This window comes from Natrix helvetica (genome assembly GCF_964273705.1).
Source record: "Natrix helvetica genome assembly, chromosome: Z".
In the NCBI taxonomy this organism is placed as follows: Eukaryota; Metazoa; Chordata; class Lepidosauria; order Squamata; family Natricidae; genus Natrix; species Natrix helvetica.
The window spans coordinates 3,776,232-3,838,616 of NC_138554.1; the positions used below are offsets into that span (position 1 = coordinate 3,776,232).

Sequence of the window (62,385 nt, forward strand, 5' to 3'; positions counted from 1 at the left end):
AGACACAGGAATGGGGCTGATCGAGAAATGTTGTCGCTTCGCACACACACACACAAACACACACACAAACACACGAGGGTGGGGAGAAGAGCGGAGAGGCATGGAAACAAGAGGAAGAGACACCGAAAACAAGGAGCTGTGTGCATAAACAATCCAGGATGCACCTTGCGTGGGTGAAGGCAAATCAGGTGTTATGGGGGTTGATATGTGTTTAGGGGGGGGGTGAATTGCAAGGAGGCAAGCAGGCTTTTGGGGGGGGGGATTTTCCATCCAAGCAGAGCCCCCCCACCCCAATCCAGCAATAATTCCTTTTTGAACGTCTTCCTTTTCGGCTTCCGAGGTGAATTTTGTAATCTACACGTAAGTCCTCGATTCACGACCCCCAATTGAGCCCGGCATTTCCGTTGTTAAGCGAGTGGCCTTGGTTGAGGGAGCTTGGCCTCATTTTACGACCTTCCTTGCCTCGGCTGTTAAGTGAATCCCTGCAAGTCGGGAGGGGAGTCCACCCGGTTGTGAAAGCGAATCAGGCTTTTGCCCGTGGATTTTGCCGGCCGGAAGGTCGCAAAAGGGGATCGCGTGCCCACTGAGACCGTCATAAATGCGAATCAGTTTCGCCAGGCGTCGGAATGTTGATCCGGTGATACTGCAAAGGGGGTAAACTGTGAACAACGCTCCTAAGTCCCTTTTTTCCAGTGCCGTGGTCACGTGGAACGGTCGTTAAATGAACCGTTGTAAGTCGAGGACTGGGGTTAGGCCATGATTAAAATGGCATTTCCGTGGAGATCCTCAACCCTCCAGGTCAGGGTTAACCCAAAGGTGCTTTTTTTTTTCTCCAAATATAACTGGAGTTTTTTTTTTTCTTGAAGAGGTTTCACTTCTCATCCTAGCAAGCTTTTTCTGTTCGGATGGAAGGATTTATTCAAGTTCATTTACTGCCCGTTCCAACTTACAAGGGCGCTGAGTAAAAGTGACTTAGGACCGCTTTTCACACTTATCGCCGTTGTCCCCAGGGTCACAGGGTAAACATTCCAATAAACATTGGCAATTGACTCATATTTATGACGGTGGCAGTCCCGGGGTGTGTGTGTGCGTCAGGTGATTTCCCTTTGTGACCTTCCGACCAGCAAAATCGATGGGGAAATCCAGATTCGCTTAACAACCAGGTTCCTAACTTAACGATGGCAGGGATCCACTTAACAACCGTGGCAAGAAAACTAATAAAATAGACCAAAACTCAAGTCACTTAGCAAAGTAGATTTTGGGCTCCGTTGTGGTCGTAATTTCGAGGACTAGCCGTAGCAGTAGGAAGAAGATGTTAGAAGGTAAAGGTTCCCCTCACATGTATGCGCTAGTCGTTCCCGACTTCAGGGGGCGGTGCTCATCTCCGTTTCAAAGCCGAAGAGCCAGCGCTGTCCGAAGACGTCTCCGGAAGGCGCACGGAACGCCGTTCCCTTCCCCCCAAAGGTGGTTCCTATTTTTCTACTTGCGTTTTTACACGCTTTCGAACTGCTAGGTTGGCAGAAGCCAGGAAGCCGGGACGAGTAACGGGAGCTCATTCCGTTATGCGGGACGAGTAACGGGAGCTCATTCCGTTATGCGGCACTAGGGATTCGAACCGCCGAACTGCCGACCTTTCTGATTCCTTTAAGGTGTTAGATACACAGAGGTTAAATCATCCAGGCACCTCCCTCCTCCTTGTAGAATTGGAGTTTCAAAGCTTGCAAAAGAAACACCCCCCCAAAAAGGAGGGAAACACAGCAAGAGCACAATGTAATAAAATAAAACATTCACAATGTTAGAGAACCAAGAATTAAAGTTGTAAGAAGTTACGACGACTGCATCGGGTTAAAGAGAAGGAGTCGACGGAGGCCGAAACGCTAAGAAAACAAGATTTCCCACATTTTATTACAGGGAGTCCTCAAATTACAACCAAAAACTGAGTTTCACCATTTCCGTTGCTAAGCGAGACAGTTGTCAAGGCAGCTTCCCCCTATTTTACCTTCCTGGCCACGGATGTTAAGTGCGTCCCGGCAGACGTTAAGTTAGTCACACGGTTGTTAAGTGAATCCGGCTTCCCGGTTGACTTTGGCTCGTCAGATGGTCGCTAAAGAGGACCACGTGACACTGGGACACCGCAGTCTTCATAAATAGGAATCAGTTGACCGGGGTCTCAATTTTGATCTTGTGATCTCAGGGACGCTACAGCGGTTGTAAGTGTGAAAAACGGTCGATTTTTTTCCAGTGCTGTTGTAATTTGGAATGGTTGCTAAATGAATTTTGGCAATGCAAGGATTACCTGTATAATTCGGTACAAATGGCTGTCTGGTGGCAAGCTGTTCCACTGGTTAATTGTTCTCACAGAGAATTTCTCCTTAGTTCTAGGTTGCTTTTTGTAAATCAACTGCCTTTATTTTATTATTTTATTGTATTATTTTATTGTATTATTTTATATTATTTTATTATAATTGGATAGCTATTTGTCTGAAACGGTATAGGGTTTCCTGCCTAGGCAGGGGGTTGGACTAGAAGACCTCCAAGGTCCCTTCCGACTCTACTATTGTATTGTATTATTTTATTGTATTATTTTATTATTTTATTATTACTTATTTTAATTTTTAATTTTATTATTTTATTATTCATTTTATTCATTTTAGTCATTTTATTTATTTTATTCATTTTATTTATTTTAGTGATTTTATTTATTATTTTATTTATTTTAGTCATTTTATTTATTTTATTTATTTTATTATTTATTTTATTCATTTTATTCATTTTATTTTATTATTCATTTTATTTATTTTAGTCATTTTATTTATTATTGTAGTCATTTTATTTATTTTAGTCATTTTATTTATTTTAGTCATTTTATTTATTATTTTAGTCATTTTATTTATTTTATTTATTTTATTATTTATTTTAGTCATTTTATTATTCATTTTATTTATTTTATTCATTTTATTTATTATTTTATTTATTTTATTTATTTTATTTATTTTATTCATTTTATTCATTTTACTTATTTTATTCATTTTATTTATTATTTTATTCATTTTATTTATTTTATTTATTTCCAATTTTTTAATTTTATTAACAAACATGTAAAATACACACACACAAAACTTAGACGTACAACACATTTACACAATGCAATACAAACAGGAGCTTCCTGTTCTTTCTAGTAGCAATTATCAATCGATACTACTCACCTTATATTATTTTCCCTTCTATTGTATTTCATTTGGATTTCACCATTCTTAACTCTCTTATTTTACTATTATTTTTGAGTTTTCTTATATTCCTTCATTGATTCTTGTTTCTTTCCTCCATCCACCTATACCATTTATTCCACGCCTGGTAGAATTTATAAATTATAATTAATCCACCCCGCTATCCCGAGCGAATTATTCTTGTTTTAACACAAAATAAACTCTCCCCAAAAGAGCTTTCTTCCCATTCTTGGTTCATCCTTAAACAAGGGGGTAACTTAAAACATTTGGGGGGAGTGGGAGAAGAGATAACAGAAAGATACAACGAGCAACTTATTTGTCGCCCCCAAAATACGATGAATCACAAATTTACTCCTTTGGTGTCAGCGGTGGGTTTTACATCTTGTTACCACCGGTTTGACGGCCGCGCTTCGCGGGTGCACCTGCCCCTTCTGCGCTTGCGCCCAGCTTTCCGTGCTTGCGCTTTGCTTGCATGCGCACCTTCTGCGCATGCGCCCGGCCTCAAAAACATGCCTAAATAGGACAGCATAGAGCCGGAGGAGGTGGCTGGGCCCACCCGTGATTTCTGCTACCACTTCGGATAAACCGTTCCGAACCGTCGGAATACTACTCTGTTTCTATGTGTGTAACAGAGAGAGAGAAAGAGAATTGTTTGTCTAAGGATTAAAGAGGCTTCAGACTTTTGATTTTAACGCGTTAAGCTTAAAAAAAGATATACAGTTAGTTCTCGACTTACAACAGTTTGTTTAGTGACGGTCCGCAGTTACAACGGCACTGAAGAAAGGGATTAATGACGGTTTTCACACTTTCGATCGTGCTCCCATGATCAAAATTCAGGCGCTTGGCAACTGACTCATCTTTACGACGGTTGTGGCGTCCCTTTGGACAAACAAATGTCAGTGGGGAAGCCAGATTCACTTAACAACCGTGTGACTAACTTAACAACTGCAGCGATTCACTTAATAACTGGAGCAAGAAGGGGGCAAAATGGGGTCCGACTCACAACAAATGTCTCGCTTAGCAATAGAAATTTTGGGCTCCATTTTGTGGTCGTAAGTTGAGAACAATCTGTACGCCTCCTTAAAACTTAAAAGGAGGCGTACAGGTTGTTCTCGACTTACGACCACCCTTTCAAAACTGGATGCAATTATATCATTAATATATAAGTTAATTTAATATATTATGCACACACAATATATATACAGGTAGTCCTCAACTTATGACCACAATGGAACCCCAAATTTCCGTTGCTAAGTGACAAATTTGTTAAGTGAGTTTTGTCCCATTTTACGACTGTGCTTGCTGTGGTTGTTAAATGAATCGCACGGCTGTTAAGTGAGTCTGGATTCCCCATCAACTTTGCTTGTCGGAAGGTCGTAAAAGGGGATCACGAGACCACCCCCCAGGCTAAGTGTCTGAATTTTGATCATGCGACCGTGGGGTTTCTACGACGGTCGTAAGTGCGAAAAATGGTCACGTCACTTTTTTCAGTAGACCACTAAGCGAACGGTTGTAAGTTGAGGACTACCTGTATAAACACTCGTTTAGAAATTAGAACAGCACTGAAAAACATGACTGATGACCGGTCCTCATACTTACGACCATGTCTGCACCCCCGTATGACCAAAATTCAGATGCTTATCAACTGGCATGTTAGTTATGACGGTCGCTATATCCTGCCGTCACATCCCCGCCATTTGCAACCTTCCCAACCAGAGTTCGACGAACAAAATCAATGGGAAAGCTTAGCGAGGACGTGATTCACTTAACAACCGCAGTGGTTTGCTTTGCAGCCGTGGCAAAAAAGGTCGTAAAAATTGGGTGTGGCAGACTTCAGAATCGCCTGGCTTAGCAACTGAAATTCTGATCCCAATTGTGGACATAAGTCGAGGACTTTTGCCAAAATTCAGGGCAGCAATTCCTCATTAAAAAATGAGCTGCGTCAAAGGTGGATAGGCCGCAAAAGGGGGTGGCCATTTTGGCTGGGGAATTCTGGGAGCTGAAGTCCACTTGTCTTTCTTTATTTCCAATCAAATGTTTGTATTTATATAGAGCAGGGGTGGCGAACACGCGGCTCTCGAGCCGCATGCGGCTCCCGGCCAAAATGAATGCGGCTCTTTGCCTCTTATCATTATTTTGTATACTGTGGCTCTTTGCCAAGTTTGGATTTTGTCCCTTTTGGCACTAAACCCGGATCGCGCGCTCCCTTTCGGCGCTAAACCCGGAAGTACGGTCTTGCCCCGCCCCTGGCGACGCAACGACGCTTGCCTGCGCTCCACCAGCTCGGCTGGGAACGGAGACGTTTCTCTGCTCAGCAATGTCTTCAGTGGAGTGGTGGCAGCCTGGCAGGCTGAGCCTGCGTCCCTTTCAGGCGCTCCGCTCCGCTGAGGAAACGTCTCCGTTCCCAGCCGAGCTGGTGGAGCGCAGGCAAGTGTCGTCGCATCGCCAGGGGCGGGGCAAGACCGTACTTCCGGGTTTAGTGCCGAAAGGGAGCGCGTGGTGTGGCTCTCTGACTCTCACAGTTTAACATTTTGGCTCTTTTTGTCGAAGTTGTTCGCCACCCCTGATATAGAGCATTGTAAAATACAAAAGTAAATAGAAGAACAATGAGGGGTTAAATCCTTCGTCCACGTATTCCTCCATTGTTCAAAACATCACAGGACATCCAAATTTCCTGGCCCCACTGAATCGTACAACGTTTTCACGGCTTCATTTTCCAAATTCAATTTCAACGGCATTTTATAAACCTTAGCAATCATAGCAGAGGTAGAATTCAGCCGGTTCAGACTGGTTCGCCCGAACCGGTCGTGGAAATCGGCGGTGGTACCCGGACCCGGCTTTATGCCGTCCTACTTAGGCATGTTTTCAAGCCGCGGGCACGCGTGCAAGCCACGCCGCAATCAAAGTGCCTGCGTGGAGGGCCGAGCGCATGCGTGGACGGGGCGAAGCTGTGAATGCCACCCCTGAATAATACGTCCATCGTTGCTCTGTGTTGAAAGTCCCCATTCGATTTGGAACGAAGTCGTATCCGTAGCGCTTTTTACCCAAGTCTACGATATCTTAAACGCTGCCTGATTTGAGAGACTCCGGTTTAAATGACCTTTCTGTTCCGCCTCCCTCGCCACAATTCTGCGCTTCCGTGAGTTAGGCTGCCTTCCCACGACCCGTTAAGCTCAAACCACGATTGACGAAGTGGAATCGCCTTACGGAGATAACGTGGCAACGAATCAACCACCTTAATCCGGGGTGGTTTCCCCCTTCCGTACCGGTTCGCAAATGTGCGCCCGTCCTTGCATGCTCCTGGCCTTCCGCCTAATCTCTTACCTGGAGAATCCCACTCTATAAAGTTTATGCCAAGTTTCTTAAGAAGGTTTGTTCTCCACAAACGTTCTTCATTTCAGACAGACCAGGTTACAATTTTTCAGAGGCCGATATTTGGAAAATAACCAACCGATTGAAAAAAAAAAATTGTAACCTGGTCCGTCTGAAATAAATTCTAGTTTTCCCGACGAAATTCCTTATCAGAACTCTGTCGCCCGATAAATTTGGGTCGAAAACATTAAGTAATAACAAGTTGACAAGACCAGCAAAATCGAACTATGGAACATGGAGATATTTTTTTTCCAAATTTTTCAATATGTGGTGGCGAGTTCCTCGTCCGTTTATCCCAGGGCCAAATGGCCAAGGTTGAACAGATGCGAATGGTTAGATTGATCCTAAAGCTTGGTTGGTCAATGATTTCGGCTTCTGTTGTTGGACAACATTGTCGAGCGGATCCACAAGGTCCTTTGAAAATGAAAGAAAAGGGCTCAGCAGCTCCAGATCTGAAGCTGAGGACCAGCCTCAAAGCTTGAGGAGCAAGGATTATGGAGGCTATGTTGGTTAGGATGCTCCTAGGTTAGCTACGGTGGCCAGCGTTGACCATCTTGGAGGGGTTCTTTGAAGGTCAAGGAGGGCCACCTTAGAAGGAGAGTCTTCAGAAAGGACCTTCTTTCTCCATTGACCTAATACTTTCTCCATCAGTTCTTTGAATGTCATGGAGGGCCACCATAGGAGGATAGAGTTTGGAAAGGACCTTCTTTCTCCATTGGCCCAACACTTTCTCCATTCATTCTTTGAATGTCATGGAGGACCACCTTAGGAAGGGCTTCTTTCCCCGTTGACCCAACACCATCCCCATTGCTTTTTTGAACATCATAGAGGGCCACCTTAGGAAGAGAGTTTTTAGAAAGGACCTTCTTTCTCTGTTGACCAAATACTTTCCCCATTGCTTCTCTGAACCTCATGGAGGTCCACCTTAGGAGGACACATTTAGAAAGGACCTTCTTTCCCTGTACACCCAATACTTTCTCGATTGTTTCTTGGAACGTCATGGAGGGCCACCTGGGAGGGTGAGCCTTCAGAAAGGACCTTCTTACCCTATTGACCCAAAACTTTCTCCACCTCAGGGCTGCAGATGCTCGTCTGAAGGCGGCCGCTGCCCTCGGGGCAGCCGAAAAGGCTCTAGAAGCTTCCCGTTTGGCCAAAATTTTGGCTCAAGAACTACAGCCCATTCTAGCTGATTCAGGTGAGTTTTCTGCCTGAGCAGGGGGTTGGACTAGAAGACCTCCAAGGCCCCTTCCAACTATTATCCTGTTATAAAGTGCCATGCATTTTGCATTGATGTCGTCGCCGAAGAGTATTTTTCAAACCTTAGTCGCTTTAAGGTGGGTGGACTTCAACTCCCAGAATTCCTGGCTGTCTGGGGAATTCTGGGATTTGAAGTCCACCCATCTTAAAGCGACTAAGGTGGAAAATTACTGCCGTGATATCTCATTTTAAAAGGGGTGTCATTAATAAATAACTGGACCTTGTGTAGAACTTGTCAAAGTTGTGACTCACTACAGTATTCCTTACGGGGAAAAAATATTTGGTACTCATCGTTTTTAGTACTCGTCGCAGCTCCCAGAACCAATTAACAACGAGTACCAAGATACCACTATACTTTCGTCCTGCGATCGAGAACAGGAAATCACGCTATCAAAGCGATTTCCACCTCCAATCTTTCTTGAACCCAGAGCTTTTTACACCCCTCCCTTCTTTCTTTAACTGCCAGTCGCTTCTCCTTCCCCAGAGCCGCGTGGCCGGTTAGATTCAGAAGGCACCGACACCGATTTTCACGAGTACGACAGTCCCCACGTTTACGAGAACGGCATCACCCCTTCCGATGTTACCCCGGATCCGAGCTTACCGCCAAGTTACCCTCCCACTCCGCTGCAACCTTGGCGGGGGGACCCTCGGCGGACTTGGCCTCCCTTGGAGAACGGGGGTCCTCGCCAGCTCTTCCCCGAGGCCTCGGATGTAGAGGAGGAGTGGGGTTCGCGGGGTAGTTTCCCGTCTCGGACACCGCAGCTCGTTCCGGAGGGGTTGTGGGAAGGTGAGGAGGAACAGAGGCAGCTGAGCAGCTACGAAGCCGAGGAAGAAGATTACGAGAGAGTCCCTCAGCACCCTCAGCCGGGCAGCCCAGCTAGCGGCAGCTCGGGCAGCCTCCGAGAAGAGGAGGAGGAAGAGGAGGAAGACGGGAACGCTTCTAAGACTTATCCCGGGGGGAACCAGGACGATACGGTACCCTTGGGAATTCCGGTTGATGCAGAAACGAAGAACGAGGAATCGTGCAGGTCTTCTTTTCTGCTGGAGGGACCAGAGAGTCTACAAGCAGTCCAAAGGGGGAGACAGGTAAGAGGTCAACATATTTTAAGGCGGGTGGGACACCTCAGATGGACATTAGAGTCAGTTCTTCCTAGCTAAGCTGAGTACGGTCTGTGGTAGCACTGGCGAGTCTAGACGGGTGACTCAGAGTAGAAGATGATGGTCTTTGGACATCATCCAAGGAAAGGAAGAACATCTAAAGACGCTGGAGGCAAAGGCGGTGCAGGAATGGTGAGCAAAGTCAAGATTAGTCCACCACGAGATTTTGCTTTGATCATATATGGTGGTGGTGGCCACCTCATGGTAGTGGCCACCCTCTTGAGTTTTTTTGACCCGTTCCTGGACACACCCGATCAAGAGAGCAGAACCTCTGACCTGTTCTCAGGTTCTCTCCCATGACCCTTTCCCACAACAAAGAGATCCAAGTTGATGGAAACTAACCAAGGAGAGAAGCAAGCTAGAACTAAGGAGGAATGTCCTCACAGGGAGGACAATTCACCGGTGGAACAGGTTGCCACCAGAAGCTGTGGGTGTTCCAACACTGGAAGTTTTTAAGAAGAGATTGGACAACCATTTCTCGGAGGTGGTTTAGGGTCTTCGGCTTGAGCAGGGGGTTGGACTAGAAGACCTCCAAGTCTTCCAACTAGGTTATTCTGTTAAGTGAGCTCTTAAGGATTTAGGTTTTGGGAAAATCCCCTAAGGACTTTGTCCCATCTGCTGTTCTCTTCTTGTGTTGGGTTAAGTCCCGCCCCTCCTGGCCAGGGATGATGGACACTGAAGTCCCACCTCAGCAGGGTAGACAAAACACAGTCCAACCAACTTGGATTTTGCACAAAGTGGTGCCATGTTTTCAGGGACGTGCGGTCAGGGGAGGCAGGGGAGGCAGAGCCTCACCTCTCTTCATGAAATAATAGTATATAATATTATATACTATATATATATATATAATATTATAATATTATATACATCCGTCCGGCCGCGCCCGGGAGCTGCGGTGGCAGAAATGTTGTCGGCGCTCCCCCAGTCGCTTTCGCGCCTTCGTCATCCGGGAGCGCCGACATTTCTGCCTCCGCAGCTCCCTGGCGCGGCCAGACGGATGTAGCCACAGCGACGCCGAGGTGGTCCGGGTGGACGAAAGAGTGAGCGAGGCACCCTGATCCTCGGTTGCTCGCCCGCCGGACTGCCTCGGCGCCATTCTGGCTACCTCCGTCCGGCAGCGCCCGGGAGCTGTGGAGGCAGAAATGTTGTCGCCGCTCCCGGATGACGAAGCCACGAAAGCGACTGGGGAACGACGAGAAACTTCCTGCCTCTGCTGGATTTCGCGTGCTCCTCGCGACTGCAATATGCAGTCGCGAGGAGCGCGCAAAGTCCAGCAGAGGCAGGAAGGTTCTCGTCATTCCCCAGTCACTTTCGAGGACTGCGGAGCGTGAGCCGGCGGAGCACGCTCAGGAAGGCGGGGAATGGGATCACGTGTGCTGGAGGCTGAGGCAGCCTGAGCCTCCGGCACACGTGGTCCCATTCCCCGCCTTCCTGATGATGTCACCAGCCATAAACCTCACCGCATGTTTTATACCTGGGGTGAAAGCTGCGATTGGAGGAGGCAGCCTCAGATAAGTGAGACCCAAATACTGTGAGAAATCCAACCTGTTGGATTTCTGCCTGTCAGGACGTTGTTAAAAGCACAGGGAGATCCGTCTGGGCCCACAGAAGGGGCTTCATCAAAAGGAGGCTTGCTGGACTGTGTCTTCGCATTGTGAGGGACGAGCCAATGGCCGTTTATTCAGTAAACCACAATAGCGTATCCCGGCTGGGTGTGTGTGGCCTGGACTAACCACTGTTTGAAGTCATCAAAATTACTGATAAGATAGTCCTCAAGTTATGACCACAATTGAGCCCCAAAAGTCTGTTGCTCGGTGAGAAATTGGTACAGGGAGTTTTGCTCCATTCTGCAACTTTTCTCGCCACCATTGTTGAATGGACCGCTGCGGTTGTTAAATTAGCAACGGGGTTGTTAAAGTGAGTCTGGATTCCTCGTGGACTTGGCTTGACAGAAGGTCGCGAAAGGGGATCGGGTGACCCCGAGACACTGTAACTGTCGTAAATGTGAGTCGGTTGCCAAGCATCCGAAAGTAGATCCCGTGACGGCGGAGATGCCAGCGACGGTCGTAAGTGGGAAAGATGGTCCGTCGGCCCCGTTGTTTCGAGCGTGTAACTTCGAGCGGTCACTAAGTGAACTGTCGTAAGTCGAGGACAAGCCGTATTTTCTTATTTTTCTTAAAAATAAGGCGGGGGGGAACTTTACCATATGTAACAAACCGCGAACCCCCCCCAAGAAAAAAAAAAGAAAATGGAATTTTCTTCATTTTTTTTTTCTTTTAAAACATTTCGCTTCTCACCCAAGAAGCTTCTTCGGTTCGATTCTTGGATGAGAAGCGCAACGTTTTGAAAGAAAAAAAAAACAAGAAAATCCAGTTGCATTTGGGGGGAAAAAACACACTTCTGGGACGCGAATTCTAGCTTTGCCCGTTATTGTCAATATAGTTGTGGCAGCAATCTTGAATGCTTTGTTATGCCGGCCCTCAACATCCTTCATTCCATCAAAAATGGACGATCTTTGGAGCCAAAGGAAGCGTAAAGCTCAAACATTTCAGTTCCTATTGTCCGAAGGCCGGGACGGCAAACCTATCGCACATCTCGTTTGTTAGGGCGCGTGCTGGCCATCTGACTTCGGCCTTGAAGCCTCCGGAGCGCGAAAAGCAGACCCGAGGGCAAACCATGCCACATGCTTATATATTTGATTGTACGTCGCCCCGAGTCCTTTCGCGGAGAGGGCGCGACTGATAAATCGAATAAAATAAAATAAATAAATAAATAATAAATAATATGGTCGTTTTTCACCTTCAGGAGGCTTTCCTGAAGGCTCCGGAGAGCAAAAAACAGCCCTACGGTCAAATCAGAAGTCACTTCCGGTTTGGCCATAGGGCCGTTTCTTTGTCCTCCTTCGGGGAAGCCTCCTAAAGGCGAAAAACGGCCATATGTGGAAATCGGGCTTCCGGTTGGTCGAAAAGGCTCCGTTGGTCGAAAAACGACCATACGGAGAAACCGGAAGTCACCATTCCACGTCCGGTTTGCTCATAGGGCTGTTTGTCTCCCTCGGGAGCCTTCAGGAGGCTTCCCGGAGGGTGAAAAACGGCCTTACGGGGACCCCGGAAGTTTGAGAACGGTGACTTCCATTTTGGCTCTAGTGCCGGTTTTTTTGTCCTCCGGAGCTTTTCGGAGGGTGAAAAATAACCGTACGGCCAAACACAAATGTCTGAGGTCCCCATAGGGCCGTTTTTCGCCTTCCGGAGGTTTCAGTGGAGCAGAGGAGGCTGTTTTCTCCCCCTTCCCAGGCTTTTAGAAAGCCTCTGGAGGGCGAAAAAAAGGACACCAAAAGTGGGGGGGGGGCGCTATGTTGCGCACATAGTATTATGGGTATGGCACGCCCGCGCAAAAACCTCCCTGCACTCCCCCCCCCGCTTTTGGCATGCCATCCAAAAAAGGTTAGCCATCACTGTCCTAAAGCATGATTCACACATCTTACTAAACCATGGTTAGCTTCCCAAATAAAGATATGGTAATAAACCATGATTTACGAGTTACAATATTCAGGTTTAATCCTACACCAAATCCACAATCCAGCCAAACAGGTTATGGTTTAAGAAGCACATCGCTTTCTATTTACATATTATAGGGAGTCCTCGGCTTACAACAGTTTGCTTAGTGACCGTCCGAAGCGACAAAGACATCGAAAAAAGCGACTTACGATCATTTTTCACACTTAGGACCGGTGCAGGCTATCCACAGTCACGTGGTTTACATTTGGACGCTTGGCATCTGACTCATAGTTTATGACGGTTGCCTGGGGGGTGGGGGTGGGGTGAATGTCATGTGATCCCCTTTTGCGACCTTTTGACGGACAACGTCGTAAAATGGGGGCGAAACTCCCCAAACAACCATCTCACTTAAGCCATAGAACGTTTTGGCTCAATTGTGGTCGTTAAGTCGAGGACGTGGACTGTACTCCAAAAAGTTATGCCGGCCTTGCGGGAAAAAAGGGACGCGCGATACGGTCGCGCGTCCAACCGGGACCGGATTCCCGCCTCCACCCGCTTGTGGATTTGCACACTTGTTGTCCTCTTTTTGCGTCGGGTGCAGCTGTATCTCCGGGCCTACGTGTGCCACCGTTTGTGACCTTCCTGGCCAAGCGAAATCAATATGGAAGCTGGCCGGGAAAGTCACGTGCCGTCTCACTACCGCTGAACGCTAACAGTTGTATTTTCCATGCCCATTGCGGTCGTTGAGTCGAGGGACTTCCCGTTTTCGGTTGAACTGCAGTCTGGTGTGTGTGGGGGGCTGTGGAGCAGTCCCAGGAAGGTTTTGCAAAAACCCTCACCCACCCGCCCACCCACCATTGCGAGGAGCATCTCAATGCCCCCACCCCCAAGACAAAACCGCAGCCCTCTCCCACTCCGCTAGCACAATCCACGCAACCTGTAACAGTTCTTATGTAATGCACACAATTCGCTGACATCTACAAGTCCCAAAAATCCACCCGACACAATTTTCTGCTTTTCCATAAGGCGCCTGCCCCACCCACCCACCTGCATTCTGGACTAAACGCCCCCCCCCCTACCCTTTTTGCAACAACCGAGGAAGGACGAATTCCCACCCACCCTTTTTTCTAAACCTGCCCAATTCTCTCCCGCTCGTTCATAAGCCCCCTCAGCCCAAATATATCCCTGTCCCGACGGCAAACAAACTACGGTTTGATCCTCTTGTTGGAACGGTGGTGTAGCGCACTCCCCCCCCCCCATAAAATATCCTCGGGGTGGGGGGGCTTTTCACAGTGCTTGCCCTTCCTCCTTTCTCCCCCCCTCCCCAAAGCACGTCTGTTATTTACATTTCAGCTGGGAATCAGGAAGGATGGAGGGAGGGAGGAGGGGTTGGAAAGAACCGAACTCCCCCCACCCACCCGCCGGCCTCCGAGCATCCACAAGGGGATTGGCTAGCTGCCTTCCTCCCGTCGCTAGGCAACCGCATCCTTTCTCCCGGCAACAGCCTCCTCTTTGGTCCCTCCTCCTTCACTGCAGCATCGAGATGGGCCTCGCCAGTTGGTCGGTCAGCACAACCGCAGTGGGGGGGGAGGAGGCGTTGGGTGGATTGGTGGGGGGGCGGGCGCCAGAACTGCAGGTCATCAATAATCCAGCTCTTCTGCTCTCAAGGAGGGGGGCTGGGAGTCGGATTGGGGGTGGGAGTACAACAGGAGGCGTAGGCCGTGATGTTATCTGGGCACTGGTCGGGCTTGGTTGAATGTGCCAAGGACAACATTATCCCCAGGCTGTGACTGCCAAATGCCATGCGGGCGCCGAGGAGACCTGGGTGTCTGTGGGGGTGGGGATGTCCCCTCCTCCTCCTCCTCCCCCCCCCCCCGGCCCTCCCTTTGCCTCTGTATCCCATATTTTATCCGTCTGCCCTCCCCGTCGGCCTGTGACTGCACGTAGGGAGCCAGAGTGCTGGCTCAGGAAGAATTTTCTCGCTGTTGGACAATAGTACAGCTTGCACACTTGAAAAGAACAGGCGTAGCACGCTCGGCAAGGTGGCAGTGTGTGTCCTCCCCCCCCCTTCTCTGTTGAGAAGAGACTGGACAAGCAGTTGTCTGGAATGGCGTAGGGTCTGTCTCCTACTTGAGCGGGGAGGAGGGGTTGGGCTGGAAGACCTCCAAGGTCCTTTCCAAGTTTGCCACTGTGTTCGTCTCCTCTTCTTCCTCCTCTTCCCCCTCCTCCTCTCCTCCTCCTCCTTTTAAAGAGAGGACTGATGGACAACCATTTGTCTGAAATGGTACAAGATGTCCTGCTTGAGCAGGGGGGTTGGACTAGAAGACCTCCAAGGTCCCTTCCAACTCTGTTATTCCTCCTCCTCCTCCTTTTAAAGATGAGATTGGACAAACATTTCTCTGAAATGTTACAAGATGTCCTGCTTGAGCAGGGGGGTTAGACTAGAAGACCTTCAAGGTCCCTTCCAACTCTGTTATTCCTCCTCCTCCTCCTCCTTTTAAAGATGAGATTGGACAAACATTTCTCTGAAATGTTACAAGATGTCCTGCTTGAGCAGGGGGGTTAGACTAGAAGACCTTCAAGGTCCCTTCCAACTCTGTTATTCCTCCTCCTCCTCCTCCTTTTAAAGATGAGATTGGACAAACATTTCTCTGAAATGTTACAAGATGTCCTGCTTGAGCAGGGGGGTTGGACTAGAAGACCTCCAAGGTCCCTTCCAACTCTGTTATTCCTCCTCCTCCTCCTCCTTTTAAAGATGAGATTGGACAAACATTTCTCTGAAATGTTACAAGATGTCCTGCTTGAGCAGGGGGGTAAGACTAGAAGACCTCCAAGGTCCCTTCCAACTCTGTTATTCCTCCTCCTCCTCCTCCTTTTAAAGATGAGATTGGACAAACATTTCTCTGAAATGTTACAAGATGTCCTGCTTGAGCAGGGGGGTTAGACTAGAAGACCTCCAAGGTCCCTTCCAACTCTGTTGTTGTACTCCTCCTCTTCCTCTTCCTCCTGCTTTTAAAGATGAGATTGGACAAACCATTTCTCTGAAATGGTACAAGATGTCCTGCTTGAGCATGGAGGTAGGACTAGAAGACCTTCCAACTCTGTTAATCTGGTATTCCTCCTCTTCCTCCTCCCCCTTCCCCTCCTCCTCTTCTTCCTCCTGCTCCTCCTCTCTTCCTTTTTAAAAAGTGACTGGTGAACAACTTCTTAAATCTCTTCTTATAAACCTCCAGTGATGGAGCACCCACAATTTCTGGTGGCAAGCTGTTCCACTGGTTAATTGTCTTCACTGTTAGGAAGTTTCGCCTTAATTCCAAGTTGCTTCTCTCCTTGATTGGTTTCCCTCTGTTGCTTCTTGTCCTGCCCTCAGGTGCTTTGGAGAATAAGTTGACCCCCTCTTCTTTGGGGGCAGCCCCTCAAATACTGAAAGACTGCTAGCATGCCACCCCTAGACCACCTTTTCATTAAACCAGGTGTACCCAATTCCAGCAGCCGTCCTTTATATAGCGCTTCGGCCTCTGCCCCCATACCCCAATCCTCTTGGCTGCTCTTCTCTGTACTCTTTCTAGAGTCTCCACTATTGTGGCCTGCCAGATTGGGGCAGTGAGGAGGTTGGGGAGGAACCTGGGCCAGTCCTGGAGTCTGGGGAAGGCTCTGAGGAGGGCTCTACATCAGAGGCAGAGATGGGGTCAAGGCCGTCCGACAGTTATCAGCTGCCTTCGGAGTCAGACATCCGTGAGGCAGACGAACAGCTGGAGCCTGTTCCCAGGGTGCGCCTGCGCAGAGTTGCCGGACGAAGGGAATAGATAAAGAACAGGGGTCGACTTGGGGAGTAAGGCCACCGGTGGACGGTGAACGGCCCCTCCCAGAGGAAATTAAAAGAGGGAGCGCCAGGGGAGTGGAGTTTGCAGGAGGCCATTCATTCGCTTCATTGCTTCGGGACTCTCCGAGACTCCTTGCCAGGTTTCGCAGATTTTACCCTGTCAGCTCTCCAAGACAGATATGTTCAGTGACCGTAAATCCTCCTTTGAAAGACTTTGCTGGAGGAGAAAATTAATAAGAGGGTTTTTTGTCGGGACAAGGAGTCTGCTTCGTGTTCTTGGGAAGCTTCGGTCACAATACCAACCTCCTTTTTTTTGTTATATCGTGTGCGAACCAAAATCGTCCAAAAAGGCCTTATAAAATGATCTTCATTTTTTTGATCGTGATTTCCTCCCCCCCCCCCCCTCCTCTTCTCTTGCAGGGGTCTCACTTGCTGGTCGTGGCAGCTGTCCTCTTGGTGGATGTGAGTTTGGCTTACCTGTTCTCTCTCCTCCTGGCTTGAGACGGGGACGATGGAAGCAGGAGGAGCCTTTTGTCTCCCGTCTCCCCACCCACCCACCCCTCTTCCTCCTCCTCCTCCCCTCCGCCCCCACCCCAAAGAAGTTTGATATCAAACTCTGATCTCTGCCTCTCTTCTCCCACCCACCCACCCCGCTCCCCTCCCTCCCTCCCTCCCTCTCTCTTTTTTCACATGTCTTTACTCACCCGCGGCCGTGATGCCGGCCGCCTCTTTAAACTATAAACTTTCTAGATCGTTTACATATAAAGGGCTCTCTTTCTACTGGCGATTTTCATTCCCTTCCTCTCCTCTTTGCTGCTTTCGCCCCCCCCCCCCCCACAAAATAATCGACATCTCCTTTTTCCTGCTTCATTCATTCATTCATTTTATTTTCTTCTTTCTCATCCTTCCCCCCCTCCCCCCCTCCCCTCTTCATTGCGGAACCGTTGGGCACCGAACGGTGCAAATTTATTAAAATGGAGCCGAGGTCCAAGGAGAAATTTTACCCTCCGGAGAATTAAATATGAGGATGGTTGGATTAGAGCAGGGGTGTCCAAACCTGAGAACTTTAAGACTTGTGGACTTCAACTCCCAGAATTCCCCAGCCAATATGGAGGTTAATAAACTTAGTGGCTTCAAAATGGGTGAACTTCAACTCCCAGAATTCCCCAGCCAATATGGAAGTTAATAACCTTAGTGGCTTCAAAATGGGTGAACTTCAACTCCCAGAATTCCCCAGCCAATATGGAGGTTAATAACCTTAGTGGCTTCAAAATGGGTGGACTTCAACTCCCAGAATTCCCCAGCCAATATGGAGGTTAATAACCTTAGTGGCTTCAAAATGGGTGGACTTCAACTCCCAGAATTCCCCAGCCAATATGGAAGTTAATAACCTTAGTGGCTTCAAAATGGGTGAACTTCAACTCCCAGAATTCCCCAGCCAATATGGAGGTTAATAACCTTAGTGACTTCAAAATGGGCGGACTTCAACTCCCAGAATTCCCCAGCCAATATGGAAGTTAATAACCTTAGTGGCTTCAAAATGGGTGGACTTCAACTCCCAGAATTCCCCAGCCAATATGGAGGTTAATAACCTTAGTGACTTCAAAATGGGTGGACTTCAACTCCCAGAATTCCCCAGCCAATATGGAAGTTAATAACCTTAGTGGCTTCAAAATGGGTGAACTTCAACTCCCAGAATTCCCCAGCCAATATGGAGGTTAATAAACTTAGTGGCTTCAAAATGGGTGGACTTCAACTCCCAGAATTCCCCAGCCAATATGGAAGTTAATAACCTTAGTGGTTTCAAAATGGGTTAACTTCAACTCCCAGAATTCCCCAGCCAATATGGAAGTTAATAACCTTAGTGGCTTCAAAATGGGTGAACTTCAACTCCCAGAATTCCCCAGCCAATATGGAGGTTAATAACCTTAGTGACTTCAAAATGGGTGAACTTCAACTCCCAGAATTCCCCAGCCAATATGGAAGTTAATAACCTTAGTGGCTTCAAAATGGGTGAACTTCAACTCCCAGAATTCCCCAGCCAATATGGAAGTTAATAACCTTAGTGGTTTCAAAATGGGTTAACTTCAACTCCCAGAATTCCCCAGCCAATATGGAAGTTAATAACCTTAGTGGCTTCAAAATGGGTGGACTTCAACTCCCAGAATTCCCCAGCCAATATGGAAGTTAATAACCTTAGTGGCTTCAAAATGGGTGGACTTCAACTCCCAGAATTCCCCAGCCAATATGGAAGTTAATAACCTTAGTGGCTTCAAAATGGGTGAACTTCAACTCCCAGAATTCCCCAGCCAATATGGAGGTTAATAACCTTAGTGACTTCAAAATGGGCGGACTTCAACTCCCAGAATTCCCCAGCCAATATGGAAGTTAATAACCTTAGTGGCTTCAAAATGGGTGGACTTCAACTCCCAGAATTCCCCAGCCAATATGGAGGTTAATAACCTTAGTGACTTCAAAATGGGTGGACTTCAACTCCCAGAATTCTCCCTGCCAGCTTGGGGGCTTAGCAATCTTAGCCATTTTAAGATAAGTGGAGTTCATAGTCTGGCTGGGGAATTCTGGGAGTTGAAGTCCACAAGTCTTAAAGTTCCCAAGTTTGGACACCCCTGGATTAGAGAGAACGTTAACATTCGGTGGGCGGGTTGCTTGTAACGAAATTTCACACACGCAAAGACATAATTCCTGAAAATTGGAAGTTGTTCGTTCGGGGGTCCTTCCCTCCGGCCTTAGGAGTACAGGCAGTCCTCCACTTACAACTAGAATTTCCGTGGCTAAGCAAGGCGGCTTTTAATAAGGGAGCCGCACCTAATTTTACAACCTTCTTTGCTGCAGTGGTTCAGTGAATCTGGTTTCCTTCCCCCTTGACACACTGCGTATCGGTAAGCTGGCCGGGAAGGAGATCACATGATCCCCACAAGACGGGGACGACTGGCGTAAATGCATCCTGGTGGCTACGCGCCCGAATTGTGTTCGCCTGACCTTGAGAACGGTCGTAAGTGCAAGGACCGGTCATAAGTTGCATTTCCCCACCCCCACCCCAGCGGCCTTGTAACTTTCAGCGGCCTTGTTCCCGTGACCTTGGGAACGGCCCTTAAAGGTGAGGAACTGGCCCCAAGTCATTTTTTTTCCACCACCTTTGTAACTTGGAACGGTCGCTAAACGAATAGTCGTACGACGAGGACTTCCTGTACAGGCCAGTTTCAACACACAAAAGATGGCTTGGTTTTTTTTCTGCATTCCACTTTCTCCGAATAAATGCTGTGAGAAAACACCCATCCGCCAGGGTGGGATTCAGCCAGTTCGGACCAGTTCGGCAAACCGCTTTGCTCCGACGATCAGATGGGCCCGCCTGCCCGCGGTTTACTTACTGTATTTTTCGGAGCACAAAACGCACTGGAGTATAAGACGCACCAAGGTTTTGAAGAGGCAAATTTAAAAAAAAAAAGTTTTTGCACTCTGCAGACCTCCCCCCAAATGGCCCGTTTTTCTCCAAGAAAAGGGCATGAATAGCCTTTAGGAGACTTGCAGAGTGCTCCTGGGAGGCGGGAGGCCCCAAAACGAACAAACCACGGTCCGTTTTCCGCAAAAACGGGCCCATTTTTTGTCCAAAAAAAGAGGGCATAGCCTTTAGGAGGCTGATAGAGTGCTTCCGGGGGCTGGGGGAGCAAAATAGAGCAAAAGAACGGCCCGTTTTTGGCTCGTTTTTGCCCTTCCCAGCCCCCAGGAGCACTCTGCAAGGCTCCTAAAGGCTATGCACGGCCATTTTGATGAAGAGAGCGGGGTTTAGAGAGGCCCAAAATGCCGTATTCGGTGTATAAGACGCACCCAGATTTTCAGCCTCTTTTTTTTTTGAGGGAAAAAGGTGCGTCCTGGCCTCAGCTGTGTTACTCCCCAGAAGTAACGTGGAAAGTAACGCGATCACCAAACTGGCAGGATCCCACCGCTGCCCAATACGTGTTTAGCAACAGCGCGGTTTGGAGAAAACGTCGGACGACGTTTTGATTCCGCTCTCTTCTTTCCTTCCCCTAATCTTTAATTCTCCGCCTTTTCAAAACAAAACAAAAAACCAAAAAAAAAAACCTTTTCCTCTCTCTTTGCTTGCCCGACCCCCTCAGGACTTTCTTTTCTAACAAACTACGAGGAGGGGGGCGGGGGGGGGGGCGGGAAAAGAACCAACCGACCCACCAGACCAAAAGACGAAACGACGAGCCGCCGTCGCCGCGCATCCGTTTCCTTGGGACGCTTTTATAAACTTTTTTCTCGCAGCGTTTGAATACTTTAAACACCCCCCCCCCAAACCAACAAAAAAACTTATAAACTTAACGAGAGAGGGTGAACGGGAGATTCCTGACGTCGGGGTTGGGGCCTGGGGAGGAAGAAGAAAACAACGGACTTTGGAAAACCCGGGAATGGCGCTAATGGAGAAATATCGGGGTTGCGTGGGGAAGAGGGTGTTTTTGGACCACGCTGCGAGATACCTCTTCGGGGAAACGGAAGGTGGTAGATAGGGCCACAACGGAGAGGATGCTTGCTCTCCGGAGAATCTCTTTGGGGCTGCAAAAACAAAAAAACAAAATGGAGAAAATTACAAAATTTCTGAGAACGAAGCACTTTAAACGGCCGTGGCGTTTTCACCCACTCGCCCACCCGCGAGAAAATTCACCGGCCAAGGAAGCAAAAGTTCACTTTGCCAGGGGGCTGTGGGACTTAGCCCACTGGGTGGGTGGGTGGGGTGGAAACAAGAGAGATGATCATTTGCCTTCGAGACGGGGAAGAGTTGACCTCCCCCCCTAATGGGGGGGGGGGAACCAAGAACAAAAAAGACAAAAAACGAAAACAAAACACCCCACAACAACCCCAAACTCAAGTAGCTGTGCCTTTGGGAGAGAAAATGTGCAATAGAAATATATATATATAGCGCCTGGAACGGCCCGGATTCCAAAAACGAGATGGAAGAAAAAATGTAAAAGAAAACAAAAAAAATCCGGAATTTTCTAGGCTGTGTCGCGTGCAATACGAGAAAAATTGCCTTCGGGATCTAACAAGGAGAGGCAATTTTTTAAAAAATTAAAATAAAAGGGCAGATGATGTCAAAACGAGGGCTTTTGAGGGGCAGGGAGCCGGGCGGCCCCCTCTCTTCATTTCAGTTTGGTGGGTGCTTGGGAACGACTGTGAAGGCGTGTGAGCTGCAAAACGAGGAAGAAGAGGAGGAGGAGGAGGATGTGTTGGGAGGTCCTTTGGTTTAGGATGGTGTCCCTTTCCCCCGCCCCCCCCCCCTCCAAGGAATCTCTTGTTCGACCCTTTCCTGGAATTTTTTGCATGAGGTTGTGACTGACCCTTTTGCTGCGTGCTGTGTATACCGAGACTGTCTGTATAGCCAAGAGAAACATAAAATAAATAAAATAAAAAAGAGGAAAAAAAAACAATAACGATAATAATCATATGAAATAATCCTACGAATAATCATGAAAATAACCCTTCTGTCCTGGATTTTTCTACTGCCTGTTTCCTCCCTCCCCCCTTTTTTTTTCTTCCTTTCCTGTTCCTTTCTTTCTCCGTTTGCCTTTTCGACTGAATATTTCTAATTTCGTGTCTTTGGGATTGAGAAAAACAAAACAAAAAAAAAAAAAAGCCTTGCAGGAAAAAAAAAAAGAATTTAATAAAATATATTCATTAAAAAAGAACGACGACCTTGCTGGAGGATGTGTGTGTTTTTTTCTTGGGGGTGGGGCGGGGGGTGGGGGAGAGGGAAATCTGCAATGGGATCGCGGCGGGGATCGGATTCCAGGTAACGGAAATTAAAATTGTGAACAGGTTTTTAAAAAATGTCATTTTTAAGGGGAGCGGTGCTGTGTGAGTGGGTTGGTGTGAATTTGTATATGCATACAACGGAAGTGGGTGGCATGTTTCACGACCACCAGTTCGCCCCGCATGTGCATGTCTGCTTTACACGCATGTGTGTGCAAAGTAGACTTGTGCACCTTCCGCGCATGCCCCTTCCACGTATGTGCTTTGCTCACGTGTGTGCCTTCCGCCTGGCCTAAAAAAATGTGCCTAAATAGGACGGTATACAGCCAGGGAGATTTCTTGCGAGCTGATCCGAACCGGCTGAATGCTACTTCTGGCATAGAATCATGAACAATCTCTCTTGTGCTGCAAGCTATCATCAGTCCTTCTGCAGGACTAAACCATGAGCAAATCTTAAGCTTCGTTTAACAGCTTGATTTTGATTTTGATTTTATTAAATTTATAAACCGCTCCCTCTCCCCGAAGGGACTCGGGGCGGTGTACAATCAAAAGTTAAAAGTTAAAACACCATATACATATACAAATACACATACATAGAGGAGGCATCAAAACCCATGAAAACGAATTACATAAAATCTGTACAATAATGATGAAATTAAAACAGCATTAAAATCTACCCCAGAAATTTAAAATAACTGCCAGGAGGATTAAAGAATAAAACTATAATTGGGCCAGGCCGGCTAATTGGAACAGGTGGGTCTTGAGTTTCTTGCGGAAGGAGCGGAGATCAGTGGTGGTTCTAATATCGGCGGGGAGGTCATTCCAGAGGGTTGGGCCCATCACAGAGAAGGCCCTACTCCTGGGCGCCGCCCGCTGCCATTGCTTAGTGGACGGCACCCGGAGGAGTCCCTCCCTGTGAGAGAGAATTGGTCGCAGGGATGTATGAGGAAGGATGCGATCCCGCAGGTAACTAGGTCCTGTGCCATGGAGCGCTTTGAAGATGGTAATCAACACCTTGAAACGCACCCGAAAAACCACAGGTAGCCAGTGCAGCTCACGCAGGAGAGGTGTTATATGGGAGTACCTAGTACTCCCTGTGATTGCCCGCGCGGCCGCATTCTGGACCAGCTGTAGTCTTCGGGTGCATCTCAAGGGGAGCCCCATGTAGAGAGCGTTGCAGTAGTCCAGGCGGGACGTCACCAGCGCATGAGTGACTGTGCGAAGGGCATCCCGGTCCAATAGGGGACGCAATTGGCGCACCAGGCGAACCTGGTGGAATGCCCCCCTTGCCACGGCTGCCACATGGTCATCCATCGACAGCCGGGCATCTAGGAGGACGCCCAAATTGCGCGCCCGCTCCACGGGGGCCAGTTGCTCGCCCCCAATGGCCAGCGATGGAACCCACTGGTTGAACCGGGGTGCCGGTAGCCACAGCCACTCCGTCTTGGAGGGGTTGAGCTTGAGTCTGTTGCCTCCCATCCAGACCCGTACGGCTTCCAAGCACCGGGACATCACTTCGACGGCCTCGTTGGGGTGGTTCGGGGTGGAGATGTACAGCTGCGTATCATCTGCCTCCTGTTTCTTTATTCTGTCCAATATTTGGGGCCCAGATAAGCGCATCTGTTGAAATCTGTAATTGGAAAGGGGGGGTGGGGGTGAGGGCAGAAAAATAAAAATAAAATAATGTGCAATTTACATGCTTTTTTTTAAAAAACCTGCGGTGTTCCAAAGGGACTTGGAATCTCCCCAGAGTTTAGTCAGTCCACTCGGAAAAGCAGGGTGTTTGAAGCAGTCCTTAGGCAGTCACTGCCTCGCTTAGCGACCGTTTGCAGTTATGACAAATTAAATGGAAGAGGGGCAGGTCAAATAACCCACAAGGGGGCGCCTAAGAGTTACAGAAAACTCAACTCTTTGTTGCCCTCTAGTGTTTGATTTGGAACAGTGGCAGCCCTGACCTAACAGCCAGCAGAAGGAAGTTGGTACAAAAAAATTGGAAAGCAATTCTGAGTTGCCTCAAGCATGCACTGTCCTGCTGAAATCCTTCTTGGGTGAGAGGAAAAAGGAAAAGGAGTGAGGAGAGAGAGAGGAAGGAAGGAAGGAAGGAAGGAAGGAAGGAAGGAAGGAAGGAAGGAAGGAATTAATTGAGGGAGAGAGAGAAGGAAGGAGAGAAAGAAGTAAAAAGAAAATTGAGATATGGAAGGAAGGAATCGGGGAGGGAAACAGAAGGACGGAATCGGAAAGGAGAGAAAAGGAAGGAGGGAGCGAAAGAAGGGAAAAAAAGGGAAGAAAATTGAGGGAGGGAAGGAATCGGGAGGGGGAGAGAGAAGGAAGGAAAGAGGGAGGGAAGGAAGGGAGAGAGAATGATGGAGGGAGAGACGAAAAGAAAGGGAAGAAAATTGAAGGCGGAAAGGGAGGTAGCGAAGGAAGGAAAGAATTGTGAAAGGAGAGGGAAGGAAGGAGGATGAGAAGGAAAAAGAAGAAGAAAATTGAGGGAGGGAAGGAAGGAATCAGGAAGGGAGAGAAAAGGAAGGGAAAAAAGGAAAAGAAAAGCAAATTGAGGGAGGGAAGGAAGGAGGGAAAGAGGGAGGTAGAGAAGAAAGGAAAGAATCAGGAAATGTGAGGGAAGGAAGGAGGGAGAGAAGGAAACGAAAGAAAATTGAGGGAGGGAAAGAAGGAATCGGGGAGGGAAGGAGAGAAGGAAAGGAAAAAAAGAAAGAAACAAATTGAGGGAGGGAAGGAAGGAGGGAAAGAGGGAGGTAGAGAAGGAAGGAAAGAATCAGGAAAGGTGAGGGAAGGAAGGAGGGAGAGAAGGAAACGAAAGAAAATTGAGGGAGGGAAAGAAGGAATCGGGGAGGGAAGGAGAGGAAAAAAAGAAAGAAACAAATTGAGGGAGGGAAGGAAGGAGGGAAAGAGGGAGGTAGAGAAGGAAGGAAAGAATCAGGAAAGGTGAGGGAAGGAAGGAGGGAGAGAAGGAAAAGAAAGAAAATTGACGGAGGGAAAGAAGGAATCGGGGAGAGAAGGAAAGGAAAAGAAAGGGAAGAAAATTGAGATGGGGAAGGAAAGGGAAGAAAATTGAGGGAGAGAGAGAAAGAAGAAAGGGAGGAAGGAGAAGAATTGAGGAAGGGAGAAAGAAGGGAAGGAGAGAAAGAAGTAAAAGAAGGAAATTGGGGAGAGAGAAGGAAGGCTTCTATAATTTTGGGCTCTTTAAACGCATCTATGGAAACTATCTACTGACACCGGAAACTAGGTAAGTGGTTCAGTCAATTCTACATATTTTATATCTATGGCCCTGTGAAGCTCCGAGAGGAAAAGCCTTCGCCCTAGAAAGACGATTTCTGGATGACGACGCTCTAGCCGTTTGGTCAAGCGCGATCAGAAAGCTTTGCTGCCCCCTGCCGCTTGTTTTGGTTTATGTTCTCTGGAGTCTCCCTGCTGCTAACGGGCAACGAAGTGACCTAGGGAGGAGGTTGTTAACCACTCTGATCTCGGCTAAGGATGATGGGTTCTGCAATCCCATAGAAAATATTTGGGGGCCGCCCGATTTGGGTGAAGCTGTTGAGACGGCCAGCTTTGCAGACCCGATATTTCATCCCAATCCTCAGCTTTCCCTTCTGGGACACGTGCAAAAAAAAGGAACTCCCCAGCACGTCTGAATTCACTGACTTCCTACCTACATTCCTGCAGAAATAACCAATCAAGTGGAATTTGCAAAAAAAAAAAAAAATCAGGCATTTGCATCAGGCTGGCTTTAAAGCCGGAGCTGGCTTAAAGGAATTTGCACGACGCATAAAGAAAGAAAGAAAGTGGGAATAAAACATAAAAGAGAAAATTGCTAGCAAAATAGGCATGGCTCTTTGTGCACCAGGGTGCAAACTCACTTTACCTGTCTGCCACTTAGTTTCCTTCTCCAGGTAAAAGATTTTCTGCAGGAGGGGGGGGGAGTTTGGCTTAAAACCCTTAAAGGTTCTTTTGCACGGACTGCATTTAAGAAAATACAATCACTACAATAAATCAGAGTTTTCCACCTTTGACAATGGGGTGGGAGATGTGTTGGCTTCAACTCCCAACTTCAATTCTCCAACCAGCGTGCTGGTGGGGAAGCACTACAGGAAGCGATATTGGTATTATTGTTATAGCTATTGCTACTTTTGCTTTTCTTAGTTTGAGAAGAGGGGTGTGTGTGTGAGTGTGTGTGAGAGAGAGATTTAGATTTAGATTGATAAGATTTAGATGGATGGGTGGATTTAAATTGATAGGCTTGGAGAGAGAGATGAGAGAGAGAGGTAGGTAGGTAGATTTAAATTGATTGGAGAGAGAAAGATGATAGAGATAGATAGACAGATGATAGATAGATATAGATTATTTAAATTGGTAAGCTTGTATGTATGTATGTATATTAGAAAGAGATGGATGATAGATGGGTGGGTAGGTGGGTGGATGGATGGATAGATAGATGATAGAGATAGATAGATAGATAGATAGATAGATAGATAGATAGATAGATAGATAGATAGATAGATAGATAGATGATAGATAGATAGATAGATAGATAGATGATAGATGGATAGATAGATAGAGAGATAGAGATTATTTGGTAGGCTTATATGTATATTAGAGAGAGATGGATGATAGATGATAGATGGATGGATAGATAGATAGATAGATGATAGATAGATAGATAGATAGATAGATAGATAGATAGATAGATGATGGAGAGATAGATAGAGATTATTTAAATTGGTAGGCTTGTATGTATATTAGAGAGAGATGAATGATATATATATATAGGTAGGTAGGTAGGTAGGTAGATGATAGAGAGATAGAGATTATTTAAATTGGTAGGCTTGTATGTATGAGAGATGGATGATGATAGATAGATAGATAGATAGGTAGGTAGGTAGGTAAGTAGGTAGGTAGAGAGATAGATAGAGATTATTTAAATACAAGTAGGTAGGTAGGTAAGTAGGTAGGTAGATAGAGAGATAGATAGAGATTATTTGAGGCTTGTATGTATGTATATTAGAGAGAGATGGATGATATATATATATATAGAAAGATAGATGAAGAGAGAGAGAGAGATTATTTAAATTGGTAGGCTTGTAAGTATGTATATGTACGTGTATATATGTATGTTTATATATATATGTTTGTGTGTATGTGTATTAGAGAGAGAGGTGGATGATAGATGGATGGATGGATGATAGGTAGGGAGAGAGAGTTGATTTAAATTGGTAGGCTCGAGGATAGATAGATAGAGACAGACAGACAGACAGAGATGACAGACAGATGGATGATACATAGATATCGATGATAGATAGATAGATAGATAGATAGATAGATGATGATGATGATAGATAGATAGATAGATAGATAGATAGATAGATAGATATTAGATGACACAGACAGCTAGGCAGACATGATACATAGATATTAGACAGATAATAGATACTGTAAATGATAGATAGATAGACAGACAGACAGATAAATTTAGGCTGATAGATTTGTATACACTGACAGACAGACAGACAGACAGACAGACAGACAGACAGACAACTAACAGAATTTTGCTGGGCCAGACCAAGCTGTAATTTAACTCCCGCAGGCCCGATACTGAAACATTATCCTTGTTCATACCACAGATTATAAGGCAGGTAAAATCATATAAAGCGAGAGAGATGGGCCTATAAAGCGAGTGAATAAAAACATTTGGACAGAGGAGTCCTTTGCGTTCTGTGCGCTTGGCTGTTTTCTTGCAGACGTTTCTGCAAGACTCTGGAACATCATCAGCTGTCGAAATAAGGATAATTCGGAACCGGACTTGCAAATGCTCCCACAATCCAGTCAATTTGTAGCGACCACATACGTTTTCTCCCGAATAATCTGTCCCTAAACCACTTGTCTTTAGTTCATTAATGGATATTTATACCTATTTTCTTTGGCACAGAAAACCTGATATACAGATTATCAGAGTTGGAAGGGACCCTGTAGGTCATCTAGTCCAACCCCCCTGCCCAAGGAGGAGACCCTACACCATTTCTGACCGAGGGCAGTGCAGTCTCTTCTTGAAAGCCTCCAGGGATGAAGCCCCCACAACTTCTGAAGGCAACTTCTGTTCCATGGGTGGATTGTTCTCACTGTCAGAAAATTCCTCCTTATTTCCAGGTTGAATCTCTCTCCTTGGTCAGTTTCCTTCCATGATTCCTTGTCTGGCCTTCAGGTGCTTTGGAAAATAGCTTGACCCCCTTCTCCTCTCTGGGGCAGCCCCTCAAATATTGGAAAACTGCGATCATGTCTCCCCTGGTCCTTCACTATAGCTGGCAAGTCTTCCTTTTCATGCTATCCCACACTTCAATTGTGGTAAAGCTAAAGGTTCCCCTCACACATATGTGCTAGTCGTTCCTGACTCTAGGGGGCGGTGCTCATCTCCGTTTCAAAGCCAAAGAGCCAGTGCTGTCCGAAGATGTCTCCGTGGTCATGTGGCTGGCATGACTAAACGCCGAAGGTGCACGGAACGCTGTTACCTTACAATACAATAGTAGAGTTGGAAGGGACCTTGGAGGTCTTCTAGTCCAACCCCCTGCCTAGGCAGGAAACCCTATACCGTTTCAGGCAAATGGCTATCCAACATCTTCTTAAAGACTTCCAGTGTTGGGGCATTCACAACTTCTGGAGGCAACTTCTGTTCCACTGGTTAATTGTTCTCACTGTCAGGAAATTTCTCCTCAGTTCTAGGTTGCTTCTCTCCTTGATTAGTTTCCACCCATTGCTTCTTGTTCTACCCAAGGTGGTCCAAAGGTGGTCCCTATTTTTCTACTTGCATTTTTATGTGCTGTTAAATGGCAGAAGCTGGAACAAGTAATGGGAGCTCACTCCGTTAACGCAGCACTGGGGATTCGAACCGCCGAAGTGCCGACCTCTCTGATCGACAAGCTCAGCGTCTTAGCCACTGAGCCATCGCGTCAACTGTGTTAGGAAGGGCTTTAAAGCAGTTGAAATATCTAAACTTGACGACTCGAAGATGGATGGACTTCAAATGCTAGATTTCCCCCGTTGGCTGGGGGATCCTGGGAGTTGAAGTCCACCCATCTTCAAAATTGTTGTGGATGACCCATACGGCTTTAAAGGCATCCCTTGAGGCTTTCAAGAAGAGATTGGACTGCCATTTGTCAGAAATGGTGCAGGGTCTCCTGCTTGGGCAGAGGGTTGGACTAGATGACCCATAAGGTCCCTTCCAACCCTGTTAATCTGTCATCTGTAAATATGAAGCCTCCCTCGCGTGTCTCGCATCCTTTGTCCAACAGAGGGCGCCCAGGGACAAACTACCTGTCTCCAAACTCAGGTTAGCTCACCTGCCAAGATTGAAACCTATCCGGAACTGCGAGAAAGTTAACTGGGATCGGAAGCAGAGGCAGAGAGAGAAGGAATTCCCAGCTGCTGTTTTCCTGCTTTTCCAGGGAACGGAAGAAGGCCAAGGGGAGGTCTTCTCTTCTGGACAGGTGACGGAATATTTGCAGGGTAACAAGAAGTAATGAAAAGAGAGAGAGAGACAGAGAGAGACAGAGAGAAAGAAAGAGACAAAAGTTTCAAGCAACTCCCAACGTTCAGTGATCTAATCTAATTTGCAAATTAATTTTGCAAGGGTCCTTTCCCCCCCCCCCCCTTTCCAATCCTCCGGATGGGAAAGAAGCAGAAGGATCAAAATTGGGAGTTAGAGCCCTCGGGGGCTTGAATGGGGTGGAAGTCCGTCCAAGAAGAAGCAGGCATTGAAATGAGAATCCATTGAAGAGTTTAAGGTTTCACAAAGCAAAGATCATAGTTTCTGATGCCGGGGGACTTGGGAAGGCTTCCGGTTCCTTCAAGCAAGGAGCAAAGCAGAAACAGAACTTATTTGGGGTGAGAAGGTGCAAAAACAAACAAACCAAGAAGCCAAAAAATAAATAAATAAATTAGGCAGCTTTGTTTGCATGGGGTTCAAACTCATCATAATAATTAGCATTTTGTTTCAGCTGCCTGGAGTCCTGGTTGAACCCACGCTGGCGAGGGGACCGCCTACGAGAAGGAATCAAAGATATTATCCTAAATCAACTTTTTTTTTAAAAAAAAAAAGTTTTTAAAACTGTTTTCATGTATGCCTGCTCAGTCAAAGATTCCGAATTGGCAGCTGTGATTTTAGAAAGGGGTGGGGTGGGGGGTGGGTGGGAATCTGCAAACTAGCTGAGGAAGGCCAGACAAGGAATGGAATGGAATGGAATAGAATGGAATATATCGGAATAGAATAGAATAGGAATAGGAATAGAATAGAACAGAATAGAATGTAGAAATAGAATACAGAAATAGAATATAGAATATAGACTAGACTATAGTAATAGAATAGAATGGAATGGAATGGAATGGAATGGAATATAGAATAGACTATAGACTATAGGAATAAAATAGAATAGAATAGGAATAGAATAGAATGTAGAAATAGAATATAGGAATAGAATAGAATGTAGAAATAGAATATAGAATATAGGAATGGAATAGAATTAGAACAGAATAGAGTGTAGAAATAGAATACAGAAATAGAATATAGAATATAGGACTATAGTAATAGAATGGAATGGAATGGAATGGAATGGAATATATCGGAATAGAATAGAATAGGAATAGGAATAGAATAGAACAGAATAGAATGTAGAAATAGAATATAGAATATAGGAATGGAATAGAATTAGAATTAGAACAGAATAGAGTGTAGAAATAGAATACAGAAATAGAATATAGAATATAGACTAGACTATAGTAATGGAATGGAATGGAATAGAATATAGAATAGACTATAGACTATAGGAATAAAATAGAATAGAATAGGAATAGGAATAGAATAGAATGTAGAAATAGAATATAGGAATAGAATAGAATGTAGAAATAGAATATAGACTATAGGAATAGAAGAATAGAGTAGAATAGAATAGAATTCTTTATTGGCCAAATGTGGTTGGACACACAAGTAATTTGTCTTTGGTGCATATGCTCTCAGTGTACATAAAAAGACAAGATACATTCATCAAGAATCATAAGGTACAACACTTAAAAATAGTCATCGGGAACAAATAAGCAATCAGGAAACAATCAATATTCATATCCATCGTAAGGATACAAGCAGTGAAGTCACAGTCCTGCAGTCCTAAGTGGGAGGAGATGGGTGATGGGAACGACGAGAAGACTAGTAGTAACAGCAATGCAGCCTCAGTAAATGGTGTGACAGCGGGGAGGGAATTATTTGTTTAGCAGAGTGATGGCACTCGGGGGGGGGGGAACTGTCTTTGTGTCTTAATTGTTTTGGTGTGCAGTGCTCTATAGCGTCGTTTTGGGGGTAGGAGTTGAAACAATTGATGTCCAAGGTTCGAGGGGGTCTGTAAATATTTTCATGGCCCTCTGTTTGACTTGTGCAGCGTACAGATCTTCAACGAAAGGCAGGTTGACTGTAATTGTTTTTTTCCCCCTGCAATTCTGATTCTTCTCTGAAGTCCCTGCCTGTCTTGTTGGGCTGCAGAGCCAAACCAAGACAGTTACAGGGGGGAAGATGAACAGACTCCATCATTCCTCTGTAGAACTATATCAGCAGCTCCTTGAGAAGTTTGAGCTTCCTGAGTTGGGAATAATGGATGGGAACTGAACAAGGAGAGAGATTCAACCTGGAAATAAGGAGAAATGTTCTGACAGTGAGAACAATCCACCGATGGGACAGAAGTTGCCTTCGGAAGTTGTGGGAGCTTCATCCCTGGAGGCTTTCAAGAAGAGACTGGACTGCCGTCTGTCAGAAATGGTGTAGGGTCTCCTGCTTGGGCAGGGAGTTGGACTAGATGACCTCCAAGATCCCTATCGACTCTGTTGATTTTTATTTTGGGAGCTGAAGTCCACAAGTCTTAAAAGTTGCCAAGGTGGGAAGCCTGGAGGAACATCCTGTGATGTTCACGGACTTCAGCGAGAGGACATGTCATCCATTCAATTGGCCTGTGAATAAAATCAGCCTCTTTCTCTCTTTCTCTTTCTCTCTCTCTCTCCCCCTCCCTCCCCCTCTCAATAGAATAGAATATAGAATATAGGAATAGAATAGAATATAGAAATAGAATGTAGAATATAGGAACAGAATAGAATAGAATATAGAATAGAAATAGAATATAGGAATAGAATAGAATATAGAAATAGAATATAGAATATAGGAACAGAATAGAATAGAAATAGAAGAAATAGAATATAGGAATAGAATACAATAGAATATAGAATAGAATAGAAATAGAATATAGGAATAGAATAGAATATAGAAATAGAATATAGAATATAGGAACAGAATAGAATAGAAATAGAAGAAATAGAATATAGGAATAGAATACAATAGAATATAGAATAGAAATAGAATATAGGAATAGAATAGAATATAGAAATAGAATATAGGAACAGAATAGAATAGAATATAGAATAGAAATAGAAGAAATAGAATATAGGAATATAATACAATAGAATATAGAATAGAATAGAAATAGAATATAGGAATAGAATAGAATAGAATATAGAAATAGAATATAGAATATAGGAACAGAATAGAATAGAAATAGAAGAAATAGAATATAGGAATAGAATACAATAGAATATAGAATAGAATAGAAATAGAATATAGGAATAGAATAGAATATAGAAATAGAATATAGGAACAGAATAGAATAGAATATAGAATAGAAATAGAAGAAATAGAATATAGGAATAGATTAGAATAGAATAGAATATAGAATATAGGAATAGAATAGAATATAGAAATAGAATATAGAATATAGGAACAGAACAGAATAGAATATAGAATAGAAATAGAAGAAATAGAATATAGGAATAGAATAGAGTCCCTTTTGGGAGAGGGGGCGGTATAAAAGTTTGAATTAAAGTAAAGTAGAATAGAATAGTATATAGAATATAGAATATAGGAATAGAATAGAATATAGAAATAGAATATAGAATATAGGAACAGAATAGAATAGAATATAGACTAGCAATAGAATATAGGAATAGAATAGAATAGAAATAGAAATAGAATATAGGAATAGAATAGAATATAGAAATAGAATGTAGAATATAGGAACAGAATAGAATAGAATATAGAATAGAAATAGAAGAAATAGAATATAGGAATAGAAATAGAATATAGGAATAGAATAGAATATAGGAATAGAATAGAATAGAATAGAATGTATGAATAGAACAGAACAGGACAGGACAGAATAGAATAGAATGTAGAAATAGAATATAGAATATAGGAACAGAATAGAATATAATAGAATATAGAATACAGGAATAGAATAGAATATAGACTATTTAACACAATATTTCTTTATCTTGGCAACTTTGAAGATGGTTGGACTGGACTTCAACTCCCAGAATGAACATCGATTCCCAGAATTCCTTGGCTGAGGAATTCTGGGAATTGAAGTCCACCCGTCTCAAAAGTCATCAAGGCAATTGATTCTACTTCAATTCATCCATTTAAGGAATTCTGAAATCAACCTCATTGGCTGTAGTTAGAGTCAATCACGAAGGAACAAACCTAAGCCGGGTTCAGACGATCCGGTAAACCCTCACCCGGGTTAACGCAAACCAGGTTTCGGGGGTCTGGAAGAGAAATGGCGGTGCAAAATTCAGACTGAAAAGTTTTGTGGGGCCGATCCCCAATCCCCAACCCAAATTCTGCATTTGGTAACTCCGATGCGCCTAAGACGATGGGTTCGGTCTTCGGTCCTGAGTTCTAAAGATGCATTTTTGGGGTGGCGGGGTGTGAAAAAAAATTCACATCATGCAAAGAAGACAAGGAATTTCGACTAAATCCTGACAAAGGATTCCTTGTCCCATCTTTCCTTTCTTGTTTAGGATGTCCGAGGGTCCGCTCACCTTACCGGTCCTCATCCGGACCATCCGGAGTGCCCGGACGCAGGCCGAAGAACGCGAATTGGTGCAACGGGAAAGCGCGAAAATAAGGAGCGCTTTTCGAGGCGATGAATCGGGGAACCGCGCCTCCAATTTGGCGAAACTACTGTACATCTATATGTTGGGCTATCCTGCCCACTTCGGACAGGTATGTAACAGCTAGTCCTCGACTTACCACGGTCCGTTTAACGACCGTTCAAAGCGACGACAGCCCCGGGGAAAGGGACTTACGACCGTTGTTCGCCCATACAACCGTTGCCACATCCCCATGGCTGCGGGATGCAGAATTCCGATGCTGGGCGACGGGTTCACGTTTATAACGGGTTTCAGTGTCCTGGGATCACGGGATTCTCCCTTTTACGACCTCCTGACAAGCAGGGGAAGGCAGATTCATTTAACGGCCGTGTGGTTAACTTAAACTGCTGGGATTTGCTTAACAACCGTGGCAAGAAAGGTGGCAAAATGGGGCCAAAATTCCGCTTAACCAACGGCCACGTGATCCAAAGCTACGACGGCACTGAGAACAGTACCTGATGGCCGTTTTTCACACTTAACGACCATTGCAGCAGCCCCGTGGCCCCCGGGATCCAAATTCAGATGCTTGGCAACTGACTCGCATTTACAACGGTTGCAGCGTCCCGGGTGGGGTCACGCGTTCCCCTTTTGCGACCTTCGGACCAACCGTGTCAACGGGGAAGCCAGAGTCGTGTAACACCCGTGTGACTAACTTAACAACGGCAACAATTCGCTTAACGACAAGCAGGCGGCAAGAACGGTGGTAAAACGGAGCCGAACTCGCTTAACAACCGTCTCACTTAGCGATGGAGTTGAGGACTACCGGTGATTTTGTAAGAATTCAATGAAGTATTTATAAATAATATTACGTGCCTGCAAATTGGGGAAGAGCCAAAAAATAACTTTTGCTTTCGGATGCGTGAAGCGTAAAAAATATCGCCCTTCCTCGGTGGCCATTTTGGAAGCCGCCATTTTGATTTCCCAGCATGCCCCCAGCTGAACGCCGCTGCAGAGCATGGTGGGGAAAAAAAGCAGTCAGTCCTCTTCTTCCTGTCGCCCCACCCAGATGGAGTGCTTGAAACTCATCGCCTCTGCCCGACTCCACGAGAAGCGGATTGGCTACCTCGGGGCTGCCCTCCTATTGGACGAGAAGCAGGACACTCACCTTCTCCTGACCAATAGCATCAAGAAGTGAGGGGGGCGTGTCCGTGTCCGTGTGTGTCCGTGTCCGTGTCCGTGTGTGTGTGTGTGTGTGTCCCTTTCCCCTAATGGACTTGAGATCAGATCTAAGATCTCAAAATCGATCCACGTAGTGGATTAACAATGGGTGGGCTATCGAAAGAGAGTGGATTTCTACAGGAGATCTGCAAGATCCGAAGGCGATTTGGGTGATCAGCAGCACCCTGCAATCCCGCTAAGCCGCCATGTAGATACATACATACATACATACATACATACATACATACATACATGTATTATGTCACAACCCCTGGTATGCCCAAATATGGGAGGGAGCACACTTCTTCCCGTTTCTGTCTTTCGGCTCACTCCAGGAGACCATCCAGGCAGAAAACCATATTTTTTTTTATGTTGCCTTTGTTACATTTGTGTTGCATTTGTGCTGATAAATAAATAAAGGGAGACTAGTATAGATCTATTTCAAGCTATTCAAGGGGGCGCCGACCCAGCCATCGCGGCTGGGCAGCCTTGTGGGTTGGGCCAACCCAGCCGGGAGGGCGGGGCTTCTAATGGCGGTTAAAGATTGGTTTAGTGGAACGTGTGAGCAGGGCACCGGGTTGGAGGGGCGTCTGGAGGATGTGGTCAAAAAAGTCAAAATGGCTTGTGCGTGGGGGTGAGAGGGCAACCATCAGACCTTCAGCATGGGGTTCTAAGGGTCCTTGGGTGGGGTTCCATTGTAACTTTCGACGGCCACTCCATGACTGGTTGTATGTTGAGGAGTGCAAGTAGATATAGTTAATGAGAGAGAGAGAGAGAGAAAGAGAGAAAGAGAGAGAGATGATCAATAAATGGATGATAGCTAGATAGCTAGATGATAGATAAATGGATGATAGCTAGATAGCTAGATGATAGATAAATGGATGATAGATGATAGACAGACAGACAGACAGATAGGCAGGCAGGCAGGCAGGCAGGTAGGTAGATAAATATATGATAGCTAGCTAGATGATAGATAGATAGATAGATAGATAGATAGATAGATAGATAGATAGAGATAGAGACAGACAGACAGACAGACAGATAGATAGATAGATGATAGAGATTGATAGATTGATAGATAGATGATAGATAGATGATAGATAGATGATATATATGATATACAGATAGATACATACACAGAGAAAGAGAGGGGGGATGGATGGATAGATAGATAGACAGACAGACAGACAATGACAATTCTAAATTTATTTATGTTTAATCAATGACTATCAACATTAAATAATAAAATGGCAATTTAAAAAAAGAAATACCATCAGGAACATACTAAAATAAATCCAATATAGTTTATTTCAGTGTTTCTCAACCTGGCGTAGCCCCTTTAAGAGGAGGGGACTTCAACTCCCAGAATTCATGCTGGCTGGCTGGGGAATTCTGGGAGTTGAAGTCCCCTCCTCTTAAAGGGGCTACGCCAGGTTGAGAAACACGGGTATGCTGTTATTACAAGAACACCGGGTCCATTTATCTAACTCAAATAAAACCAATATAATAAAACTATACATTAAAATGCGGGTTTTCTAAAAATTATTAGAAAACAAACGGGCAAAATATTAATAAGTCTTAGCATGTGGCATGTGGAAGAACAGATTTCTTATATTATTCTCCAAAGTACCTGAGGGCAGGACAAAAAGCAATGTATGGAAACTAATCCAGGAGAGAAGCAAGTTAGAACTAAGGAGGAATTTCCTAAATGTGAGAACAATTAACCAGTGGAACAACTTGCCACTGGAAGTTGTGAATGCTCCAACACTGGAAGTTTTTAAGAAGAGGTTGGGCAACTATTTGTGGTGTAGGGTTTCCTACAGGGGGGTTGGACTAGAAGACCTCCGAGGTCCCTTCCGACTCAGTTATTCTATTCTAAATATGCCTCTTTTCCCTCCTTCTCTTCTTACCTGCAAGTGACCTGCTGCACAGCAACTCCTGGGTGCAAGGATTGGCACTCAGCACCCTGGGCTCACTCGGCTCGGCGGCCATGCTCCAGGATTTGGCTCAGGAAGTGCAGCAGCTGGCAAAAACTGGCCAGCACACCGTGCGAAGGAAGGTGAGACGCCACGGAGGTACTTTCTGGGTTTCACCGAACAGCTAGTCCTGGAGTTACAACAGCTCATTTAGTGACCTTTCAAAGTTATGACGGCAGCAAATAAAAAAAGTCCAAGATCCGTTTTTCACACTTAACAACCGTTACAGCTTCTAATGCTCGGCACGTGGTTCCTATTTTGGTGACTTTCTGGCAAGCAAAGTCAACAGAAACTCCTGATTCTCTTCACAGCCGTGTTACTAATGTAACAACGGCCGTGATTCATTTAACAACGGTGGCAAGAAAAGTGAGAAAACGGGGCAAACTTAACAAATGTTGCACTTCGCAACATACATTTTGGGCACCATTGTGGTCGTAACTTGAGGACTACCTGTAATTAAAAACAGTTTGGGTGCTCCAGTTTCGTCCGATTGTTCAACCCTAAGATTTCCACGGCTTGATTTTTTTAAAAAAATACTGTGGGGGTCAGATATTCCTAAAACTTCTCTGGGTGTGTGTTCTGTTAAGATGCAGCTTGTTGTGCCTTAAAATGGCTTCTACTGTACTGCTATAGAATGGCAATTTAAGCATGTTTTAGCACTTTTTTTTACAAGCCGCTATCCAAAATCCGTATTTATAGATAGTTCTTGATCTATATCTTTTTGTTTAGAAACCGAAGTTACAACAGCAGTGAAAAAAGTGACTTATGAGTGTTTTTCACACTTAACGACCGTTGCAGCTTCCCCTTGGTCACGTGATTGCAATCCAGGCACTTGGCAATTGACTCATATTTATGATGGTTGCAGTGTCCCGGGGTCATGTGATCCCCTTTTGCGACCTTCTGGCGACCAATGTCCATGGAGAAGCCAGATTCACTTATTAACTTAACAACTGCAGTGGTTCACTTAACAACTGCAGCAAGAATGGTCGTAAAAAGGGGCAAAATTCGCTTAACAATTGTCTTGCTTAGCGATGGAAATTTTGGGCTCAATGTTGGTCATAAGCCGAAGACAATCTGTATTCTCCAATTTGTGGGTAAGTGGGTCCCTCAAACATCCTTGTTATTCCAAGTTGTAGTTGGGACCTCTTCCCATGTACTCAGAGGAGTAGGAGACCACATGGCATCACTCTGGCAAATTTTCTGCACATGTTCAGAGGCCCTGACCCTTTTCTCAAAAGTGTGTGTGTTTGTGTGTGTTCAGCATACCTCTGGAACACCTCGAGCAAATTCAATCAAACTTGGGACACAGACTTGACTTACTCTCTGGAGAAAAATACTGTGGCGGTAACACCCCTAAAATCCCTCGGGGTGTGTGTTCTGTTGAGATACAGCCTGTTGTGCCTTAAAATGGCTTCTACTGTACAGCACAGTGGAGTTGCCATGGTAACAGCTTCACAATATTCCACAAGGCGGCTCCCTCTAGTAAGGGGGACAATCCAAAATTAGAAATTGTGTTTGGTCCGGATATTTCCCCCCTATAAATAAATACCCAGGCAATGCCGGGTTATCGGCTTGTTAATAATAATAATAATAATAATAATAATAATAATAATAATAATAATAATAATAATAATAATAATAATTCCTTTTTATGAACCCTCTGTTTCTAGGCCGTGGTCTGTGCTGTACATATCACCCGGAAAGTACCCTCTCTAGTAGATATGTTCATACCACTAGGAGAGCAACTGTTGAATGAACAAATTCAGAGTGAGTGGGATGGTTTTTGAGTTGGAGGTGGGTGGGCAAAATTAGTGAGGTGCACTATTCCTGTTTGTAGGGAGATCCATTCGTTTACTTGCACCAAGAAAGTGAACGTGCAAACTGATTTCATGGCTAAAATGTGCAACGGAAGGATTGGGAAAACTCTACGAGAAAGATTGAGAAAGAGTTAAGGGAAAAGATTGCAAAATGGTCCAGGGAAAAGATCAAGCAAAGGTTGGAGGAAAAAAAAATCAAGAAAAAGATTGGGAAAAAATTGAGACATAGTTAGAGAAAAATGGAGAGAAGATTAGGGAAAATATCAAGAACAGGTCAGGAGAAAAATTGAATAAAGGTTCGGAAAAAGATCAAGAAAAAGAGAAAAGATCAGGAAAAGGTTAGGGAAAAGATTGAGAAAAAGAGAAAAGATCGAGAAGGTTAAGAAAAAAATCATGAAAAGTTTGAGAAAAGATCGAGAAAAAGAGAAAAGATCAAGAAAAGGTTAGGGAAAAGATTGAGAAAAAGAGAAACGATCAAGAAAAGGTTAGGGAAAAGATTGAGAAAAAGAGAAAAGACAAAAAAATAGGAAAAAGATAAAGAAAATGTTAGGGAAAAGATCAAGAAAAAGAAAAGATCAGGAAAATGTTAGGGAAAAGATCGAGAAAAAGAGAAAAGTTCAGGAAAAGGTTAGGGAAAAGATCAAGAAAAAGAGAAAAGATCAAGAAAGGGTTAGGGAAAAGATCGAGAAAAAGAGAAAAGTTCAGGAAAAGGTTAGGGAAAAGATCGAGAAAAAGAGAAAAGTTCAGGAAAAGGTTAGGGAAAAGATCGAGAAAAAGAGAAAAGTTCAGGAAAAGGTTAGGGAAAAGATCGAGAAAAGAGAAAAGTTCAGGAAAAGGTTAGGGAAAAGATCGAGAAAAAGAGAAAAGTTCAGGAAAAGGTTAGGGAAAAGATCGAGAAAAAGAGAAAAGTTCAGGAAAGGGAAAAGATCGAGAAAAAGAGAAAAGTTCAGGAAAAAGTTAGGGAAAAGATCGAGAAAAAGAGAAAAGTTCAGGAAAAGGTTAGGGAAAAGATCGAGAAAAAGAGAAAAGTTCAGGAAAAGGTTAGGTAAAAGATCGAGAAAAAGAGAAAAGTTCAGGAAAAGGTTAGGGAAAAGATCGAGAAAAAGAGAAAAGTTCAGGAAAAGGTTAGGGAAAAGATCGAGAAAAAGAGAAAAGTTCAGGAAAAGGTTAGGGAAAAGATCGAGAAAAGAGAAAAGTTCAGGAAAAGGTTAGGGAAAAGATCGAGAAAAAGAGAAAAGTTCAGGAAAAGGTTAGGGAAAAGATCGAGAAAAAGAGAAAAGTTCAGGAAAGGGAAAAGATCGAGAAAAAGAGAAAAGTTCAGGAAAAGGTTAGGGAAAAGATCGAGAAAAAGAGAAAAGTTCAGGAAAAGGTTAGGGAAAAGATCTAGAAAAAGAGAAAAGTTCAGGAAAAGGTTAGGGAAAAGATCTAGAAAAAGAGAAAAGTTCAGGAAAAGGTTAGGGAAAAGAGGGAGAAAAGGTTACGAAGGGAAGGAAGAGGGAACGGAAGAAACAGAGCTATTGGGAAGAACAATTGAATGAGACTCAGAACTCAAACCTGAGCAATCTCATTGTTTTCCAGGCATCCTGTACAGCACCATTATATTAATTGCGGAGATGTGTGAAAAAAGCGCGCAGGCCCTCAAACATTTCTCCAAGGTAATGGCAGATAACCACAGAATCACGGAGTTGGAAGGGACCTGGGAGGTCATCTAGCCTAACCCCCTGCTCAAGCCAGAGACCCTAATAACGTTTCTGGCAAGTGGCCGTCCAGTCTCTTCTGGAAGCTATCGACAGAATGTGATACCTTTAAATGAAAGGTGCATTTTTTTTCTCAAGAGGCAACTGGACTTTCCGGTTTTTCTTTTGAAGACGTTTTGCTTCTCATCCAAAGAAGCTTCTTCAGCTCTGCCTGGAGGGTGGGGCACGGAAGGATTTATCCTCCTTGCAGACAGCTGGTCGTTTGCATCCTTTTTAGAGAGTCGTTGAGGCCTCCTGGAGGTTTGTCTGTGTCCTCCGGGGTCACCCGAGTGGTGAAAATAAGTATGGAGCCTTCTTGGAACCGTTGAAAGGACTGTGTTGTAAACCGGAGACAGATGAGGTCGCATCCCTCCCCCCTCTGTTGAAAGAGGGGTGTTCAATTTGGACCTCGGTGTCCTCTAGGACCCCTCTTTCAAACCAGCGGTCCTCTCTGTCCAAAATATGGACTTTGCTGCCTTCAAAAGAGGCGCCGTCACCTTTGAAATGCAACTGGACTGCCGAATCTAGTCCTGATGGGTTTCTTCTAGGTTGGGTCATGTGGTTGTGAAGTGGCTGTTTTGTTTCCCCAATTGACAGATCTGCACATGTCTCACTGCATTGGACTACATAGACCACATGGCTCCATAGATATTTCCAGCACGCAGGAGGTCCCTGGCTGTGGACGATGGGAAACCCCCTTCTTGGGAAGGACGTCACCGTCCTGACCTTCTCCTTGTCTTTGTTTCTCCTCCGCAGTTTGTTCCTCAGCTGGCCGGAGTATTGCGCAACCTGGTGGTGGCTAGATATTGTCCGAATAACACAATTGCGGGCATCAGTGAACCTTTCCTCCAGGTAGGAAGGAGATGGCCGGACGTTCTTGTTGCGGGGCCTACACAAGGCAACAATTCTGACAGTGAAAATGGAGCTTGGGAGGGCCGCGCGAGTCTCCGTTTTCGGCCGTGATGAAGCTCGCCCGGGTTCCGTTTTCGTTGGCAGAGAGCTTGCAGGAGCCCGCCGTAACCGAAAACGGAGCCTTGTGGTTGAGTGACATTGAGCTGGCCACGCCCACCCCAGCCACGCCCACCTAACCCCGGACCCCACAAGGTCAAACACAACCCTGATGTGTCCCTAAATGCAATCGAGTTTGACACCCCTGTTCAAATCGCGAGTGGGCTCTATGCTCTCCTATTTAGGCATGTTTTCAAGCTGCACGGATGCGGGCAAGCTGCATGCACGATCAAAGTGCACGCGCAGAAGGCCAAGTGCATGCGTGGATGCGCCTGCTCGCAATTGCGAACTGGTGGCGAAAATAAGTGAATATCATCCCCGGTCAGTAACTTCTCCCATCCAAGCCACAAAAACCTGCGGTCATACCTCTTTTGTTCTCTCTCTCTCTCTCTCTCTCTCTCTCTCTCTCTCTCTCTCCCTCCCTCCCTCCCTCCCTCCCTCCCTCCCTCCCTCCCTCCCTCCCTCCCTCCCTCCCTCCCTCCCTCCCTCTCTCTCTCTCTCTCTCTCTCTCTCTCTCTCTCTCTCTCTCTCTCTGTGTCTCTCTGTGTCTCTCTGTCTCGGTCTCTGTGTCTCTCTGTGTGTCTTTGTCTCTGTCTCTCTCTCCCTCTGTCTCTCTCTCTGTCTCTCTCTCTCTCTCTGTGTGTCTCTCTCTCTCTCTGTCTCTCTCTCTGTCTCTCTGTCTCTCTCTGTGTGTGTCTTTGTCTCTGTCTCTCTCTCCCTTTGTCTCTCTCTCTCTCTCTGCGTCTGTGTGTGTATGTCTCTCTCTCTGTATCTCTCTCTCTGTATCTCTCTGTATCTCCCTCTGTGTGTGTGTGTGTGTCTGTGTGCATTTATTTCTCTCTGTGTGTGTGTCTCTCTGTGCATCTCTCTCTCTGCGTCTCTGTGTATGTATCTCTCTCTGTATCGCTCTCTGTCTCTCCCTCTGTCTGTCTGTCTCTGTCTCTCTGTCTCTCTCTGTCTCTGTGTGTCTGTGTGCGTTTATTTCTCTCTCTGTGTGTGTGTCTCTCTCTCTGTATCTCTCTCTCTCTGTATCTTTCTCTCTCTCTGCGTCTCTCTGTGTGTATGTCTCTCTCTCTGTGTATCTCTCTCTCTGTATCTCTCTGTATCTCCCTCCCTCTCTCTCTCTCTCTCTGTCTCTCTGTATGTGTCTCTGTGCGTTTATTTCTCTGTGTGTGTTTGTGTGTCTCTCTCTGTATCTCTCTCTCTGCGTCTCTGTGTGTGTATGTATCTCTCTCTGTGTATCTCTCTCTCTGTCTCTCCCTCTGTCTGTCTGTCTGTCTCTCTCTCTCTGTCTCTCTCTATCTCTCTCTGTGTGCCTGTGTGTGTTTATTTCTCTCTGTGTGTGTGTCTCTCTCTCTCTCTCTGTATCTCTCTGTATCTCCCTCTGTCTGTCTGTCTCTGTGTGTGTGTGTCTCTCTCTCTGTATCTCCCTCTCTCTGTCTATCTGTCTGTCTCTCTGCCTCTCTCTGTGTGTCTGTGTGTGTTTATTTCTCTCTGTATCCTCTCTCTCTGTGTATCTCTCTCTCTGCGTCTGTGTGTGTATGTCTCTCTCTCTCTCTGTATCTCTCTCTCTGTGTGCGCGTTTATTTCTCTCTCTGTGTGTCTCTCTCTCTGTATCTCCCTCTGTCTCTCTCTGTGTGTCTGTGTGTGTTTATTTCTCTCTGTGTGTGTGTGTGTCACACTCTCTCTGTATCTCTCTCTCTCTCTCTGTTCTGCATCTCTCTCTGTGTGTGTCTGTCTGTCTCTGTCTCTGTCTCTGTCTCCAAAGGTCCAGCTCCTCCGGCTACTACGGATTTTAGGACGAGACAACACGGAAGCCAGCGATGCTATGAACGACTCCTTGGCGCAGGTCAGTGGGAAGAGGGGCGTTTGGGAAGGACAGGCTGGGTTGGAGAACTTGAAGGTCTTGTTCTGACAGAGGCTTCCCAAGAACAGGACGCAAACTCCTGGTCCCGACAAAAAAACCCTTTTATTCATTTCCTGTGAATTCCTCTCATTCACATCCAGCCAAGTCTTTCAAGGGAGGATTTACAGTCACAGACCTTCTCTGGCTTGGAGAGCTGAAAGGCCGAGATCTTCAAAACCTGGCAAGGAGTCTCGGAGAGTCATAAACCAATGAAGGGAACTAATGGCCTCCTGCAAGCTCCACTCCCCTGGCGCTCCTCTTTTATTTCCTCTGGGAGGGGCCGTTCATCGTCCACCTGTGGCCTTACTCCCAAGTCGACCCCTGTTCCTTAGCTGTTCCCTTTGTCTGGCAGCTCTGCGCATGAGCACACTGGGAACAGGCTCCAGCTGTTCTTCTGCCTCACTGATGTCTGACTCCGAAGGCAGCTGATAACTGTCGGACGGCTCTGACCCACTCTCTGCCTCTGACACAGAGCCCTCCTCCGAGCCTTCCCCAGACTCCAGGACTGGCCCAGGTTCCCCCCACAACCTCCTCACTGTCCGAATCAGCTGTCAGCTCTGCTGACGGGCCACAACAGGTTAACCCAGGACCACAGGATGGGACTGGGGAAGATATTCTGTTGATTAGTTTTCGTCGCGTTCCTGAAAGCTCCCAGGACATGGGAATTCTCTGAAGAATCTTTTCTATAATCCTGTGCTTCGGAAGAAATGCAAAGCGATAAATTTTTTTATTAAAAAAGGGAAAATGCCAAGGGGTAAAATTGTTATTAAAAAAAAAAGGAAAAATGCAAAGGGGTAAAGTTATTATTAAAAATGGAAAAATGTGGAATAATAAGAGCTAGACTCATCTAGTGAAGAAGGCATCAGAATAGAAAGCAGGAAACAAGAAAGTTGGCTGGGTGACCTTGAGCCAATCACCAGGAGACGATGAGTTCTAGTCCTGCCTTAGGCATGAAAGCTGGATGAGTGACTTTGAACCAATCCCTTTCCCTCAACCCAGCTCACCTCACAGGGTTGTTGTTGCGAGAAAATTACGTACGTGTCTTGGATATGTTTACCTCCCTGAGTTATTGCTAAACATTAATAAAGCCAGGATAGTTAGTTAGTTAGTTAGTTAGTTAGTTAGTTAGTTAGTTAATTAGGTAGGTAGGTAGGTAGGTAGGTAGGTAGGTAGAAGATAGATAGATAGATAGATAGATAGATAGATAGATAGATAAAGAAAGAAAGAAAGAAAGATAGATAGATAGATAGATAGATAGATAGATAGATAGATAGATGGAAGATATATAGATAGAAAGATAGATAGATGATAGATAGATAGAAGATAGATAGATGATAGATAGATAGATAGAAGATAGATAGATAGATAGATAGATAGATAGATGATAGATAGATAGATAGATAGATAGATAGATAGATAGATAGATAGATAGAAGATAGATAGATAGATGGAAGATAGAAAATAGATAAATAGATAGATAGATAGATAGATAGATAGATAGATAGATAGATAGATAGATAGATAGATAGATAGATAGATGATAGATAGATAGATAGATAGATAGAGAAAGGAAGAAAGAAAGATAGATAGATAGATAGATAGATAGATAGATAGATAGATAGATAGATAGATGGAAGATAGATAGATGATAGATAGATAGATAGATAGATAGATAGATAGATAGATAGATAGATGATAGAAGATAGATAGATAGATAGATGATAGATAGATAGAAGATAGATGATAGATAGATAGATAGATAGATAGATAGATAGATAGATAGATAGATAGACAGACAGACAGACAGACAGACAGACAGACAGACAGACAGACAGACAGACAGACAGACAGACAGACAGATAACCGGTAAATAGATATAGGTATTTACCTATTGATATTATTAAAATAATAGATATTATTAAAAATAATAATATATATATATCAAATAAAAATGCAAAGAATTTTAATTATTTTAAAAAAGGAAAAATGCTAAGTGATAAAAGATTTTTTTTAAAAAAAATGCAAAGTGTTAAAATTATTCTTTGACAAAAGTAAAACTGCAAAGCAATACAATGATTATTTTTTAAGAAAAGGAAGAACACAGAAGAAAGAGTTTGGAGGGTGTGATGCTTCCTGTCTTCCTTCACCCAGGTGGCAACCAACACCGAAACCACACGCAACGTGGGCAATGCCATCTTGTATGAAACGGTGCTGACGATCATGGGGATACAGTCGACCAGTGGATTGCGGGTACTGTAAAACTGAACAATGTGCACCAATGCACATCTTAGTGTTTGATTCAAACCAACGCTTCTCTCTTTAGCTTAGCTGGCTCAAACGCAAATCAAGGTTTGTGAGCCTTGCCCTGTGCTGTAAGGATTGTAAGCTTTTCTAACACCCAGTTCCCTCAGATTTTAGCATCTTCTTCGTAAAATCATGAGTCGGGGAGTTCCACAAACTATCCTTGACTCAATCTGTCAGAGTGTGCACAGTGTAGATGATAGATAGATATAGATAGATAGATGATAGATAGATAGATAGATAGATAGATAGATAGATAGATAGATAGATAGATAGATAGATGATAGATAGATGATAGATAGATAGATAGATAGATGATAGATAGATAGATAGATAGATAGATAGATAGATAGATAGATAGATAGATAGATAGATAGATAGATAGATGATAGATAGGGAAAGAAAAAGAGAGAGAGAGACAAATAGAGATAGATAGATAGAGAGAGAGAGATAAATAGATAGATAGATGATAGATAGATGATAGATAGATAAATAGATAGATAGATAGATAGATAGATAGATAGATAGATAGATAGATAGATAGATAGATAGATGATGATAGATGATAAATAGGGAAAGAAAAAGAGAGAGAGAGAGAGAAATAGAGATAGATAGATAGATAGATAGATAGATAGAGAGAGAGAGATAAATAGATAGATAGATAGATAGATAGATAGATAGATAGATAGATAGATAGATGATAGATAGATAGATAGATAGATGATAGATGGATGGATGGATAGATAGATAGATAGATAGATAGATAGATAGATAGATAGATAGATAGAGTCCCTTTCGGGAGAGGGGGCGGTATATAAGTGCTAATAAATGAAATGAAATGAAAATGAAAAGATAGATAGAGAGAGATAGACAGAGACAGAGACACAGAGAGAGAGTGAGAGAGAGAGAGATAAAGAGAGAGAGAGAGAGGGAGTGATAGATAGATAGATAGATAGATAGATAGATAGATAGATGATAGATAGATAGATAGATAGATGATAGATGGATGGATGGATAGATAGATAGATAGATAGATAGATAGATAGATAGATAGATAGATGATAGATAGGGAAAGAAAAAGAGAGAGAGAGAAATAGAGATAGATAGATAGAGAGAGAGATAAAGAGAGAGAGTGAGAGAGTGAGAGAGAGAGACAGAGACACAGAGAGAGAGAGTGTGAGAGAGAGAGATAAAGAGAGAGTGATAGATAGATAGATAGATAGATAGATAGATAGATAGATAGATAGATAGATAGATAGATAGATAGATAGATATATACCATATTTTTCAGACTATAAGATCTACTTTTTTGTCTCCCAAAGGGGGGTAAAAATGTCTGTGCATCTTATATACACCGAATATTGCCAAAGCCCCGCCCACCTGCCGGCCATTTTTTGGCCTCCGCTTGCCCCATTTTCGGGCCTATTTTTGGCCTTTTTCAGGGCTTTTTTTCCATCTGTTTTCTAGATTTTTTAAAAGTCTGTTTTCAAAGGGTTTTTTGGCCCATTTTCAAGGGGTTTTTTGGCCCATTTTCAAGGTTTTTTTAGCCCGTTTTTAAGGCTTTGGGGGCCCATTGTTTTTTGAATAAATGGGCCAAAAAAGCCTAAAAAATGGACCCAGAAAAGCCTAAAAAAATGGGCTGAGAAATGCCCCCCAAATGGGCTGATAAAAGCCTCAAAATGGGTAGAAAAGGGGCTGGAAAAGGGCAGAAAAAAGTCCTTCCCCAAAGGCCCGAAAATGGGGTGCGTGGAGGCCAAAAATGTTTTTGTTGTTGTTTTCCTCTTCTAAATTTAGGTGCGTCTTATAATCTGAAAAATACGGTACATACTCATACTAGGCAAAACAGAAGAAGTCGCCCTCACATGGCCTCTTTTATATAGACAGCTTCTTAAAGTGACAGTAACCCTTCAGACTCATTCTCATTTCATCATCTCAGTTTACAGCCTTACAGCAGCTGGTCAGCTATTAAATCATCATTACCTTTACACAACCTGCTTTCCTAATCCCTCCTTTACATCAGATTCATTTTAAGAATTAAATATATTTCTTGATTATATATTTTTTCCATGCATAGGTTCTGGCGATAAATATCCTTGGGCGTTTTCTCCTTAACAAAGATAGGAATATCAGGTAAAAAAGAAAAGAACATCTAAATTTAAATCCAGATGGGATAAAACTATTCAGGTTGGGGGGATTAAAAGCTCTCCTCCTTATCTGAATGGAATCTTGGAGAGAGATAGGAAGAAAGCACCCTATTGGGTGGTTCTTCGAATTTGGAATTTCATTGAAAGTGAATGAATATTTCCCTAGCAAAAAAAAGAGAAAAGAAAAGAAAGAAGGAAGGAAGGAAAGAAAGAAGGAACAATGAATTTTTGAAAGAATTTAGGAAGGGACAGGAGGGATGGAAACAAGAAAGGAAAGAAGGAGGGAGGGATGAGGAATGGAAGGAAACAAGGGGATTAGGAGGAAAGGGAGGGAATGAATAAGGGAGGAAGCAGGAAAGGAAGGAAATAAGGGAGTTAGGAAGGAAGGAGAGGGAGGAAGGAAGGAAGAAGAAAGGAGGAAAAGAAAGGAGGGAGGAAGAAAGAAAACAAGGAAAGAAGGAAGGAATTTAGGAAGGAAGGAAGGGAAGGAGGGAGGGAGGAAGGAGGAAACAAGAAAGGAAGGAAGGAGGGAGGGAGGAAGAGAGGGAAGGAAACAAGGGAATTAGGAAGAAAGACAGGGAATAAATAAGGAAGGAAGGAGGGAAGTAAATAAGGGAGGGAGGAAGGAAAGGGAGGAAGGGACAAGGAAGGAAATAAACAATTTAGGAAGGAAGGAAGGAAGGAAGGATGGGGGAGGGAAGGAGGGAGGGAGGAAAAAGGAAGGAAACAAGGAATTTAGGAAGGAAGGATGGGGGAGGGAGGGAGGGAGGGAGGGAGGAAGAGAGGGAAGGAAGGAAACAAGGGAATTAGGAAGAAAGGAGGGTGGAATAAATAAGGAAGGAAATAAGGGAGTTAGGAAGGAATGAGGGAGGAGGAAAGAAGAAAACAAGAAGGAAGGGAGGAAGGAAGAGAGGGAAGGAAGGAAAGAAGGAAAAAAAGAATGGAATGAATAAGGAAGAATGAGGGAAGGAAAGAAGGGAGTTAGGAAGGAAGTTGTTAGATTGGGAAATGGGTAAGCACACACAGGAGTAACAACAGCTCTTTATTGAGTACAACAAGTGAGAACAATCCAGGGAAGATTGAGTCTGACAGCAGCCCTTTTATAGGGAGCGGTCAGACCCTTCGACCAATAGGATTAAACCTCTGTTCCCGCCAGAATAGAGGACCTTGGTGGAAACCACTGTAGTTAGAGCAAGTATCTAACAGAAGGAGAGGGGGAAAGAAAGGAAGGAATGAGAAATGAAGAAAACAAGGAAGGGGGAAGTAGAGAGGGAGGGAGTGAAGGAAGGACGATTAGACAAAAGAGGAAAAAACACAATTTACTCAGCACTTTAGATCCTTGAGTTAACAAAAGAGAATTCCTACGTTACGGGAACCCAAACAAAATTAAACATTGTTAAAATTAAACATTGTTTAAACCGAGGTTAGAAGAAGATGTTGGAGAGCCATTTGTCTGAAACGGTATAGGGTTTCCGGCCTAGGCAGGGGGTTGGACTAGAAGACCTCCAAGGTCCCTTCCAACTCTGCTATTGTATTGTATTATGGCGGTCTGTCAAGGTTGTTGTAGCTATGGATTCCCGTAGTAGTTGAAGGGAGCGATCTATCAGTCTTCCTCAAACTTAGCAACTTTAAGATACTGTGTGGACTTTAACTCCCAGAATCCTCCAGCCAGTGATGCTGGCTGGGGAATTCTGGGAGTTGAAGTCTACAAGTCTTAAAAACTGCCAGGTTGAAAAACATTGGATCGCATGGTTGCTCCCAGCCAGGATATTCAGCCAATTGTCATTGGCTTTTGAAAGGGTGGGTGGGACTATCTGAAGCCCCACCCCCTTTTACATGTGGACAGTACAGGTTACCCTCGATTTACAACGACAATCAGCACCCCGGGTTTCCATCACGTACTGTAAGCCAGGCAGTTAAGTGATCAAAGAGCTTCATGCCATCGTTGTTAAGTGAGTCACCCAGTCATTAAGCACATCTGGCTTCCGCGGTTGACTTGGCTTGCTTAAAAAGCGGTGGTTATTAAGCAAATAGGGGTGCCGTTAAGCAAACACCACGGTCGTTAAGCAAATTCCGTTTTAGCTCAATGGGCATTTTGCACCCAGAATTCCACCAGGGGCCAGCAGAGGAAACGAGATTCAATTCCGCTTGATTCGATTAACGTTGTAATCGACGGGATATTTAGATACGTGGCCCTCACGTCGCTCCAGAAATTGTTGCAAACGGAAAACAACGCTGTCCAGAGACACCGAACCACCGTCCTCGGCTGTCTGACGGATCCCGACTCGACGGTGAAGAGGTGAGCTGAAGGCCCTGCTCTGACTTCGGTTTCTTGAGACAGTAAAAAGCGCACACTTTTCCCACAAAACCCCTCTTTTTATTTCAACGGCTGCGAACTATGTTCATTCACAGCCCTTAGTGAGTCACAAATAGTTTGTAAAGAGTCCGATAGAAGTCTGCCAAAGTCCTTCGGGGTAAGGCTGATAAGCACCCACCTTTATCGTCCTTGAAACGCTGCCAAAGGCCTGATTGGCAATTAGCTGGCAAGGCCACACGGAGCAAAGAGTCAAAACGGAGCTCCAGAATTTAAAGCGCGGTTCAGAACGCAGCCGCGCGGGCTGTGATGGGGAGTACGAGGTACTCCCACGTAACACCTCTCCTGCGCGAGCTGCACTGGCTACCTGTGGTTTTTCGGGTGCGTTTCAAGGTGCTGATTACCATCTTTAAAGCGCTCCATGGCACGGGACCTAGTTACTTGCGGGATCGCATCCTCCCACATACATCCCTGCGGCCAATTCGCTCACACAGGGAGGGACTTCTCCTGGTGCCGTCCACTAGGCAATGCCAACGGGCGACACCAAGGAGTAGGGCCTTCTCTGTGATGGGCCCAACCCTCTGGAATGACCTCCCCCCCGACATTAGAACCACTTCTGACCTCCGCTCCTTCCGGCAAAAATTGAAGACTCACCTGTTCCGATTAGCAGGCCTGGCATAATTACAACTGTCCCTCCTGGCAAATGTATTATTATCTGGTTATTTTAGGGTTTTTTAATCTGTTGTGTCTGTTTTAGGGATTTTAAAAAATTTATATTTATTCAGCTTTGTACAGTTCTTTTAATTGCATTTTAACCTCCTCCAAACTGTACATATTTAATTTTTTATTGTATTTTTGTGATATTCTCTATGGACTGTACACCGCCCCGAGTCCCTTCTGGGAGAGGGGGCGGTCTAGAAGCACAAATAAATTGAAATTGAAATTGAAAACCGACCAGAATGAACGAAGTTGCTTCCTGCAAAGGCTCCTCCTTTATGTCTTATGGGAGGAGCCAATCATCTCCAAGCCTTACACCCGAGTCGTCCCTTTTGGCTTAACTGTTCTTGCCTTCGGACAGTTCTGTGCATGCGCGGACTGGGAACAGTCTCCAGCTGTTCCTCTGCCTCGCTGATGTCTGACTCTGGAGGCTTCGGAGGCAGCACATAATTCCCAGATGGCCCCGGCCTCCTCTCTGCCTCCGACGCAGAGCCCTCGTCCGAGCCTTCCCCAGACTCCAGGACTGGCCCATGTTCCTCCCCAACCTCCTCACTCTCCGACTCTACTGCCAGCTCTGCAGGCTTCCAGCGGACACAACAGGCCCAAAGATGGGAGAAAGCTCTAATTTTGATAAATAGAAAACCACATTTCTGATTTATTTATCTTTTTGCTCCCTAGGAGAGCCCTCCAGCTGAGCTTATCCCTGATCAACCACGCTAACATTCGCACTACCACGAAGGAATTGCTGGCCTTCATGGAAAGCAGCGCGCCCGATCTGAAGTCAGAGTGCGCTTCCGGATTGTTCCTGGCTGCCGAGAAGTGAGTCATTCCACCATGGCCCTGCAAGAGGGCGATAGAGAGCAGGACGAACCTATCCAGCTCTGCAGGAATCTTACCAGCTCTCTTCTACCTTTTGACTCCCTTCCATAGCTTTGCGCCCAACAAACGGTGGCACATCGATACCATCCTCCAGATTCTGGTCATGGTGAGAACAAGGATTGGTGCTAGGATCCACTAGGTGGCAGCGGAGAGACGCAGATAATCTCCTGCTGCCCTCTAGAGGTTGCATTTGGTAGTGCAGGCAGGGAAGATTTTCTTATTCGATCTTCCTTTCGCGCCTCTTGGGCGGGGAGGAGAGTGATTAAAGTCAGAGTAAACAAAGAGGATCTTCTGCATGGAGGACAAATGTCACCTACTCCGTTTCTCCTTGGCAGGCGGGCGCCTACATCCGGGATGACGCCGTCCCCAACCTCATCCACCTGATTGGAGGGGCCAAGGAGCTTCATAGTTACGCCGTTCATCAGCTGTACGCCGCAGTGAGCCAAGATATCTCCCAGGTAGGTGACGGTTTCAGCATTTGCATGATATCCTGAGGCCTAAACGAATCCGGCAGCAAAGATTTATCCCCCCAAAATTATGGCTTTGGTTAGTCCTCGATTTATGACCACAACTACAGTTAGTCCTCAGCTTACGACCACACTTACAAAAAGGGGTGGGATTGAAAAATTTGAGCGACCGATTTTATGCCCGGTTGTTGGGTGGGCGTGGCCATGGAGGGCATGGACTACTTAGCCTCCTGCCCCACGGTGGGGGGTGGGGTGGTTTCCACCAGCGGTGGGTTCCGGCTGATGCTACTGCCGGTTTGCTCAGAGACATGCTGTGCATGCTTTGCACACATGCACGCTTCATGCGCACAACTTGCACATGCACAGTACTAGACTAAAAAACAAGATGGCGGCTCCAAGAACCTACTCGGGGGCATGGCAGGCCAAGTTGCTACCTACTCTACTGAACTGGTCTGAATCAGTACGAACCCACCTCTGGTTTTCGCCCTCCCGAGGCTCCGGAGGCTTTCCTCGAGCCTCCGGGAGCGCAAAAACGGCCTCCCTTGTGCTCCGGAAGCCCTCCCAGAGTCTCCGCATGGGCCCTGCACTTACCCGGCATGATGAATGGAGACTCCTGGAAGGGGAGGGGCAGGGTGGGTGGGTCCAGTCCTTCCAACTACCGGTTCAGCGAACCACATGCAAAATTAGCAACCGGTTCATCCGAACCGGTCCGAATCGACTGAATCCCACCGCTGCTTACGACCAAATTGGTTAAGTGACTTTTGCCCCATTTGACGCCTTTTCTCCCCACAGTTGTCAAGGGAATCACTGCAGCCGTTCAGTGAGTCGCACGGCTGTTAAGTGAACCTGGACTTTGCTAGTTGGAAGTTCTCAAAAAGGGATCGTGTGACCCCGGGACCCTTGCGACCCATTTTGATCACCTGACTTTGGTGTTCATGGTCGTTTAAGTGTGAAAATCCGATATAAGTCGCTTTTCTCGTCCTCTTGAACGGTCACTCAACGGGCCGTTGTAAGTCGAGGACTACCTGCATTTAAGACAAGTTCCTCTCAGCTCAGGCTTGGTTGGATAGGAGACCAGTATGAGATCCGAGAGGTCTGAGGTGGGCGTGGGAAATCGAAAGAACATTCTGGAAGACACTGCGAGCGTCTTAAATACGAGCCAGTTGCCAAGCGTCCGAATTTTGATCACATTGCCATGGATATGCTGCAGTGTAACTGTGAAAAATGATCAAAAGCAGGGATGGGATTCAGCCGATTTTTACCGGTTCGGGTGAACTGGATGCTAATTTTGCATCCGATTCTCCGAACTGGTTGTTGTAAGTACCGGCTGGCCACACCCATCTTGCTCTGCACCTCCCGGGAGTCTCCACGCGGCCTGTTCATCAGGCCATTACCTGGGAGGCTGAAAAACAGGCTTAGCGGAATTTCCAAAGGTTCCAGAAGTCTGGAAACGGGCCCATTTCTGGCTTCCGAAAGGCCTCCGGAGCCCAGGAGAGATCGTTTTCGCCCTCCCGGAGGCTCGCTGAAAGCCTCCAGAGCATGGGGAGGGAGAAAACACCCCCCTGCTGCGAGGAGGCCACGCCCAGCCAGCAACCGGACAGAGAACCGGTTGCAAAAAATTTTCCAACCCATCCCTGGTCCGAAGTCGCCGTTTTCAGTGCTGTTATAACTTCAAACAGTCACTAAACAAACGGCCGTAAATCGAGGGCTACCTACAATATCAATATTTCACTTAGGATCATGGTCATTGACCTCTTCACCGCTCTAGTTTTCAGTAACGGTACAATCCATCCAGGACAGGTGATCGAAGCGGTGAATCTGGGGCACCTCCTGGTGCCTGGAGGCCGTACGGGTCTGGATGGGAAGTAACAGACTCAAGCTCAACCCCTCCAAGACGGAGTGGCTGTGGTTACCGGCGCCCCGGTTCAACCAGTGGGTTCCATCACTGGCAATCAGGGGCGAACAGGTTCGTCTGATGTGCCAATTGCATCCCCTATTGGACCAGAACGCCCTTCACACAGTTACCCATGCGCTAGTGACATCCCGACTGGACTATTGTAATGCTCTCTACTTGGGGCTTCCCTTGAGATGCACCCGAAGGCTGCAGTTGGTCCAGAATGCAGCCGCGCGGGCAATTATGGGAGGTACTAGGTACTCTCGTGTAACACCTCTCCTGCGCGGGCTGCACTGGCTGCCTGTGGCTTTTCAGGTGAGTTTCAAGGTGTTGACTATCATCTTTAAAGCGCTCCATGGCACAGGACCTAGGTATTTGCGGGATCGCATCCTGCCCCATACATCCCTGCGGCCGATTCGCTCTCACAGGGAGGGACTCCTCCGGGTGCCGTCCACTAGGCAGTGCCAGCGGGCGACGCCCAGGAGTAGGGCCTTCTCTGTGATGGGCCCGACCCTCTGGAATGACCTCCCCCCCGATATTAGAATAACCACCGATCTCCGCTCCTTCCGCAAGAAACTTAAGACCCACCTGTTCAACTTAGCTGGCCTGGCCTAACCGTAGTTTTAATCCTTCTAGCCTGCATTTTAAATTTTTAGGGGTAGGTTTTTAGGTTGTTTTTAATTTTTATCATACTGTACAGCCTAGTATTTAATTTGATTTTAGGGGTATCTAAGAGTATTTAATTTTGTATACTGTTTTTTATTGTGTTGTCTGTACACCGCCCCGAGTCCCTTCGGGGAGAGGGGGCGGTCTATAAATTAAATAAATAAATAAATAAATAAATAGATAAATAAATAAATAAATAAATAAATAAATAAATTGTGTGCTTCCGGCTGCCATTTTGGCTTATTTGACCTCAGGTGTCCCTGCTGCAGGATTAAAAGTTCTCGGGACATCAATATTTTAGGAAGGGCTTTGTAAAGCTCCAGATTTAATTGCTTGCAAAGATGCAGACGCAGAGAACGGCTCCCTTCTGGCTTTGCTTACATGTGGCACATTTCGGAATCCGTAAAAGAATATTCGGCATTTTCTCCAGCCTTAAAAATTACGTTGAGCAGAGGGAAATTGCATTAAGCAGAGGGAACCAAGTTGCAACCACAACAGACCTTGCTCGGAGTAGATCCCGCCGGAATAGATCGCGGTGGGGATCATTTCAGAACAGAAAGAAGGGGGATTAGCACATCCCTGATCTCTCCTGGGGCCCAAGATTGAAGTCAGCCTAAGAAGAACAATATATCGCGTCGCAAACGGAAAAACACATTTTATCCCACTGAAAGCTGCAAAGCGGAGGCTGCAGTTCCACCCGTTGACCACACGGTGGTGCTTCGGCCTGAGAGAAAGTGGGTTATGGCGCCCTCTAGTGATCAGAGGAGAGAAAACTCAACATTTTCAGCCCAAGATCATCTTTTAATGACTCCATAATCCCTTGCGGGCAACTGAATGAAGATGAATGTTTTACTGGCCGTTTGCCCTTCCTGTTGCCAATGTGGAGTTTTGTTCAGCAGATATATATTCATTGTATCCAGAGAGAAAGAGAGATATTTCTCTACCTAAGATCGAATTCATAGCCTCTTGATTGTAATTATTTATTATTAAATTTGTTAAATTTAAGGTGAGAATTCTACCTCTAGGCTATCGCACCACTTAATTTTTGGCCCAGGATGAAAAGTAAATATTATACTGATAGTCCCGGACTTATGAGTGACCGTTTAACGATTGTTTAACGTTAACAAGTATCCCCAGGATACTTAAACCCTGCTTCCATAACGACCGCCGTGGTCGCTGAAGGACCTTAGCAGTTCACTTAACAACCACAAGAGTCACTTAATGACAGGTCATCAAATTGGAAATGTCGTGTGGGTGACCCATTTTATGGCTGTCTTAACTTACAACCATCACTAGCCGGTTCCAACGTGGGAACACATTCCAATTTTATGACCTTTCCACCACTGTCATTAAGTAAACCACTCGGTCATTAAGTGAATCCAGACTCTGCTTGCTGGAAGCTGGCTGAAAAAAAATACCACGTCAACCACGGGACATGGCTGCCAATGCATGCCATGGTTGCGATCACGTGACGGCAGGGATACTGCCCCGGTCGTAAGTGCAAGGACGGGTTCGTGACAAGTCTCTTTTTTTTTGAGCCAAATGAACGGTCGTAAATCGGGGACCACCTGGATATGGCGTAATAGCACTTTGTTTTGTGTCCCATCGCAGCAACCCTTGGTCCAAGTGGCCACCTGGTGCCTTGGCGAATATGGACACTTCCTTCTTGACGGGAATTGCGATGAGGTGGAGCCACAGCAGGTGAGATCTCCCGAAATCCCCGCGTCGGCGAAGTTCTGTTCCGCGTGTGGTATTTATATCGCGCCTGTTGCGTGTAGCTTTTTAGATGTACAGTGCGTTGGTGTTGATGGCTGGCTATTACGTCGTTGGCTGTTGTTTCCTTGTGTTGCCAAGTACTTGCTAAACTGAGTTTCCCAGGCTCCAATCGTTTCCCTGGCTGTTTTTGTGCCTGCTCGGCCAACAATCTTAGTAGCTGTTGATCCTCATTGCGCCGTGTTCTCATTTTTTATCTTCTCAGGTGGACGCCGAGGACATGATGAGCTTGCTGGAACATGTCCTCCAGTCACATCTGTCCCTGCCCTCCACCCGGGCCTACGCCCTCACCGCCCTCATGAAGCTCGGGACGCGCCTCCAGAACGCCGACATTAAGTGAGTGCGGGGGAAAAAATAATCCTATCATTGATTCAGGATAAGCAGAATTGCTCCCCAGTTGTTGCATCGTGCGATCAAACCCAGCGTGCAGTTTTGTGGGTTCCTTATTGTGTGGTCATGTGATGACTCACTTAATGGAATCTGCTTATTATAGTTGTGGCGGTCATAAAATGGGTCATTTACATGACTGAGCTGATTTTTATGGCCTTTTTGTGACTGTGCTTAAGCCTGTTGTTCAAAATTCAATATTTTCATCCTGGGCCAGAAAATGTGAGTTTTCTCTCCTCTGACACTAGAGGGCGCCAAAGCACCCTTTCTCTCATGTGAGAGCGCCCTCATGTGGGCAGCTGCCAGAACTGCAGATTCACCTTCCCATCTGTCAGTGGGATAAAACCTTTTACTGTATCCTTGTCCACCTTTTCTGGCTCAGAATGGGGAACCCCTAACTCCCATAATCCCCAGATGGCAGGGGATTATGGGAATCAAAGCCAAAAGTTGTGCCGCTTGCCGAGAACTGCATTGTGAATTGAAAATTGGGACTGGTTAAAAACCACCTTTTGAAGCGGGATTAAAGTTGTAATAGAGTCTTGTTCTTGCAGGAAATTAGCCTTTTCCCGGGCAAATAACAGGCCCTGATAGATAAAGGCAGTCCTTGACTTACGACCGGCAGCAGATTCGGACAGTGAGGAGGTGGGGGGGGGGGAACCCGGGCCATTCCTGGAGTCTGGGGAAGGCTTGGAGGAGGGCTCTGCGTCGGAGGCAGAGAGGGGGCCAGGGCCGTCCGACAGTTATCAGCTGCCTTCGGAGTCGGACATCAGTGAGGCAGAAGAACAGCTGGAGCCTGTTCCCAGTGTGCGCATGCACAGAGTGGCCAGACGAAGGGAACAGCTAAGGAACAGGGGTCGACTTGGGAGAGAAGCCACAGGTGGACGATGAATGGCCCCTCCCATAGGAAATAAAGAGGGAGCGCCAGGGGAGTGGAGTTTGCAGGAGACACTTAGTTCATTCCTGCATTCTTGCCAAGCGTTTGCGGCGTTTGAAAGCCGAGGACTCGGCTTCATGCTGCTAAGGAAGCCTAAGGTCACATGACCATACTTCAGGAGCTTGGCAACTGACTCTCCTTTACGACGGTCGCGATGTGCTGCGGTCCCATGACTGCAGTTTATCCCCTTCCCAGGGGAGCAGGCAGTGAGTTAAGCTAGTTTCGCTTAACACCCACGATACCCATGGTGGACAAAATTGATCACATGCTCACTCACTTAGCGACCAAAATACCGGTTTCAATTGTGGTCGTAAGTCGAGGACTACCTGCAAGCTGCCGAGAAGTAGGGTTTTAGGGGCCGACGTATCAAAAGGAATAGAGATGAGATAGTAACTTCCTTTTCTCTCATTTTTCCCCCCCTCTCCTCTTCCTTAATTCAAAGCCGGATTCGGAGTTTGGTTTCTATTTATTGTAGCTGCCACGATGTGGAATTACAACAGAGAGCAGTGGAATACAACACCCTTTTCCGAAAATACGATCACCTCAGGTACTTGTTAGCTCATCTAGCCTCGCAAAAGCCCAGCGTTCTGCATCCAATGATTCTTAGTGCAGAGTCAAACAAATCTCTTAAGTTACTAGTCCTTATTGTTGGCGGGGTTGGGTGGAAACCTAGGTGCATGCGTAAAAAGGAAAGGAAGCCTTTCATAGTTCTCAAGAACCCCTTCTAGCTCATTTCTTCCTGATCCCTTTACCCTTTTTTACAATAATAATAATAATAATAATAATAATAATAATAATAATAATAATAATAATAATAATAATAATAATAATAATAAATATTTATTTCTTAGCCGCACCCTCTCCCGAAGGACTCGGGGCGGCGTACAATGAAACATATGAAATAAATATGGACAAAACAAACATATAACAGAGACATATACCGAGACATACACAAGGAGGAGGTCGGCTGATAAATAAAACAATTAAAATACAATATTTAAAAACCCCTAGATAATTAAATATAATTAAAATACCCAGTAAAAGCCCGTCAGGAGCGATATGGTTAGATCAAAGTAATAGTACAATAGTAGAGTTGGAAGGGACCTTGGAGGTCTTCTAGTCCAACCCCCTGCCTAGGCAGGAAACCCTATACCGTTTCAGACAAATAACTATCCAACATCTTCTTAAAGACTTCCAGTGTTGGGGCATTCACAACTTCTGGAGGCAAGCTGTTCCACTGATTAATTTTTGTCCTGAAATCCCTGCCGAATCAAAGCAGCAGGCACACTGAGGACGAGAAACTTGATCGGCCCAACTCCCTCTAATCCTTGGCGTACCTCCCAATCTCAACCAGTGGGCCAAGCAAAAGAGTCTGCTAGATTGCAATTTGTAATATGGTCGATAATAGCCGATAATCCGGCGTTGCCCGGGTATTTATTTATAGGGAAAAAATGTCCGGATGAAACGTCATTTCTAATGTTGAATTTCCCCTCTGACCAGAGGGAGCTCCCTTGTAGAGTACTGTGAAGCCGTTACCATGGCAACTCCACTGCGCTGTACAGTAGAAGCCATTTTACGGCAGTACGGTAGAAGCCATTTGAAGGCACAACAATTCTATTCAATTCAATTTCAATTTATTTGTGCTTCTAGACCGCCCCCTCTCCCAGAAGGGACTCGGGGCGGTGTACAGTCCATAGAGAATATCACAAAAATACAATAAAAAATTAAATATGTACAGTTTGGAGGAGGTTAAAATGCAATTAAAAGAACTGTACAAAGCTAAATAAATATAATTTTTTTTAAAAAAATCCCTAAAACAGACACACAAGATTAAAAAACCCTAAAATAACCAGATAATAATACATTTGCCAGGAGGGACAGTTGTAATTATGCCAGGCCTGCTAATCGGAACAGGTGAGTCTTCAATTTTTGCCGGAAGGAGCGGAGGTCAGAAGTGGTTCTAATGTCGGGGGGGAGGTCATTCCAGAGGGTTGGGCCCATCACAGAGAAGGCCCTACTCCTTGGTGTCGCCCGTTGGCATTGCCTAGTGGACGGCACCAGGAGAAGTCCCTCCCTGTGTGAGCGAATTGGCCGCAGGGATGTATGTGGGAGGATGCGATCCCGCAAGTAACTAGGTCCCGTGCCATGGAGCGCTTTAAAGATGGTAATCAGCACCTTGAAACGCACCCGAAAAACCACAGGTAGCCAGTGCAGCTCGCGCAGGAGAGGTGTTACGTGGGAGTACCTCGTACTCCCCATCACAGCCCGCGCGGCTGCGTTCTGAACCAACTGCAGTCTCCGGGCGCGTCCCAAGGGCAGCCCCATGTAGAGAGCGTTGCAGTAATCCAGGCGGGACGTCACCAGCGCATGAGTGACCGTGCGTAGGGCATACCGGTCCAGTAGGGGGCGCAATTGGCGCACCAGGCGAACCTGGTGGAACGCCCCCCTCGCCACGGCTGCCACATGGTCATCCATTGACAGCCGGGCATCAAGGAGGACGCCCAAATTGCGCGCCCGTTCCACAGGGGGCAATTGTTCGCCCCCTATGGCCAGCGATGGAATCAGCTGGCTGAACCGAGGTGCCGGTAGCCACAGCCACTCGGTCTTGGAGGGGTTGAGTTTAAGTCTGTTGTCCCCCATCCAGACCCCGACGGCTTCCAAGCACCGGGACATCACTTCAACAGCCTCGTTGGGGTGGTTTGGGGTTGAAATATACAGCTGAGTATCATCAGCGTAGAGGTGATACTCAACCCCAAAACCACGGATGATCTCACCCAGCGGCTTCACATATGTGTTGAACAGGAGAGGCGAGAGGACCGACCCCTGTGGCACTCCACAAGTGAGTGGCCTCGGGGTCGACCTCTGTCCCCCTGTCAACACACATTGCCTCCGGTCGGAGAGGTAGGAGCCGAACCACCGCAAAACGGTACCTCCGACTCCTATCCCCTCCAACCGGCGCAATAGGATACCATGGTCGATGGTATCAAAAGCCGCCGAGAGGTCTAATAGGACCAGGATAGAGGAACAACCTCTATCTCTGGCCCTCCAGAGATCATCGACCAACGCGACCAAGGCTGTCTCTGTGCTGTGCCCGGGTCGGAAGCCGGACTGGCGTGAGTCTAGATACTCGGATTCGTCAAGGTGTTGTGGGAACTGCTGCGCCACCACATTCTCGACAACCTTCGCTAAAAACGGAAGGTTGGAGACTGGACGATAGTTAGCTAGCTCCATTGGGTCGAGTGCAGGCCTCTTAAGTAAGGGTCTCACCACCGCCTCCTTCAAGGCGGCTGGTAAGGATCCCTCACCCAATGAGGCATTCACCAGGCCCAGAAGCCAGCCTCGGGTCACCTCCCAAGATGCCAGTACTAACCAGGAGGGACACGGGTCCATTAAACATGTGGTGGGTCACAGCCGTCCACGCAACCTATCCAAATCCTCGGGGGCAACAGAATCAAACTCCTCCCAGGATGGTCTCACAAGACTCGCTGTTGGCGGCCCGTCCGGTCCACTGAGGGGGGCCCATCCGCTCCGGATCTGAGCGACTTTATCCTGCAGATATTCCCCAAACTCCTCTGCTCTGCCCTGCAAGGGTGCCCCTTGCGTCCTCTGTGACAAGAGGGAGCGGGTCACCCTAAACAGGGCAGCAGGGCGGTTATCCGCGGACGCAATAAGAGCAGCGCAATATCTACGTTTGGCCGCCCTTAATGCCACAAGGTAGGTCCGTAAATAGGCTCTTACCTGTGTTCGATCAGATTCGGAGCGTGAGGACCTCCACCTGCTCTCTAGACGTCTCCTATGGCGCTTCATCACCCTCAGCTCCTCGGTATACCAAGGAGCCCGGGTGGGTCGCTGCCGCAGGAGAGGTCGCAAAGGCGCAACCCGGTCCAAGGCCCCAGCCGCCGCCCTATTCCAGGCGGCCGCTAGGTCCTCCGACCGAGCGCGGGTCAGGGCTACAGGTAATGGCCCAAGCTCCATCTGGAACCTATCCGGCTCCATCAGGTGCTTGGGGCGGTACCAGCTTGGACCATCTGGTCCCGCCTCCTCACGGTGGGGGGTAGCGCCAGGGAAGTCCAGCCGGAGACATGAGTGATCCGACCATGACAGGGGTGTAACAACAAAGTCCCCTATACCCAGATCACTCGTCCACTGCTCAGATACAAAAACAAGGTCCAATG

At 45.9% G+C, this 62,385-nt stretch overlaps 2 protein-coding genes across 2 annotated transcripts in view; both read left to right on the forward strand.

Annotated features, from left to right (window-relative positions):
* LOC309381612 (junctophilin-4-like) overlaps window positions 1-17,148 on the forward strand; it is a 24,575-nt gene extending 7,427 nt beyond the window's left edge. Inside the window, exons 3-5 of the mRNA XM_081932792.1 lie at window positions 7,676-7,794; window positions 8,341-8,942; window positions 16,755-17,148. Coding sequence (XP_081788918.1) covers window positions 7,676-7,794; window positions 8,341-8,942; window positions 16,755-16,835 — 802 coding nt within the window. The 3' untranslated portion in view covers window positions 16,836-17,148. The remainder of the gene's footprint in view (window positions 1-7,675; window positions 7,795-8,340; window positions 8,943-16,754) is intronic.
* Window positions 17,149-29,406: 12,258 nt separating this feature from the next.
* LOC309381710 (AP-1 complex subunit gamma-1-like) lies at window positions 29,407-59,673 on the forward strand (the record flags this gene model as incomplete). The annotated part of the gene is made up of 18 exons (XM_081932997.1): window positions 29,407-29,599; window positions 34,002-34,206; window positions 35,140-35,264; window positions 37,209-37,350; window positions 38,938-39,034; window positions 40,663-40,739; window positions 41,577-41,672; window positions 43,597-43,677; window positions 45,886-45,984; window positions 48,110-48,165; window positions 50,365-50,478; window positions 51,889-52,029; window positions 52,141-52,195; window positions 52,425-52,547; window positions 56,728-56,817; window positions 57,095-57,225; window positions 58,653-58,757; window positions 59,655-59,673. The coding sequence occupies exons 2-18, from the start codon at window positions 34,003-34,005 to the stop codon at window positions 59,671-59,673; spliced, it is 1,755 nt and encodes a 584-aa protein (XP_081789123.1). The 5' UTR covers window positions 29,407-29,599; window position 34,002.
* Between the last annotated feature and the right edge of the window lie 2,712 nt (window positions 59,674-62,385).